The 72,089-nt window shown below is 37.3% G+C and overlaps 4 protein-coding genes and 3 long non-coding RNA genes across 25 annotated transcripts; 2 read left to right on the top strand and 5 right to left on the bottom strand.

The window, feature by feature from the left end:
• Window positions 1-20,202: 20,202 nt before the first annotated feature.
• LOC100649122 (beta carbonic anhydrase 1) lies at window positions 20,203-23,022 on the bottom strand. 4 transcript variants are annotated; one of them, XM_048409732.1, is made up of 6 exons: window positions 22,711-22,848; window positions 22,546-22,595; window positions 22,078-22,162; window positions 21,606-21,793; window positions 21,345-21,536; window positions 20,203-21,062 (listed from the first exon to the last, which is right to left on the bottom strand). In XM_048409732.1, exons 2-6 carry the CDS (start codon window positions 22,564-22,566, stop codon window positions 20,853-20,855), a joined length of 696 nt encoding a protein of 231 aa, XP_048265689.1. In that variant the 5' UTR covers window positions 22,567-22,595; window positions 22,711-22,848; the 3' UTR covers window positions 20,203-20,852. The 4 variants fall into 4 exon arrangements, with proteins under 4 accessions (XP_048265689.1, XP_048265688.1, XP_048265691.1 ...); XM_048409731.1 differs by lacking the exons at window positions 22,546-22,595; window positions 22,711-22,848 and adding an exon at window positions 22,855-23,022; XM_048409734.1 differs by lacking the exon at window positions 22,078-22,162.
• Window positions 23,023-23,128: 106 nt separating this feature from the next.
• On the bottom strand, window positions 23,129-28,326 carry LOC100651012 (ras-related GTP-binding protein A). Of its 6 annotated transcripts, none has more exons than XR_007225590.1 (8): window positions 25,613-26,093; window positions 25,444-25,525; window positions 25,208-25,307; window positions 24,740-25,124; window positions 24,455-24,670; window positions 24,270-24,385; window positions 24,017-24,204; window positions 23,129-23,249 (listed from the first exon to the last, which is right to left on the bottom strand). XR_007225590.1 is itself a non-coding variant. In XM_020864914.2 (8 exons), the coding sequence occupies exons 3-8, from the start codon at window positions 25,453-25,455 to the stop codon at window positions 24,113-24,115; spliced, it is 921 nt and encodes a 306-aa protein (XP_020720573.1). In that variant the 5' UTR covers window positions 25,456-25,525; window positions 26,607-26,802; window positions 27,383-27,560; the 3' UTR covers window positions 23,294-24,112. The 6 variants fall into 6 exon arrangements, 5 of the variants coding, with proteins under 5 accessions (XP_020720573.1, XP_003398070.1, XP_048265686.1 ...); XM_020864914.2 differs by lacking the exons at window positions 23,129-23,249; window positions 25,613-26,093 and adding exons at window positions 26,607-26,802; window positions 27,383-27,560 and having other exon boundaries at window positions 23,294-24,204; XM_003398022.4 differs by lacking the exon at window positions 23,129-23,249 and having other exon boundaries at window positions 23,294-24,204; window positions 25,613-25,689; window positions 25,859-26,094.
• A 305-nt stretch (window positions 28,327-28,631) lies between these two features.
• On the top strand, window positions 28,632-35,613 carry LOC100652006 (serine/threonine-protein kinase Pak). Of its 2 annotated transcripts, XM_048409726.1 has the most exons (11): window positions 28,632-28,770; window positions 28,943-29,131; window positions 29,874-30,069; window positions 30,851-30,862; window positions 31,314-31,482; window positions 31,587-31,719; window positions 31,815-31,932; window positions 32,032-32,315; window positions 32,407-32,902; window positions 33,010-33,228; window positions 33,346-35,613. In XM_048409726.1, the coding sequence occupies exons 2-11, from the start codon at window positions 29,076-29,078 to the stop codon at window positions 33,427-33,429; spliced, it is 1,767 nt and encodes a 588-aa protein (XP_048265683.1). In that variant the 5' UTR covers window positions 28,632-28,770; window positions 28,943-29,075; the 3' UTR covers window positions 33,430-35,613. The 2 variants fall into 2 exon arrangements, with proteins under 2 accessions (XP_048265683.1, XP_048265684.1); XM_048409727.1 differs by lacking the exon at window positions 30,851-30,862 and having other exon boundaries at window positions 28,726-29,131.
• Window positions 31,506-32,156, bottom strand: LOC125385874. The gene is made up of 2 exons (XR_007225599.1): window positions 32,022-32,156; window positions 31,506-31,947 (listed from the first exon to the last, which is right to left on the bottom strand). It is a non-coding gene; the product is annotated as an uncharacterized LOC125385874 (long non-coding RNA).
• Window positions 35,614-36,782: 1,169 nt separating the features above from the next.
• LOC100651210 (methionine-R-sulfoxide reductase B1) lies at window positions 36,783-40,400 on the bottom strand. 2 transcript variants are annotated; one of them, XM_003398025.4, is made up of 3 exons: window positions 40,137-40,400; window positions 39,345-39,517; window positions 36,783-37,604 (listed from the first exon to the last, which is right to left on the bottom strand). In XM_003398025.4, exons 1-3 carry the CDS (start codon window positions 40,256-40,258, stop codon window positions 37,414-37,416), a joined length of 486 nt encoding a protein of 161 aa, XP_003398073.1. In that variant the 5' UTR covers window positions 40,259-40,400; the 3' UTR covers window positions 36,783-37,413. The 2 variants fall into 2 exon arrangements, with proteins under 2 accessions (XP_003398073.1, XP_048265692.1); XM_048409735.1 differs by having other exon boundaries at window positions 36,783-37,568; window positions 40,137-40,392.
• Window positions 40,401-41,977: 1,577 nt separating this feature from the next.
• LOC100646447 lies at window positions 41,978-42,949 on the bottom strand. 2 transcript variants are annotated; one of them, XR_002308756.2, is made up of 3 exons: window positions 42,749-42,947; window positions 42,526-42,660; window positions 41,978-42,283 (listed from the first exon to the last, which is right to left on the bottom strand). It is a non-coding gene; the product is annotated as an uncharacterized LOC100646447 (long non-coding RNA). The 2 variants fall into 2 exon arrangements; XR_132388.3 differs by lacking the exon at window positions 41,978-42,283 and having other exon boundaries at window positions 42,428-42,660; window positions 42,749-42,949.
• A 653-nt stretch (window positions 42,950-43,602) lies between these two features.
• Window positions 43,603-46,148, top strand: LOC100651450. 8 transcript variants are annotated; one of them, XR_007225594.1, is made up of 4 exons: window positions 43,603-44,158; window positions 44,232-44,428; window positions 44,522-45,479; window positions 45,868-46,148. It is a non-coding gene; the product is annotated as an uncharacterized LOC100651450 (long non-coding RNA). The 8 variants fall into 8 exon arrangements; XR_007225598.1 differs by having other exon boundaries at window positions 43,607-44,158; window positions 44,522-45,122; window positions 45,188-46,148; XR_007225595.1 differs by having other exon boundaries at window positions 43,607-44,158; window positions 44,522-45,122; window positions 45,184-46,148.
• Window positions 46,149-72,089: the final 25,941 nt, after the last annotated feature.

The raw sequence follows: 72,089 nt of genomic DNA, 5'->3' as shown, positions 1-72,089 counted from the left end.
GGCACGGCACGACAGTTTTGCTTTTTGACAACATAAAAGTTGGACGACGGTCCATTCGCAAATACGCTTGAAAATTTACGGTGGTTTTGCGAAACAGCAAAGAAAGAACGGTTTGTGGCACCCGATGTGGCCACCGAAAACCATTTCGCTCTGCCATTATAGCCTGCACCTGAGTAGATGAATCTCGTGGCCTTGACCAACAAGGCATGTACCACTTGCAACGATTGTCGTAAAAAAAAATAGTAAATGACGTTGTTCGGAGATTTGACAGTTTATCGTGGCAGGCATCGCAATTTTACGTCTGACGTTTTTATTTATCGATTCTCACAAGTTCTTTATCCAGAGGCTACAGAAACTAGAAACTAGGTCTATACGTAATTTGCAGCATCGTTTTAAACATTAAAAGGCAGAATAAATCACAGCGCTTTGTCTTTCTGACGACGTAATAAAATATTCACTAAAGCAAAATCGTTCCTCCTTACCGTATATTGAAATTTATCTGTATCAGATAGTGTATCAGCGTAGTAATCGGCGCTGTAATCAGCGTAATTCTCGCGAATTCGCTGGTAATTCGCGCGATAGTTGTGCCTCTTTCATAGGCAGTCACAGGTGCCGTAGTTGACAACGCCAATTCCAAAACTGTACAAAGTCGAGAAGATCGTATCTCGCGGCTCGCGTTAAACGGCGCGACACCCGTGTAAAATCTTACCGCAGTAAATCGGTCAAAAAAAACCTGTGGGCCTAGATGTGGCCACCGAACATCCTTTCTTTGTGTTTTACGACACTTGGAAAGCTGTACACCTAGCCAATTCAATTTTGAACGGTGTCTACTACAACGGCGAAGAATTCGGTGGCCCGATGCTGTAAATTTTTCAAATCGCAAGCTCGGTATCTTCGTTGCTGTTCACTGTTGGGAAATTTTATTGCTCGCCGTTCTCTAAGGTCAAGAGATATCGCACGATGCCTCCTTCGAAGGAATCGAACTACCGAAACGAAACGAAACGAAACGAAACGAACAATCAAATTATTCTACCTACCATCGATTAATTAATCCTTGTACGAACGATCAGAAAATTTTATGCTTATCCAACAAGCGTACAAATGTATATACAAGTTTGAATCGCTTTGATATTTAACATTTTTCCATAACTTTCAATATAAAATTATCCATAGATGCAAAATGGTTCGCTTTATATCCTCGCTAGAAAATTTAAAAGTTGGCAAAATAAATATGGAAATCGATAGCCGATTGGATCTATTATATATTGAAGTTAATGATCGCCGATAACGTAAATTTCTATGAATATTTAATGGAAAGATTAGGGAGGGGGGTTAGGTTGGATAATTTTCTAAATAATTATTTGTTAATTACACGAATTGCGTAGCTTGATTCGTTTACTTACTTACTCGGTAATGAGGGTTAGTCTGAAATAACGTTTAATTTCATTTCGTTTCAATTTAGTTTGAAAGCAATTAATCGAAATATTTGATTCGATAAATAATTCAGTACTTCTCAAGTACTTCTCCTACTTCTCGTCACGATCAAGAACGCATAGAGATATTTAACCAAGCCGAAATCAGTCGGAATACAAATTCGCGCAAAAGAAAAAGTATAGGATGAAAAGAGATTCGAAAGAACGAGGCAGTTCGCAAACACGCGGCGCAGTCGGAGACGCGTGCATTTGTTCGTAGGAAGTCGGTTGCCGATTACCAGACGTCCGCTAATTGGAAAAAGGTGGCTGGATGATGTCTCGATCGGCCTTGCCAAGGACTTGGCTGGCCATTCTCCGATTAAACGGCCGGTAGCACGAGTACGAGCTTCGACGTACGTGTGCTTGCACACGGATACACGCAATTTGCAACGTACGTTTACCTATACACGTAATCGATCTTGCCTGCAGGTAACGCATACGGTTAACAAATAACCCGTGCATACACGTAAACGCAATAGACGCAATAAGGAGCACGCGAATTCGCCGTTCACGCACACACGTACGTACGTTCACGCGTTTACGTACGTAAACATAATGGGAACACGAAAACTCGCTTACATACTTATACGGCTAACGCATGATACACGTATACCCGTACGTAGATGTAATTGGAACGCTCGAGTTTTCTTGCACGTATACATATAATATATACGTATAGGTATACGTGGGAAAGAATCGTAGAGTCGTGGTGAGCACCAAGTGAAATTTCTTGGTGGTATACTGGAGCATGGAGGATCCTACCCCTACCATACACATTGGCCGATGACTAGAGATAGGCGTTAAGTGTGACGCGGCGCAGACACGGCAGGCATACGTGCTGGTGCACAGGTGTACAAGGCAAGAAGCCTGTAGCCTGTAGCCTGTAGCCTGTAGCCTGTAGCCTGGGTGGCGCGTGCACGCATAGGCTGTCGATGCGGATGTTATACACTAGCTCACGAGGAAACTTACTCGCGTTGCCGTTACACGCTCGTGGTCGCTAAGCCTGTGCAGCCGTTACATAAATATGCGCAAGCCGTATTACTTCCTTTTTTAACAATCCGTTTCGTAATTGTTTATCGCGCCGAGACGAGCCGCTGCGCCGCTCTGATCGCCGGTGAACGGCCAACTCGTTGTTTCGAGGCTGACGCCCCGTAATGTACGATTCAAACGTGCACTTACTCCGAATAACTGCCTTTCTCCGATACAAAACCATTTTCTGCCTATTTAAGCTTATTTAAGCTTATTTAAGCTTACTTGACTAATTTTACGTATTTAATAGTTCTCCGTATTTATTTCTGTTTTCCAAGTCAATATTTGTAGGCTACGTTCATTTAGCAACGTTCCACGGTTATGAAAGCAGCCGAAAATGTCGAATCGCTCGATTGTCGACAGTCGCTAAGAACGAAAGTAGTTGAATACGGATAGACGGACAATTCATTTGCTTTGGTCTACGATCGCCAAGCTGAAATGACATTCCGAATGCATTTTCCGAAATTCTTCGCACACGCGACAAATGGCGGAAGAAATCCAATCCGTCTGTTTGAATTCGCGAAGCGGCATTTGACCTCGGTAAATATCTTTTAAATGCCTCGGAAATGCTTCATCTACGTGCTGCAACTACATACGATACAAGGCGTAACATTCCTCGTGTCAAGGAACACATTTAATCTATCGTTTTCAAGAAGTTCGCTCAACGTAGGAGCGAACTTTTTACCATATCTGCCATACATACGCGAGAAACGGACACGATGACTGATTTGGAAGATGACGGCGGCGTCGAATCAATTGAAAATGAACGTTTCAAATACGAACGACCAGAGAGGCGATAAGAACGAGGATGCAGAGAAGCGGAGAAAGCGAGAAACAAAGAGGAATATTTATGAATAAAACGGGTAGGTACAGAGGCAGTTGAAAAGAGTCCGTTTCCGTATTCCGAATAAATAACCCGATAAATAACAACGGAAAACATTTTTCTCGAGTATCGCAACAACGGTAAACAATTTTTCACGAAAGAATTGCACCAAAGAATTGCAAAATCACAAATATGCTCCATCGTCGGTGATCTTGAAACGAAAGAAATTATACAGCACAAACACTTTCACTGCCTAACGCGTCCAAGCAACCTCGACTGTTCTTCTTCGCTCAGCACCAATATCGGTAATTGATCCGCCACAATTTCGACAAATATCATATAAATCATCGTCATCCGCGATACGATGCCACTATATACCCCATATACATACTACATAAAAGTGCTAGCAAAGTGTCAACGATACATTCACGAAAGGTTTCTACAAATATCCGAATACTTTCGTCAGCTACCGTATAATCAAACAAGTTTATTTATTCTTGACGAACGGTTGTGATCTCGCATAGATCCGTGAAAATTTCGTATTTCGTTCATGATATCCTTCCAATAATCCCGTTAATCGTAATTGTATGCGTCATATCGTTGACAAGCGATCAACGACGAGCTATTCTTCCATAATAAATAAGCGAATATCTAATAAGGTTATATCTGTATCTGGTATATGTTGATGGATCGAAGCTCAGCAATACGGATACTATTGTAACAACGCACTAATTACAAATATAATACAACTAACTCTCTAACGATGCCCCCATGCCAATGACATACGTTTGTACGATATTCTTTTCCTATCTTGACCGATGAGATATATCGATAACGTTCGATCGAAAAGAAACAAGCACGCAGTTGTACGATATGATACAAATAAAAACGTTGAAAAAGCTCATAATAATTATCCATTATGGTGAATAATTCAAATATTCGTATGACTTCTCATCGGTGGATTACACGTAAAAATATAGTATATTCAAGTAACGCGTAAATATCGTATTAGGTAATTAAACCAATACCCAAGTAATTTATATGTATTTATAAGTATTGTAATAATTTCTAAACATTATAACGTTATAATATCTGGCAAATGCATAAATCCGAAGGAAGGTGGAATATTTGAATTATCGATGATAATGTTTCAAATCTGGAAAGATATTACCGAGAATAATCCGCCGAAGAACAGTAAGAGAAATATCATTTCAAGTAAAAGTAAGCTATTCCATCATTAGTCGTCACCAGGGTCAAATAAGATGAGTAAAGAAAATGAACCAATGCCTTCCGCATTGGTTATGCGATATATTTACAGAAAGTTTGACGAATAGAGGTAGCTACCAATATTATTTTAAACGCTACTTAAAATTTGACAACAAACAAACCGTACATGCGATTCAAAAGAAAGAAAGAAAGAAGGAAAATTCGAAAGAGGCGATTGTTTAAAAAATTCAAAGAAGAAAAACATCTCCTACGATCCGAGACTACTGTTTTACAAGAGAAATTAACACGACACGGAAATATAATACATGGATGGAATGCGTGTGAAATTAAGAGAGGAAAAGCCAGATCCAATTAGGTAAAATCGCACATTTCGTTCATTAATCGTTCATTAATCGTTCATTAATTGGGCACATATGAAAATAATGACTGTACCAGAGTGTAGTAGAAAACTGAAACAAGACATCGCACATAATCACGTTTCTGTGAAAGAAAGCGAAGAAATTTGTTTAACGATATAGCATATTAACAACAAGCTTTTGTACGTAATACGTATCAAACGCGTTACAAAATAATAACCAGTAATAGATGCTTTCTTTCTGTTAGAAACATTATTACTACATACGTGTATCAAAGCATAAACAACTAATGAAAATGATGAGAAGACACGTTGTTCGCGTGGAAATTATATGCTATTTAACCGATGACCAATGAGATATTAAAAGAACTTTGTTGGTCGCTAGTTGATATCAGAAGCGATTGTTCTATTATATGAAAGTTCCGTTATCTAAACATTTTTCTCTCTTTATTATTAGTTTGGATATGGCAGACCGTTCACGTATTATTTATCTACATATAAAGTTCGAAATTGGAGTTGGTAGTTGAGGGAGGAGCTCGCCAATTTCCCTCGTTACGTATCTATTATTTTTCGTTCACGCGATAGGAGCTGCTGTCCGGATATCAATGATTCGAAGCAGCAAAGAACGGTAAAATTAGCCGCCAGAGAGAGAGAGAGAGAGAGAGAGAGAGAGAGAGAGAGAGATCACGTTCACGGAATTCAAAGGGACGAATTGGAAGTTCACGCGAGCCTATGTCGCGTCGTGGCTCCCAGTTGTTACGTTGTGGAAGTCACGCGGCCCTCGAGGCCCCAAAAGAAATGAGGACATTCTGTCAAGTGTGGGGGGAGGTCCCCTGTACGACTAAACCAGGTTCCGGATTTGGGTATGCAGAATCAACGAGAGAGGGAGAAATTTGGGCAACGGAACTCCGGTGTCATCCGAATTCTGCGTTAAGCGTAGCTAGGTAAAGGTTGCTCGCTATCTATTGTCGTGGCATCGCGAAGGAAATGTGACCCGGTTCGATTCGTCGGACGAACGAAAAGAAAAAAAAAAAAAAAAAAGAAGCGTAGAAAGGAATCGATGGCTAGGTTGCGTTGGTTCTGGTATGCGCGGTTGGTCGGCACGATCGTAAAAATAAGCCCGATCTCGTAAGAATAACAGATCGCGGCTTCTCGTAAAATCTTTTTATCAAGAACCGGCAAAAAATGTCCTAAATTCCATAGAAGGAGATAAAAGAAGGAGACTACCAGGAGGTAGTTATTCTTCATTAATTATAATCCTAACTGGAAGTGGAACGAGTCGTTCGAAAGAAAATTAACAATTGACGAGAATCGAGAGTATTCCACTATGAAAAGTATATTAATCGATCGGCGATTTTCGAAATATAGTTACGAACCATTTAAATATACGTACGTATCATTGAATACATGGCCATTCTGTTCGTTGTGTATAATCGTAAATTGTGTACAACGATCGTATCATAAGAGGCGTTAGGTTTAGGATTACGCTGTATATGACAAAATCTTAACTAATTAAGCGGAGCAAGAAATAGCGACAAAAAGATATTTTAAAGTATTCTTTAAACTTCCTTTCTCGATCACGGTGTTCAAAAATGGAACTCGATAGCGTAAGTGAATCTAAAGAGGAAGGAGAATCGTAAATAATTAATTGTAAAATGTTTCCTCGTTGACGGGACGTTATCCCGTCCCGGAATAAAGGAATTACAACTACCACTAAACTAAGTAATTTTAACCACAATAATTACCAATAATTACCAAATAGCCTGAAAACTCAGAGTTATCTAAATTAGAAGAAAGAACATGTCTCATCGCTGAATGGTCGGGTTATTAATAATTTTTTATAATTATTCTACCTCAAATCGACTTTCATCGAAATTTAATTTCTCTAGTTGCACCTTTCCTTCGCTAAATCGACCATATATAATCGACCATATATATCAGGTTGTGCGAAAAGTGTCTTTCTTTCGCAAACGTGTTTTTTTTTTTTTTTTTTTTTTTTTTTTTTTACAACAGTGTGCCTTCGTACAAACCAGGTGAAAGAAACCAAGTCTGTGAAATGTCGCGGTTCTTTATCTCCACATAACAAAATGGATCGTACGTAATACGACAGAATAATATAAAACAAAAAACGTTGTGCGTCTATCGTACAATAGAGGGAAAACATCATAAAAGGAAAGAAACTTTTCCGACAACCTAATACATACGTATATTTATCGGCTCCACGGTCGAATCGATCGCAGCACAAAGTCAAATCTGATCGAAAACGTATGAAAAAGTTAGAGAACGAAGAAGAAGCAGGAAGCAACAGAGGAGAGGGGATCGAATTGTTTCCATTTTGTTTGGCATCGGAAACCAAGAGTGGGTCGAGCCGTTCAAAGTTGTAACGGCGATAACGAACTGTTCGCGATCATGACGCGCTGTTTCGGTTTCCTCTTCCGTCCTGTTGCTTACTTTACTGCCTCCTTCCAACGCGGCGACTCTCGTCTCGGATTCGTGACGATGCGATGGTAAAAAGTCGAGCGGATCGACCACCTCTTTCCGCTTTTGCCGCTCTCCGCCACCGGCAGAACCCCAGCCTTGCTCTTCCAGTTTTGTCCTGTTTACCAAGTGGGACAATCGAGATGGAGAGTAAAACGCGGGAGTACGTAGACGCGGATTACACGAGGCTACGTTCCTGCAGACACAGTTGCGCGGATTCCTGTTTTTCGTGCTAATTTCGCGCGATCTGAATTCGAATTTCAAGAGAAAGAACGAAGAACATCGCGAGATCGATATTATCGGTATTATCGGTATTATCGGTATTATCGGTATTATCGGTAAAGAAGTTTGGACTTTTAATATATTTGCATTACGTGTAACCCCAAGCGTTACTTTAATCAGGTATTCGATAAAAGTAAGCATTTTGAGAAACTATGTTCTTTTACTCTCGATCAAAAACTTTACCTAAAGCTTTAAACAGCCTCCGATGTTAACCGCGATAAAGAATTCTTAAACGATACGAAACTCGAAATTGCAAAATTTACCATTTACGTAATTAGTACGTATTACGGTAGCTTGAAGGCACCTCGTGGCAATCTGTCAAATGTTTCCAGCTACTACTATTACTCAAAGAAATGTAAGGGAACGTTTCGTATCACAACGAACCATATGCAGATAAAGTAATATCGTAAATCAACGTATATTTTCCAATATGTATCGCTACTTTGTTTTTGTCTTGCGTATAGAAATACGTAAAATTCCCAGCCGTATTATTTCTAAACGAGTAAATTATGTTCGTTAACAAGATTTTACATCATTTTTCTACGTTATTACCGTACATGTGCAAACGATGTGACCTTTTCTCTCCATTTTAACTCAACATTCTCTATTTGTTCTGTTTTTTCTCATTGTTCCGTCAGATTCTTCAAATTTTCTTCAAATCGTTATCCATATGAAACTCATTTTTCCTAGCGTGTTCGCCTTTTCAAATATTTTTCTCGACACTTTTCCCAACGATACCTCCTGCCTTCTGAAATACTCGATTCAATCTTGTTTACATTTTAGTAAAAACGTTCACGAAAGTAAAAACAAAGACAAAGTATAGGAAGGAAAATGCCCCGTTGATTTCGACTAATTCTCGCCGTAGACCGACCAGCCTACAACGTAACATTTTCATTTCAATGACATTGAAATAACAGTAAACAAATATAAATAAGAGATACAAGTAATAAATGGAACGATATCGTAATTAAAACTATCTTATATCCTGATACAGAGATAAGCTTTTCCAATTGAAACCTATTACCTAGACACATGTTACACGTGGAAATGGATTTTTTTCCAGGTTTACAGTTTTTCGAGGGTACAGTCGTTAAAGTTTTATTCGAAAAGTTTATTTCGATCGTCGAAATAATTTCTTCAAAATATAAAAACTGTTCTCTTTAGATACCGTTTAGTACACGTTCCTCTATGTTCAATCACTGATAATTCCTTGACCATTTGATTTGCAAAGTAAACCATTCGTACGAATTTTATCATACTTTTACACGAGTTTATGGTTAAACTCAAACAGTATAAAGTCCCCCATACGTCGTTTACCGGTCGTTCTATCGTCTTACCAACTTATAAGATTACGGATGCGGCGATTGTCATATTTGTCAACATAGACCGGCCCTCTAAAGGGAAAAGCACTCTCGGCATCGCTATTACATATTCTACAAGACTGAAAAATACGATCGTCGAATTATTCGTTTGATAGTCGTTCGATAACTCACACGGTAATGAATATATACAGTTATACGATTTGATTGAAAGATCAATTTGTCCGTCGTTTATACAATTTCAGATACACGATTTATACAAAGTAGCAAAGATTTATCGACAGTAGGAGGTGTGCGAAGACTTTTAAGCGGAAGTGCTCAAAGTGTGAAAATGAAAAAAGTGCGAGACCGATTTTACCCGGTTATGTGTGTCTTATAGAAACGAATAACGATACATATTCTGATTGTGAAACGTTTACCGTAAAATTACTGTCCTGGTTGCTCGATACGAAGTTACTTTCGGTTCACGGTAGTGCAGGTTCCAATGAAAAATTCAAGAAGCTCGGCATCGGCAGTACGATCAGGTCCGCGAGTAAATCTTCCAAGGACGACATACACAAACACGTTCCGAGAGACGGAAACGCGGTGTGTATGGGCATTAAGGTATAGCGACAATGGCGCGGCACGGCATAGCAGAACGGTGTATATAGCAGCATAGTACCTATAACATAGGTAAGTGTGTTTGTGGGTCAGTGGCACGAGAGCTGGTCGCTGCCACCGCCACTGCCACCGCCACCGCCACCGCCACCGCCACCGCCACCGCCGCACCATCACAATCACAATCAGCCGACACCGCCGCCTCGCAAAATCCTATTGTACCTACATTATACAGATGGTGAAGCGCCATTGTTCTTGAACTTGCACGCTCACGCACCGACGACCTACGCACCGCCACGCGTCCACCGACCGCGATGTACGTTTTATACTACCTATACCTATACTTACAGACGCGACAGCTGCACGGAGAAAACCGCAGCGATCCTTCATAAGGTGAAATTGGCCCTATTACAACTTCTGCAACCGCCCTCTTTTTCTCTGTTGTACTCGTGATCGATCGCTATATCCTTACCAATGATTTACGCCGCGCCCTTACGCTTCTACGATACTACATATTTTAGCCGATTCGTCGTCATCCCAGGCTCTACTAAACTAAACTAAACTAAACCAAACTAAACCAAACTAAACCAAACTAAACCAAACTAAACTAAACGCTACTAAATTCAAGTATCGATGAAATTTTAGATTTACCGAATGAACATCGTTCCCTAACGAGAAAAGCTAGGGTTACGAGTTATAACGATACGCGATAACTTTGCGATATCAGCCTTTCACAAGCTAAATAGATCGACTTAACGTAAATTCTCAATTCCATTGTACAAATACACGCCGCTTAATATATTCGATTTTCGGCTCTGAGTCGTTTTCCCATTCAATCGTATTTTTCAATGGTTAGCAAATTTTTTAAGCTCGAAGAACGAAACGAGATAATTATTCTTGACGCGTGAAATTGACTTTGTCGAGACAAAGTCGACTCTTTCCTACAGATTTTGCAAAAATATTAAATATCTTTTTGTCTGTTAAGAGGAGAGCGTGGTCGAGCCGAATTAATAACCTAAGCAAAAATCAAATAGCACCGAGAGAGGACAATTTCGAAATTAATTTAATTGATTAATTAATTAACGTATAAAACGCCAATGTCACGATATCGGAAAAATAAATTGAGAATGGAAAAAAGAAGCGGCGATTCGAAAAGGCACGAACCAACACCAACGATCGTGACCAATCGGCCAGGTCGTGGTGGCCAATTCCTCGGTAGCGTAGGCAAGTAGGTATCCTCGAGGTTCCCAGCAACTGTAGAACGCGGTTTTTCTACGTGGCTGAAATTTTTGCTTCGATTTTACATAACATCGTTCCCGTGGCCGCCGCGCGTTGCGCCATGGCCCTGCGTAAAATACTCTCGCTCTGTGACCGTACCGTTTTTACTTATTTACCTGCCTATGCTACATTTACAGTGGCTACAAAAAGTATTTCTACGTCGCTGCATTTATTATCCTACTTGTATTATTAATCGATCGGATTCTACTATAATAAATTTCAATTTCTTCCTTTTTTTTTCTCTTTCAATTTTTCAAATTTATAATAAATACCGCGGATATAACATACGAAATATAACATACGTGGAACATAATAAAAAAAACGCTTCGTTGGAAGATCAAAGTTTTCAAGTTTTCAAAGTTTTCTAAAAGTGAACTAATTGGAAGAATGGGTACAGTTTCTGCCCATTGTCTAACAATCTGTCTAATAATCTATCGCTTGTCAATTCGCTAATGTTATTAGCTAATAAATAGATAAAATATATATTTTACTCTCATTTTACTTCGATAAACCAATCGTATCGGTGGAAAATTTCATACTTCTCGATGAAATGATTCTTCTTAAACTGTTAATAATAGCTAATAATAATTAATAATAAAAATAACAAAGAAATTTATTTGATTCATTCGATTTATTCGAAAGATACGAGCAAGTTTTAACGGACTTTGTCAATTTATCCATATCCTTACGCTGACAAAATCCCTGCAATTCCGTAAAAATAATAACATTAGTTAAAATAGTTACATCGATTTGCTGAAAGAATAACACAACTAGGAAAAGTAAGTTTCTTTAGGGAAACTCAGGTTGAAACGTAAACTTTCAAACGGATGAAAATGAAAATGATAAAGCGATCATCACGACTGGGTGATCATCCTTTGCATTTAGCAGTCTTTATATATAAATATAAATAACGAATAAAAACTATAACAAACGAATAAATTTACGGGGCGAAATAGAACAGCATATAAAATGAATTATCTTTTAATTATCTGAAAATTACTATTTCCAGTAGATGATATGCATATAAAACGATAAATTAATTGTGTCTATATCTATGTGTCTATGTGTATATATATTTTGCATATTCCATAGACTTTCAATCGTTTCAATTATTACAAATTTATTGAAATATTTTATTGTTTTAATACCATAATAATAATAATAATAATAATAATAATAATAATAATAATAATTAAATATAAATGACAAATAATCAGAAAGAGAGCGAGATAGAGAGAGAGAGAGAGAGAGAGAGAGAGAGAGAGAAAGTAATATTCTTCATTTTCTAACGAAAAATTATATAATACATCACGAAGAATTTAAGAAATTGAATCCTTATAAAAATAAAAAATGAATCGGTAACTGTTTGCTTTGTGCATTTGCAAGTAACAGGAAAATCCTTTCTACGTAGGTATTCGTCATTTGTATCGGACGTTACTCTGATATCGCACGAGTCTAGTTTTAAAGGAATTTCAACGTGCCCAAAGTAACACAAAATAGGATGTAGTCTTTATTAGAATTCTAAATACTTGCAGATACGTTACGTTTGTCATCTAAAATATTGTCGAATGAAAAATATTGCCAAAATGACCTTGGTACTTGAAGGATTAAACGTTCGCAATACCTAAAGTCGGTTTCGGTGTTGTATTTTATCGTTGTTCTCCATCAAGCTGAACGGGACGGAAAACTTTCTAAAAATTATTTATACGCGATATTTCATTATGCCAGAAAATGCTATTGAGAAACGTGTATATCCGACTAGAAGAAGAATGTTTCTATTTCATCTAATTCGAAACAGTTGTTAACTCGTGTTTCTTCCAAACGCGTACTATCCAAATCTGTACAATGGGAAGTTTTATCGCTTGAAAGAATTATTGGAATTAATTGCACCAATACAACGATACGATAACCAAAATATAACAACTTTTACACGCTAAACAATCCGTAACTTTGAAATTAATGGTTGTTGAAGAATATTTTAATAAATATATTAAAACTTGTTTGCTTGTTTTCACGAGTACTACTGCATGCTCCTAGATAAAGTCTGCCACGAATTTTTCTATAATCACCTCGTAGACTGGAAACAACTAATCGCAAATAAACCTAATCTTCCGCCAATAATATTCCGAAATATAGCTAAATCAGTCGTTATATAGTTTTACATATAGTTAATCAGTAACGAATAGCAAAGAACTAATACGAGTCTACAGTTTATCGCTTCCTTGTGTACCGGGATTGAACGAAGGCTAGATATTCCGAAGATTGATAACAGTGAAGTGCTATTATTTTCCAAATTTCAAGACAATCGGCCACTTGTTTACTGTAGATATAACAAATTACGGAAAAATACAAATATCGCGTTTTCAACTAAACGATAATTTAGTTAATTAATCTACTACATTTTACTATGTCTACTTGATACAGAAAATTTTCATACGTATAAACGCTGAATTTTACATTATGCAGGTATTATAATAAGATTATAAAAATATTATAATAAGATATACAATTTAACGATATTTACCTTTAGAATTTACCTTTAGAAGACGGAATTGCATTCTATAATTCTAATTCAATTTCACGGAATCCATATTTAATACGGTAATATAATACGCGATACATAAACGAGATATGAAATTGGCTAATATCTAAATACGTATATAAAAGTATAAAATTATTCGTATATATCATGTATATACGACGAAAGCCTATACTATTAATCGGTATAATTAATCGGTAAATTGTTATACAAGCCAATACAGATATTGAATTTAAGTGGTGGCCAGGTGGAATGGAGGGGAGATGGAGGATTATTCAGCGGGTATTTTTGCTACACCATTAAAAAACGTTAAGAAACACGATAAGAACCACTGGAACAAATGTTGTATTACTCTGTCAAGATCTGCGTGGTTTTGTAAGCAACAATTTTATTTGGAAATCCGCAAAGGATAAAGATAAACGCGGCGCTCGTTTTGGCCCAAAGTACAAAATCGCTGGACGAGGTAGCCGTTCAAGAAACGTATGGAAAGATGTTTCATAACAATTGGACTGTTGGCCGGCAGAGAGTCATGGCACAGTACATTCGTGAGTTCATTGCACCGGCTAGGCTGTTGTTGCAACATTTTATAATTACGCCGTAGCTACGCCACCGTTACCGTTCTGCGAGTAAGTACCTGGCAAAAATAGACGATACCATTGGGGGACATTCGACACACTGTGCTGCCGAGAATTGGCCAATCGTCGATCTGCGCAAACACGATCATTTTTCTCGCTGCGAACCGATGCGAAACGACTTGCAACTTGCAACGTGCCGCGCTGCAAGGACTTGGACACTTATCAAGGGCGTTCGTGTTCATCGTGATGATAGAAATGTTGTTTCATGTCGACTCGAGAGTAGGATGTCAGTTTCAATGTTTCAATGTTTCAATGTTTCAATGTTTCAATGTTTCAATGTTTCAATGTTTCAATGTCGATTGAAAATCGTGTTATCTCGCGGAAGAATAAGAAGAAACGATCGTACTGGAAAACAGGTAAACGAGACAGCGCGTGTTGTCTTGTTGGTCGATTTCAATGAAGAACGATTATATAGATTATATAGATTCGGGTAAAGCGTTAGGGAACCAGTTTGTCAACCAGGAGTCAATATACGAGAGAAGACTTGAGAATCGATAAACGACTTTCGCCATCGTCGTGGATACCAGCTCATCGTACGAGTTTCTAAGAGTGTTCGAATACCTTGGCAAGCCATCGTATCCTACCTACAACTACCAATTAAGAGTTCAAATCCGAGACGTTGACCCCGATCATAACATGTACCTTGTTTTTGCCCTATTTTATTTGCGTTTCCATCCATACGAAATACTATCTTTGATACCTGGTACCCATAGAGGAGACATCCTCGTCAAGATAGATCTCGTTAAACGAGGTCTATTGTCCGTAGCGGTACGGCGCATTCGTAAGGAGTACAGCAACATCTGACATTACGGCTGGATGAACCTGCGCGCATTAATTCACGAAGCGTCAGAGAAAGGGCGAAGTGAGAGGGCAAGAGAAAGAGAGAGGTTTTTCGTACGGGTTGCGCCACGATTATACAGTTAAACGTTAAGCTAACGGTCGTGCTTAGAATTTCGGGCATTTCGAGACGGCGAATAGACACGCACGCGTCACACTCAACACTTTTACACCTTGACATTCGGCCGACTCATAGAGAAAATTGTGTCAAACTCGCACCACTCGTCACTTCCTCGACCTAAATCCAACGACGGCCGATTAGTAAGCTCCGAACGAAGCGAGAAATGAAAAGTTGATAGCGGTTATTGTACACGAAACGATTGAGTCATGAATTCCAAAACAGTGCAAGTCCACTTTTTCACGCCACATACGTATGTGCGTGTACGAAGGTTACAGGCCAAGAACGCATAAAGCGGATTGTTTTACTTTTTACAGACAATTTTTAAATTTAAAGCGTTGTCGAAATTCAATAAATGCGATCCAATGTTAGGAAGATTGCCTTTTTACTTACTTTCGCAGCCAAACATATGTTTTTTTCTTTTCCTTTCCAAAATCTTCATGATATTTCTAGTGATAATATTAAAATTCGCTTCAGCCTGATGGCCCAGTAATTGAAATTGGTTTTACATAGACTACAAACATAAATCATTACGGAAGCGCACTCAACTCAAACACGCAAATACGTAAAACTACGATAGCATACTTTACGAATTTTTTCTAACTAGGTATCGCAAATATTTGCGATAAATCAGTTGCAACTTGTACAGTTATATTATCACACATGCCGAATATTATTATTTCGTATTATTCCGTATCAAATGTAATCGCGAGAATTGCATCTTATTACAGCGTTAACGAAGCTTCGTACAACTCACGTAACATATTCATAAAGGTTTCCTATAAATGGAATAGGCATTGAAACCTATATAAAAAAGAAAAATGATCGAAAAATCTTTCCCTCGATTACAGTTATCATTTTTCTACATTTATATAGAATCATTGGCAAACTATAATCAACAAAGGGAAAACCGAACCTCTAATGTACTACCAATCTGCGGTTGAGGTGAAACTATGTATTTGTAAAACAGTAAAATCAGACGAAAGATATGCACAAAAGAATCGAGATGCGACGCTAATAAACTTACGGTTTGTATTATAACTACGGAGAAACGTGATAAGTCACCATTTACCATTTTAGCAGCGGCAAGTTTTAAACTCCATCTACAAAATTTTTCCTATTGGAATTGATTCCAATTTGATTTCCTATTTTCCTTGGTTTCAAAATTATACATGTATTTTCCCGTTGCCTGCTGTAATTTTAAACATATTCACCGTCATATCATAATTAGTAAATTAAAATATTACTTCCTTAAATTGATAGTTATATCAATTTCACTCTTTTCTTACTTTTGCTATTTTTGAAAATCTCGCTTCTTCCTCTCCTTTCCGTTCCAGAAAAACACCTCTTCTTTCCATTCTCAAATATGTCATATTAAGATAATATACTCGTTTCGATAAATATGGTAATATTTTATTTTTATATTTAATGGTCATATTTTAAAATGAAGAAACAAACGACCCATCTACTTATTAGGTTCTTCCTAACCTTCAAATGAAATAACCGTACCCAAACTTTTGGCCGAATATATTTCATCTTTTATTTCCATGTTGACTTTCTATTTCGTTCGATTAAATAACGAGAATGTCGAAACGTTATAGTTGAACAGCTTCGAGTATAACTCAGCGAGTCGAAAAGTCGAATAGATTCGCCATTGAAGCATAGGAGATAGTAACGATGTCACGATTTCGCACGATCTCCTTTTTTTCTTTCTTTCGTTTTAGACTGGCCGAAGAAAAAGAGCGCGTGGCCAGTGGTGTGTGCCGAGGCATAACACACTGCAGTCCCCGGTAGCATTACTACAATACATTTACTATTCCGTTCCGCTCGTGTATTTTTCCGAAACCTTATTCTTGTAGGAGCGTTGTTGGCTCGCGGCGAGGAACGCTCGTCGACCGTAGAAAAATTAACAATGTCGTATCCGCGTAATTAATTAACGTACCGAGTAAATTTGTGCAAGGGACATTATCCAATCCCGCCTAAAAAAACGATACGACGAATGCATTCTGGCAAGACGAAACGAAAGGTATGAGCGTTCTTTTACTCTTTCGCCGATCTTTCGCCGATCTTTCGCCGATCTTTCGCCGATCTTTCGCCGATCTTTCGCCGCTCTTTTGCCGCGTTTGCAAGTGCTGTGAAAATCCTATACAATTGGTTTTAAGCGGTTTGGGTTTGGGGCGAGACAAGAAGCTCGTATACACATATTGTTCATATAAATAGACACGCGATTGATAAGAAAAAAGTGAATTCAAAATAAATGTCTAAAGCATTCTCTATAGGATTGGATGCACGTATAAATGAATCCTGTCTTTATCAAAATCTCATCTACTATACTATATATATAGAACTATAGGTTAACTATAGGTTAACCATATTTAGCTATTTAAACTACTTAAATACAGTAGTACAAGTTCAACGTTGAAAAACAAACGTTTCTGTGCTCGATAACGTTGAAGAAATTTCTAAAACGCGAGTGATAGTACAGCTTTTTTATAAACAGATTTTTATAAAGCCGAGTTTTATAAAATATGTTAAATATTTTATAAAGTAAGTCCCTAGAAGAAATGTCTTACTCTAAAATTATGCATGTCGATAAAATAAATTTAGCTTGAGAAGAATATTTCGAAAATTTCTTATTGTAAATTTCTTGTAACAAATCGTGCTAGTCGTTAAATCTGCGGGATTACATTGCTGAACCACCTCTCAGAGCATCTTCCAATCTTTGCGGAGAAACTGTCGAGCGATATTTCGGTGAAACTCGTTCCGCTAATTGCGGAACAAAGGCCGAGGCGAACGCGGAAGCGGCGCATCGAACAATTACGGTGAACAGAGGGTTGAAAAGCCGTCAATCGTTCCTTCTTTGACTTCCTGGTCCAAAAAGAACCCCCCGTAGCTCGGGCAGATTCGGCTAGCCCCGCAATTCTGTGCCTCACCACAAAACTACGTAAACTGTCCAGCGTAGCGCAGTGGCAGTAAACAATACGTATTCTTCGACTATCCAGGTAAGGCAGGTAAACGAACCACGAAACTACCGGTGCACCTGAATTTCGTAACCGAGTCTAATTTAAAGGTGTCACCCTTCACGGAAGTTCGGTAATGTGCACGCTTTAAAAACCTTCTTACGATTCCAACGTAACCCCGGTAACTCCGGCTACTGCATAGCTAGTTGGAAAATAGCTGTTTCGACGATGTAGCCGTAACCAAACAGGACAACGAAATGTTTGACAACTTCGAACGAACTGTACACACTAAATTACTTATCTTAATATAGCTGTTTTATAAGCGCTATTAAATTGCTCTATGACCAAGTAAATATTTTCGAGTATAAATGGGAAAAATCGAGGTACAACGCTTAACACTTTACTTTTCTAATGATGAATTGTAACAACGGCAAGTCAGAAGGCGAGAAAAGCCTAGGACTTCGTTATGAGTCTTTGGACTAAGACCTTGCGCTACATATATATATATATATATATATATATATATATATGTACGTACGTTGAAAGACAAAATATCACATGATTTTACTTTTTAACGTACAATGTGTTATATTTATTATTTACGGTACACGCGTGCTTCCAGCGCCGTGATAGATGCCGCCGAACGATTCAGACCAATATGGCAGCGTGATTCGTGGGCTGCGAGTATCGAATACAAAGGAAAAAGAGGAAAAAGAGGAAGAAGAGAAGGAAGATGGACAACGCACGTATCGTTCGTGGAGACCGAAGATCGCGGAGATTCTTTGATCTTACTTCCACCTTCCGATTGGTGGTAAGTGGCAAGTGGCAAGTGGCAACCGTGTCAGAGCTCGTCACACTCCGTAGACCGGCCTAACCGGACCAACTCGACGATTCGCCTAAACATAGCAACGAATCCCCTTCGCTTTTACTTTACCGCGAAACACGCTGAAAAGCCCGAGCCGCTCGAACCATTTTTCTCATCTTTTCTCATTTCTCACTGAACGTGTACGCGCGCCTCGCACGCTAAACCCCATTGTCCACGAAGCGTCGCTTCGTACTAGCGTAAGCGTTGTCTATTAGCAGAGTTGGGCAAATCTTATTCGAATAACGAATAAATTCTCAAGATATGTTCGCGAATAAGGAATAGCGACTTTATTAGACGAAAAATTATTCGTTACTCGCGAATAAATCGTCATTCGATTTCAGCACTAATTACAAATAAAATGGCAAAACGGGAAACTAAATTGTTGCACAGCCAGCCAGGCGATGAGATGCCGACGCTGCGCCGACTCGAAGCTAAAACGTCCCCGTGGCGTTCTGCTTCCCGGCGTGATACGATTGACGATCTGCAAGCGACCGCTTTGTCTTTGTATTTAAGTAAACGTTCCAACGATGATTTCCATGCATTGCTACTACTCTCTACTCTCTACTCTCTACTCTCTACGTACAATATTCGAAAACATATTCGAACAAGTCTTTATCCGTTATTCTCGAACAACTTCGTTTATCCGCAGTTTTCATTCGAGCAATTATTTGTTCGCAATGTTATTCGATTTTGTCTGCAAAGCGTACAGTAAGATACATTTTGCCTCGTTATTAAAATCGTTTGAATATAATTGCACGTCTCGCTACTGGCAATGTTAACGCCGGTCGTCATGACTCACGACGAAAACGCGTAGCGACGAATATGGTTCACCACTGTTTCGTGGATAGTTGCACTTTACTTTATAACGCCCGCTGCATGGAAACCTACTGGTTGGCATCAAAGCGTCTAATATCTGTCTATAAAGCCCACAACGTTTCGTGGTTAACAAACGTTCGTTAACAGAAGATGGCTATGATATTGCAGAGCACTGTGATACCATTCGTTACTACGTATAAACAGTTGGATGTAAATTTGTACGTTTTACGTTTTTAAATTTACGAAAATGATAAAAGTAAGCAACGATTTTTAAATATTTGCGGCAAGTGCAAATAACTATTGTACATTGCGTTAATAGGGCTCGAACATCTGATATTGATACTTATAATCATCCTAATTCTACACCTTGGTTCGTTGTTTTGCTTTCTCTTTCGGGAGTGGCATGCTCTAGTTCGCCTGGCCACGAAATCGTCCATCCGTCAATACGGTACGTCCTCCAGCTCTTATTGCTCGACTTCAATTTTATTTCACGTGATTCAAGCGCAAAGTATATTGAACCAAATCGGTGACAAGTCAAGCGGATCGTTAAATGAACATAAATAAACCGAACATATCAAAAACAGTAAATATATTTTGTACACCTATCACAGTGATTATATGAAATTACAAGTAATTATCACATGTATAAATAGTTATAAATACGCAGTGGAAAAACCTTGTATATATCGTATAACCATTTCAAAAATATTATATCATTTATTCCGAAAATAACGTTTCATTCAACGCCCTGATCATTTTTCTGCTGAGTACATCTCATCGATAAATAAATAATTTTTCCTTTGCACCTTACATGTTAACGAACATATGCTATATAAAAAAAAAAATTCCCTATACTTCGACAACATACAGCGAAACTAATAATAATATACAATTAAACTTATTATTAGAAATAAATCTATATCAAATATCCTTATTATAAATTCCTCCAACACTGTCATGGCGATCTATTTTGTGCAAACGAGTTTGTAATATGAATCTTAATAAGAAAAAAGAAAAAAGAAAAAAAAAAGATAGAAGAGAATTCACTACTTTCACATCCAGGTACATTACACGGTCTTCGATTGAACGAGTATCTAACTCGCACCCACTCCACGTTTAAACATTCTAGGGAGGTTCGACGAATCGTAATTATTCAATCTCAACGACGAAACGACGTTTCCCACCTATATAAGTAAAAGTTACCATTTTGGCATTAAGCAATTTAAGAATAATATTCCTTAATTTCTGCAAGCAAAGACGCTTCGGTCGATTCGTTTATTTCTACGAATCTTTTATTTCCCCTGCTAAAGTAATAAATATCACCAGTGTAAATATCAAACCACAAAGCATGAATGTGCAAATCATGCCTCTCAAGCCGTTTCTTTAAAAACCCATAAGAAGCTATGTTTTGTAACTGTTGTAGAGTATTTATCTGAAATTAAAATACATGTATTTGTTTAAAATAGACTTCAATTTAAATTTATTAATTACAGAAATGATCGTTTATATAGATATATATATATATTCTTCTTCTTCTTGTTCTTCTTCTTCTTCTTCTTCTTCTTTTAAGTTAAGGGAATTAATAAAAATATATTAATATATATATGTATATATATATATATATATATATATATACAGTGAAAATTTTATCCGATTTATTCTGTTTTAACGGGTGTTTGGCCAATTATGCGATGATAAATGCATCTATACTAACTTGAGATAACTTATCCTCTATAGCAAATTTATTGTCTGAGTCGATATAAGCCACAAACTTCCGTAAAGGCGTTTCAGCTTGAAATAATATCGGCTCGTGGAAGCCAACAACTTCAAGCTGTTGAAATTTCGCTAAACTGTTGCTAGCGTGTGCATACAACCATGCTCTTAACGGTGATATCCTCCTGTTCACCTACGAGGTAAAGATTATTATAAATCAGATAAATATGTGTAAAAATAGTAAAACTAACAAAGTACACACTTTCGATGCGAAATCTTCGTCCCGCAAAGCATACAGCAAATTCATAGCTTTGCAATCGCTATGGCCACAAACTATAATGTGTTTTATATTGTTTATTACAGAACCAAGTTCTAAGGCCGCTGGCTCACACATTGTTAACTCGTCTACGAAATGCTGAGAATGAGGAATAAGATTACCAGCATTTCTTACTGAAAAAACATAAAATTTGACAAAACGTTAAATTCTTCAAAAACTTAAAAAAAAAATTTGTCAAATACTTGCTCTTTGGAATATTTCACACCATGTTTCTTTAGCAAAATCAATGACACATTCAAAGAAAAAATATCTTTCAAATTAAAACATTAAAAACATTAGAAACATCACAGTAATGTTCCATTGTATTAAACTGCAACGTGAAATTGTCCGGAAAAACAAAAAAAGAAGCGACAAGTTTCATATTCGAGGAGATCAATGTCATGATAAAGTCTCGTACCGACAAACATGTCCCCAATGTTTGTTTCCGTAAATCTAGTTGGGATCATCCGGGAGTCCATGCAAGTAAAGAATACTGCCTTTGGCTGTGTAAAATAAGTAACGACAAAAATCACTCGTGCCAATAAATGTTAATATCGCACCTTACATTAGTTATGTAATTTATGCAATACATTATTTATAATACTTTTTATACTTTCATATTCTAATAGCTTTTTTACACGTTAAATTATGTTACATATACATATGTACATACGTATCTTACGTACATGTATATAGTTTTCATGCATAGCAACAGTTTGAGAAAGAATAAATGCAATAAACATTTAACACAACAATAAAACATATTAATAACAACGCGGATTTTAATATTTGATTTAATAATTTCAACTTTCAAATATTTCAATCTATTATTAAATTAATTTTTATAGGTCACGTTATATCAAAGTAATGTCTGACACATGCTTACCAGATAAAATTTTATCCACATGCATGTAAGTATGTTTCTTACGAATGATTCTTTAGTTCAAGGACATATGAAAACAAACTTGTTCTTTACCAAATATAATAGAAACATATATGAAATAAACACATATATTACTTAAATTTGATTATACTTTCTCAACATGTATACCTTTTATCACGAATGCCAAAAATAATTGCCACCGTCTTTCGCGATTTAAATATTAATATCAGACGAAACGTGAAACATCATAAAAAGAGAAATATGTCCACAAGTTATCAACAGTGACTTAGAGAAAAAAAAATTGTAACGTACTTCGGGATAATCTCGAACTCTTTGAAACTGTTTCACCATTTCTTCCCTACGGCAATTCCTATATTTCATAATTCCTTTGATTATTCTATCCATGGTAGATACAATACACACTTTGTTACGTTCTATCAACCTAAAATGGTGACAACACACGATTTCGCCACAGCCGAGCAGAAGGCGGCAATTTTAAATGTATCGCACGACTAAAAAATGAGTATAAAGATTAGTTCAAAGATTACTTAACTTATTCTACTTTTCATTTAAACACAACATTAAATTTAGATTCAATTCGATGACTTTATTTATTCGCATAATTAAAAAATACAGTCTAGTGATACACGTAAAAGCATAAGCTTTTTTTATTCCATGTTCCTTTTATTACTTCTTCATAAATACAGCTGTAAATAAATTCATACATGTTTAATATTTGTTCTTTTTAATATTTGTTCAAAAGGTAACAATCAAAATTTTATACAAAATATAACGTATAATTTAACATTATCGTTATCTAAATCGAAAGATACAATTACGGTTAGCTTGATTGTTGCAATAGCACGGTTTATATAATAAGTATATATGTACACTATTATATCAAGTAAATATAATTTAAGAAAATATATATCTTTGTAACAGGCCAGAGAGAATAATTGCTATACAGAAATAAAATACATAACATCATGGAACCAGGAAAAAGCTTAACCCAGAAAACCATGTATTATCTCTAAGAGCCAAGACAGTATTTACTATAATCGAACAACGATATATATATCCACTTAACATGATACTAATAGCGTACAATTTCATACTAACAAGAGTGTGTGTGTGTGTGTGTGTGTGTGTGTGTGTGTGTGTGTGTGTGTGTGTGTGTGTGTGTGTGTGTGTGTGTGTGTGTGTGTGTGTGTGTGTGTGTGTGTGTGTGTGTGTGTGTGTGTGTGTGTTGTATTCATTTATTAACACGTACAAGCGTAGCAAAATTTTTAAATATTCTTTCAAATTTTATATAGGATAAACTAAAAATTCAGATTCTTTTCTGAAATACAATATGATTCTTTGAAAATGACAGTATTAATAATAGTTTTATCACAAATTACATATTGAAATTATTCATTCATTAGCAAAATTATCGATTTACTTTAATTAATAAAAGAGGAAAGTTCTCATGCACCTTCATTGTGATGATTCTCTTTTAAAGTGACTCTTAGATTCAATAGTGATTAACAGCCTGGACCCGGGTGACAACGCGCCTGGGTCGAGCTGATTTCTATCTACTTAATGCCGAACTCTGACTAGCACGCTCTAATTTCTCAAAATGTTTTCGTGCATTACGAATATTGATTAATGTTGCTGCTGATGCTGAAACAGTAGGAATAATTATTTCAGTATTTATTAAAAAACGAATTAAGATACTAAATACTTACGGATAGCAGGATCCGACATAATAACCATTACATATGTATTTGATGTAAACACATCGATAAAAGCTGCAAAATTTGTATTTCTAACTTCCATACTTTGAAATTGTGCCGCTAGTTTGCTAAAAATGTATAATTTATAAATATATGTTCAAACTAGTTTATACATACACTTTCTATAGGCAAGTTACCTGCAACTAAGTTTAAACTGTTTTATTATATTAGAAACTTTTTCAAATCGATGTATATCTCTGTGATGTTGCCTTTGACAATAACTAATTACTAAAAATGTTGCCCTTTCAAATAAGAGTACTTCATCGGCATCAATAATATTTGTAAATTGTTTCAAACTCTGTTCAAGCTCTTTCACATTTGGAATCAACATATATACGATTGAAGACCATGCCCTAAACATAATAGCTTGCATGGAATTATAAAATAAAGATTGAAATCATTGTACAGTTACAAAGATATACCTATATAATGTTTCATCCCATATGCTAGTTCTAAAACAAGTACACTCAAGTGGCAAACTAAGTCTTTTCAGATCTTCTTCTCTTTCTCTAAATATCAAATCTCGTTGATCCTCTTGTACTAAATCCATCTTATGTACTAAACAGAATATCTTTGCTTCTGGACTATTTTGTAATATTGCTTCTAAGCAACTTTGATAATAATGCATGTCTTTATCTAATTCTCTGGATTCTACGTCGAAAACATAGATCAAAACCTCTACGTTCCTAAATATATTGTCACGTTGTGATGCAAAATAATTTTCCATGAATGCTTCTTGACCACCGCAATCCCAAAGATTTAACACCAAATTACCAAGGAATCGAACATGACTATGTTCTACATCAACTATTAAACATACCAGTAAATTAATAAATAATGCAGAAGATACAAATATTTGATAAAACTGTTATAAGCCAAGTATTACACACTTGTTGCTCCCAGACGACGTGTATCACGAGCAATATAATTGGCAAAGATTATGCTGCGCATGCTAGTCTTTCCTGAACCGCTCTTACCCATCAACAGAACCTAAAAAATATAGAATATTTATTATATGTAAAACTTACATACACGCACGCACGCGCGCGCGCACGAACATCTATTAACAAACGGTACAAATTAATTTAAATGGTTATGATTTTAGATAAGTACGAAATTTGAATACCTTCTTCTTCATCTTGAATTGATAATGTTATATCTAAGAATTAGTTAAAAATCGTATGCGACAGTTGATCAATTGCTGTGTCCTGCAACAAATTATTGAATAATACGATACAGTTATACAATTAAACTGTTTCCATTACACTTATGACAGGAGTACGTTCTGAACATACGTCAAATACGTGGTCAGATGTTAAATTCATAGGTTATTTTACACTGTTCGATGAATCACATAGTACAACTCTATAACCTGTAATAAACGCACACCAATTTTCTTGTCAGTTAACAAATGGCGTTAAATATCATTTACAGATACTTTATGATATCAAACACATGGGTTGTTCAGAATGAAAATAACGATCTCCTTAATAGTAAACAGTCTTATGTTATGAATTATTATAATTATGATTACCCTCTACCTCTTTTCTATGTGATTAACTTATAAGCTAAGTATGTAGCTAACTTCATACATGTTGTCATTATTCACGTATCATTGAAAGATAAGATAATTGAGCCAACTGTATTTAATAAAATGTATAATAAACAATGTATTTATTATTAATCCATATTAACACTTTTAATATTATCAAGTATTATTTCATATTTCTGTAACATTTCGCAAATTTAATCAATCTTTATCTTTTCTAAGTTTCTAAATTATTTTGTTGTTTACGTGTGTGTATACACACACACACGCACGCACGCGCGCGCGCGCGCGCGCACACACACACACACACACACATACAAATAAATAAATTATAAATTTTTAAACTTTCAGACTGTGCAGCACTGGACCTATTATAACGAACAGAAATGTAATTAATCTAACGTTATACACTTCTGAAATTATTATTTTCTTTAATATAATTGCAGTAAAAAAATCATTTATAAAAGAATTGATATCATTTTACTTATATTAATATACCTTATAAATACAACTTAATCATGCAGAAGGCTTATAATCATACTAAATGATGATTCTATATATAAATACAGAATAATAATTCTTATAAATATGAATATGTCTAACGATAAAAATCTGCAAGATTAAAATGTCATAGTATTATGTATTCAAAGTATCAAGAATAACAGAGAAAATAATAAAAAATACTTTTAAGAGAATTTTGATTTTCAAACAAGCATATTATATTATAAAACAAAACTTACATGTAAATTTACATATGATAGAACAATGTTCTTACAAATGTTTTGGAATATAAAACATGTAAGAACTTTCTCAAATATATCATAATATGATTTTTTATGTATTTGTTCCTTCTTTTCTTAAGTTACAAAAATATATTACATAGACAGGTATGATATAATCAAAGGATTCATTTTTGGACACATGTTAACAAACTACCTGCAATAGATAACGATCAATATTTATATTTACCAAAACAAAAATCAGTTAGTTTTATTATGGACTTAGAAGTATATTATTAAGTTATTAAGATGCAATTTCATACATATTAATAATGTTTATGATATCGGAACATTATATTCTTTATATAGCCTTTGTTATGCATATAATTATAAATAGTCCTCTATATATATATATATATTTATTATTGTTATTATTATTATACTCCAAGTCTTAAGTATTTAAGTTCATATTTTTTAAATTATTATTTACTTTATTTATAGTATATAGTTAATCCCTATATATGCTTCTTCCAGATAAGTAAGATACTCATTTGTCAGAAATATAAACCGAGATAATACATTTTTAACAAGCACACTTTTTAGTGACAAATATTTTAAAGAGATTTAAACATGTAATTACGATACATAAATTATCAAAATATATATTATATCTATTTTCGAAAGGAAAAGATTGAATAGTTTCGAATACGTTATAAAATTAATTTGTAAAAACATATTTAATTCATTATGTACAAACTCTGGTATAAATAAGAATAAAAATATCAATAGGTACCTACACGAAAATAGCAAATATGTAGTTTTATAATTACTAAACTACGATTTATGCACATACGAAATCTTAAGATATTTCAGCACACTCTCTTTGAATATACAAATTTCTAACTTATCTTTAAAAAGTATATAATAATCCACTGAAAGCTTTAATTTTAACAAGTAAAACCATATTGAAGTTTACAACAATATGTATTTGTTTCCATGTTGGCTAACCTGTAATTGATTTACTTACAGTCTTACCACTGTTCCAATCTATATTATTCTAAATTTCTTTTCAAATCATATACATGCATATAAATAAATATATATATATATATATATATGTATGTATGTATGTATGTATGTATGTATGTATGTATGTATGTATGTATGTATGTATGTATGTATGTATGTATGTATGTATATATATACACACACAGTCACCCGCAACGCACGCACGCATATATACATATATGTACATATACGGACTTATTCGGGTTAACCGACAATAGGTGCGGGTGAAAGTAAGTATATGCGTGTACATACTAAGTACTAATGATCAAACCTTGTAAGTGTATGAATAGAGGAATACATGGTGAAAAGGAGAGAGAAAGAAGCAAATGAAAAAGTGGAAAAGAGGGAAAGAAAGGGAAAGGAAAGGAGGGAGGTACAGAAAGAGAGGGAGTGAACGGTGTTCCAGTAGTGGAGGCGCTGTACAGTGGCAGAGGACCGCGGCAGCGGTGGTGATTCAGACTTCTTATCAACCTTGAAAAAAGTGTGGAGAAGAACAGGAAGAGATTCGTCGTCATTGGGCGTCGATTATACGTACGAAATGAGATACCATTGATAAGACTCAGAGCGCCGCGTGGTTCCGCCTCCGCCGTGCCCAAACACGGCACATTACGGACGTGTGGATAAAGCGGCGCCATATATACACGATATACAATCGTATTTTTTCTTTCGCGAGTGCGAGACGACAGAAAAAGGGAGGAGTGAAAACACTCCGAGAACGAAAGAGCAATCGCGACACTAAAGAACATCCCAGACACGGAGAACGGTGGAAAGTGAGAACAAGAGAAGGAGGGAGGGAGAGAGAGAGAGAGAGAGAGAGAGAAAGAAAGGAAGAGGGAGGGTGAGAGGGAGAGAGAACTAGAGATCCGTGGATGCGGCGCGGTGTCTGCTCCCGTGCGTGCGTGAATCACGCTTTGGAGGTGCCTGTCTATCCCTCGTCTTCGAGCACACCCTATACTCACGACATTGACTCGTTCGAAGACGCCGCTATTCTTCAAAATCGAATACCTTTCACAAGTACCCGAAACTGTCATCCACGAGGAGAGGCATTTTTCTTTCGTTTTGTCCCCTGTTCTTTACCGGTTACCAAGACTATATCCGTATCTGTGATATAGAGCCGGTAATTTCAAACATCATTTCGATAACATCTGCTAAGTTCAAGAAAGCAAATTCTTTTATCTATAACGAAAGTGAATGGATCTTCAAGTCTCATGTTTTCAACAAACAACTTGGTGTTTTTGTCAACATAAAGAATTCTCTGTATACTGTGATTCAAACCTTTAGTCTTTTAGGATTTATATAACGTAAGAACGACTAGGATCTCCGAGGCAGGGGCTAATAGTATTACACAAATCTTTGAACAAAATTATAGAAACGCAGCAACGTAAGGTAGATTGGCAACAAAGGGACAAAAGTAGAAACAACATGTCAGATGAAGAAGACAAACCCCCTGCACCTCCTGTGCGACTTACATCAAATAGGTAATTACATATTCTATGCTATATTATTATATTGTTATAATTTATTAGTACAGAAAAATTTCTCAATGAAAGAATGTATCATTTAATATTAGATATTTTAATATATATTCAGTAACAAATGTGCCTAATATTTCAGTCTGTAGTTCTGTACATTTCTATGTAATACAATAGATGTAATATTAGAACGCTGTTCTGTAACACTAAAAGCTGATAAGTTTGTCACACTTTGAATTTTTATTATTTTCTTTACAATAAGTAAATGTCTACATCTTCCAAAAATAGGATAACAGACACTAATCTAGTAGTTGCTAAAAATAAAATCCTACAGTTCAGACACGATGACATTCTGATGTGGGAGACCATCCTTTTAAATCTTTATATGCAGTCTTACTAACAAACGTGTATATATATATATACACGTTATATATATATATATATATATATATGTATTATACGTGTGAAACATATAATTTTTATATTAATTTTGTACATATTTTGAATGTATTAGACATAAAAACTGTTATAACGAATGTAAAAGTTAGTTATATATTTATATGTTCTATAAATAATAGCTTACTATTTATAAATAATAAAATATATATTAAAGTAAACAATATAACATTTAATCTACAAATTTTATTTATGTATAATTTATGTATATAGAAGTGAATGTATAACTGTAAGATTATTTTGTCCCATTTGATATCATTAGTTAGATAATGATAGATTAAACATGTTTCAGAGGTGAATCAACACCTAATTTACCAGTGGATATGCGTCCACTACCTAAGGAACCTGATTCTGATGAACGTAAGAAGAAAACATTGAAAAGCAAAATGAAGGTAAAGGAAAATAAGGATAAACCCAACATCAGTTATCCCACCAATTTTGAACATACTGTACATGTTGGATTTGACGCTGTTACTGGTGAATTTACGGTAAGTCAGTTCACTATTTGCAATTTGTTACTATTGTTCAAGATGCACTCGCTTTCCGCTTTGCTACTATATAATGGTACGGAGTATCCAAATAGACATTACATAGTAACTCTTTATCACATTACATTACTGGTTACATAAATTCTCCAAGATCCCTTCTGATATAGCAAGAAAAAAAGAACTAATTCTTGGATATGAAACATCTCTGATTGAATTTTTATTTGTTGTTTTCATCAATGGAACATTATTAAATTGATATTTATTAATAGGTAACATTTAGCAATCGCTTTGCAATTTTCATTGGCTTATTCATGTATTAATATATTGCATAATAAATGATAATAAGAATATGTGGAAATAAAATAAGTTACAGTACTACAACCTGGATAGAATTTAATTTACTTTGTAGTGCAATTTTTATTATATTTCAATAAATTAAAATTGTGCGTGCGTGCGTGCGTGTGCGAATGTGTGATAAATGAATATATATATATATATATATATATATATATATATATATGTGAAGAATAATTCATTTGTGAAACGTGGGTCATTGTAAGAGCAACTAGTAATGTATTATTAAATATTAATGCAAACAATTTTCTTTGTCTAAAAAGTATATCTCAAATGGATCTTTCGTACCGAAAAAAGAAATAAATTTTCATCACTTGTTCACATGTGTATGGACATTGTGGAAAAGTAATTTGGTAATTTGTCTGATGCTTCTTATACCTATTATTTTTTCACATGAAAAACTAACTAGACACGTATTTCTTTCAAGCTGCCATTAAAAGTAAGTAATTTAAAATGACCGCAAAAGTAGTTTGTTTATACTCCTTCTTATTATACATACACTTAATTTAACTGTTTGTTTTTGTTGCAATTAACAGGATTAAGTTGTTATATTTTATTTCAAAATTTAGAGTTTATCATAGATTAGAAGCATATAGCTGCTTTAGTAGATTTATAGATGCTTTAGTCAACGTTGCATTTAATATTATTGCTTTCTTGCAGAATGAATTTTAACATTGGTTTGAGTGCTTACAATCTTACTATTTATTCAACAACTGTAACAATTGGAGTCTTAAATATTTTATATTTGCACGATGTTCTCTTAGTTTTCAGAACTTTGAGAATTATACTTTTGTAAATATTATATCCTAACCTATCAGTTACATCTTCTTTAAAGTTTTGTACGAGTAAGACTATTAATGATTACTTTGAAACATAACTTTTGTTCTTAGGGGATGCCAGAAGCATGGGCAAGGTTGCTTATGTCTAGTAATATTAGTAAACAAGAACAGAAGAAAAATCCGCAAGCTGTATTGGATGTTTTGAACTGGTATGACAGTAGCAGTAAAGAAACAAAAGGTTCCAAATATATGACAACTACAAAAATGGTTGGGGTGGTTGGTAAGTTAATAATATTTGCATAATGATTAATCTATAATATTGTTATTATCATATGCCAGTTATATATACATTAACGAATGAAGCACAGGAAATTTTATGTGTAGCTCCTATTGAGAGGGCGAGTAGCCCCAGAAGCATGGTGGGTATAGGTGTTGGGACAGGAGGAGGAGGAAATATTCGTGGCCAAGCAATGTCACAAGCTTCTGGAAGTTCTCATTCTCAACATTCACTCAGCAGGTAAGCCTCATATGCTTCCAAGTCTCTTTCTCTTCCTATTTTTGTACTTACTCTGTATATATTTAAATATCCACTGAGAAATGATAAAATTATAGAGTAAGTAGCAGTAGTCCAAGTAGTACACCAACGGATGCTTGCGCGACTAGTTCCGAACAGGAAGATGAACCGCCACCACCACCGATTTCTGCTAGGCCCGAACGTACGAAATCGATCGTAAGTAATGACTGTCTGCAAATTGTCAAAAATTAGAATTATTTTTCTATATTTGAGTGTTGTGAGTACTAAAGTAAAAAGTTAAACACTTTGTAATAGTATACAAAGCCAATAGAAGAAGAACCACCGCCTCCATTAACTACCACGTTAGGATCACCCCAACGAAATGGAACGCCGCAACAGCCACATCAATCACAACTGGATAGAAATAAAAATCAAGCGACTCCTACGTCAACGACAACCGATCAAACAAGACCAGCGCAAAGTGATAAAGCTAGAAAGAAAAAAATGTCAGATGATGAAATATTAGAAAAATTAAGAACAATCGTAAGTGTAGGTGATCCAAATAGGAAATATACGAAAATGGAAAAAATAGGACAGGGGTAAGTTATATAATATAAAATAATATAAAATGTAAATATTCTCTTATGGAATTTTTTTGCACATTTATATATTTTTAATATTATCTTCTAGTGCTTCGGGAACGGTGTACACAGCAATTGAAACATCAACAGGTATGGAAGTTGCTATAAAACAAATGAATCTTTCACAACAGCCAAAGAAGGAGTTAATAATAAATGAAATATTGGTTATGCGGGAGAATAAGCATCCAAATGTTGTAAATTACTTGGATAGTTACCTCGTAGGAGAAGAATTATGGGTAGTTATGGAATATTTGCCTGGTGGTAGTTTGACAGATGTTGTAACTGAGACCTGTATGGATGAGGGTCAAATAGCAGCAGTGTGTAGAGAGGTCCTACAAGCTTTGGAGTTCCTTCATTGTAATCAAGTTATACACAGGGATATTAAGTCTGATAATATCCTGCTTGGATTAGATGGTGGAGTAAAATTAACAGATTTTGGATTTTGTGCACAAATTTCACCAGAGCAAAGCAAACGAACTACAATGGTTGGTACACCATATTGGATGGCGCCAGAAGTAGTTACAAGAAAACAGTATGGTCCAAAGGTGAATGAAAAGAAAGATACTCTACAACTATTACATTGCAATGTTTATATTGCAATTACTATATAACTATTATACTATAATATTTATAAATTATTTAAATCTTATAGGTTGATATATGGTCGTTGGGTATAATGGCTATTGAAATGATAGAAGGAGAACCACCATATTTAAATGAAAATCCATTAAGAGCATTATATTTGATCGCAACAAATGGTAAACCTGAAATCAAAGAAAAGGATAAACTGTCAGGAATTTTTCAAGACTTTTTGGATCAGTGTTTAGAGGTCGAAGTGGAGAAACGATCAGCGGCTTCAGAATTACTCAAGGTAATTCTAACAATATTTTATACTAACCTAAAATACAATTAATATGTGTTTTATATTTAAGTTTACGTAAATGGAATAAACTTTTAATAAAATTTGTACTTTTATGACAAATTGCAGCATCCTTTTCTGAAATTAGCAAGGCCACTTGCTTCCCTAACACCTTTAATAATGGCAGCGAAGGAAGCTGCTAAAGGTAATTAGAAGAGTGGTATTATGATATGATCATAAAAATATAATTTTGCAGAAAAATAATGAATCACCCTCCCAAAATGGAACGGCACAATAATTCAATAATAAATAATGAATAAACATATATAAATAAATAAATAAATATATATATATGTATGTATGTATGTATGTATGTATGTATGTATGTATGTATGTACGTACGTATATAAATATATATATATTTATGAACATATATATATATATATATATATATATATATAGGTCATAGATAGATAGATAGAACTTATCCGATACCTTGAAAAGTATCGAGAAATGGTTTCAAAGTTTTTAAATTGCTCGATTCTCGCATGTTGCGAGGAAATCAAGTTAAATCAGAAGAACCGTGAACGATCTGACGGCAGAAATCTTGTATTCCTCGATGGGTATATATTAGTTACTAAGAGTTCAACATTTTATTTAAATAGTCTTCAAAGTAAAAGATAAACTGTATGAGTGGGTTGTTGCCTGAAGAGCTCTTGTACTAATACCGAACTGTCATCGAGGATTCTCAAGCGACTGTCAGTTATTTTCTAAAAATATAAAACTAGTATTACTGACTCTAAAATTGAAGATCAGAGTTAGCTACAAACATACATTATTTATAGCAAAAACCTTATTAGATAATACCACAAAACAAATGTGAACAAGTACATAGGACCTATTCTAATATATTATTATTGTTTAACAAAAAAAATCGTAGAAGAAGAAAATTGATCTTCGTGTCAGACTTATATTTTTTGAATGAAGATAATGGAGAGCAGAGCAATATGTTTTCAGTCTTTGGTCTGTCAGTATGACGTAGATGTATAAGCGATAGCCTAACTTGTTTTAAACGTTCTCAAGAATCACGTTCTTGTCAATTGGATGTTAGTAAACTTCATTATGTTATTATATTAAACTGAAGTTTTAATAGATCTTTTAAGTATTTGGACACTGCAACTTTTGCATTATTATGTTAATTTGTATATAGTATAGGCAATTAATTTCATACATGATGAAATTTATGATCAATTTAATACACGCGATTCTTATTTAAAGCTGTTCATTTATAATTGTAGGATAAAATATAAGTACTTTTTCTCATTTGCATCGCTGACGGGACACGTTAAAATATCGACCCTGTTACTAAAGTATATTATGATGTGAGAACATCTTTCTATAGACGAATGTCTAGTTACGTGTGTTCTTCGATACAGGTCAAACATAAGTTGTCTTTAACGTGTCTTATTAAGAAGTGAACGGATGATGGACGAAATTTTAAAACAAGGTTCAGATATAGGAACATTTTGTGACACTATAAAGTGCCTGTCTTGTCATGTTTAGAGACGTGAAAAACTCGCGCTAGATTCCTTATGATCTTGAACCATCAACAGAATAATTTCATATTTTGTTTAATACAGATACAGATTGAGAAAAAATATATAAATTTATGTTGACAATGATTATATAAGACAAGGTTTCTACATATGGTTGTACTACATTAAACGTAATAATTAATGTCTTTCCTAATTATATTATATCTTAAACATATATTACTGAGAATGAAACCTTGGATACTTTTAGTTTAAGGAATACAAACTTTCGAATTTGTTACTTTTATTCTTTGCATCTTCGTTACGTATAGGAGTTTATCGTAAACTAAAGCTAAAGAACGCCACGTAAAATTATAATAGATATTGAAGAAATTAACATATTACATATGAAACAAAAAAAAAAAAAAAAAAAAGGAAAAAAAAAAAGGAAAATGCATACGTTATTTGGTAATGAACAATCGTATATGTAATAATATATTCATTATTTACTGAGTTTATTACTTTCGTAATATTAAAAAGCCTGATTAGTTTTTTATAATAATCGATAATGTCTAATTATACTTGACAGACGAAGCAGCTCAGTTTGTATTGTGCGCTTACGCCTAAATTTGGAGTTGTATGCTGAAGGGTAAATCTACTTACCTGTAAAGAATCAGGGATTATAATATATAATCGCATGGAATTTGTTTCAGTATTCTGTAAGAACGAACTCTTGCATTATTTTGTTTCAGCATCAACTTCAAATTATCTAGGAATTGTAAGCAATTATAGGAGGTATAGAAAACGAAATAATTGTGCACGTCTAGTATTAATAAATATACATTTCTGTAAAAAAAAAAAAAAAGAAAAAAAGAAAAAAAAGAAAAGAAAATGAGATTCAGGGTCAAAATTGACATTAACAACTCGATCAGAAATACTGAACGAGATCCTGCATTTTCACAAATATCTTTAGAAAAAAGAAGTAACGTCCATTTTATGTCTATTATATTACTGCGACAGTTATTAAGCATATTTCAGCTACAAGTAGTAGCTATCTATAAGATTCATTTTTATTCGTAAATCGAGGCAAGTTAGATGCAAAATTTTACTTGTCCATATTTTGAAAAATTTGTATAAAAACATATGCAAATAATAATTAGAAATATGAATATTTTGAATGAATCCTGTTGCTTATGTATAGAGAATAAATAAAAGTACAAAAGTTGTATTAATATGCCTTACTGTAATAAAAGTAAACATTATTTATAAAATTAGCAAGCAATCGTCATTATTTTAATATTGATAAACAATACAAAATTACGTATAAAACACATAATAAAAATGTGGACAAGTGTAAATGTTTTTGCATCTTCATCTTGATTACCGTTACAAGTGCATTTATGTATCCTCATAAGGAATGTATTATTGTCAGTTTAGAACTATGAAATAGGTTCCTATACATGAATCAAGTTAAGTATGTATATGCATGTTTTCAATACCTTTTTTATGATGTTTTTGAAAATGCTTCGAGATCTCAATTATAAAATAAATTAGGCCTACTGATACTGAAGCCGCTAGTTCATTTATACATGTCACAGTAAACGTTTTGGCTTCAAATTTTTAATAAAATTTCCCATTTCAACTGTACCTCTATTTGTATAAAATTGGCTTTTATTATCTAATGAAAATATTTGGTAAAATTCTGGTTTCTCAGGAAAACTAATACTTAACAGTGTCGAATTTAAAAATGAAAGAAAGCAGCAAATGAATAATGAATTATTGTAAAAATTATGCCTAGAATTTGCGTATATATTGTACTGTAACATCTTTTAGTTTGTTTTGAAACGTTAAAATATAAGGAAACATTTTATAACAAAACGTCCCAGTTCTTTGAATGAAATCATCCTTCCTTCTATTTTATAATATTGAACGACAAAGTATTTCTTCTATAGATACAGTAAGAGTAGAGTAAATTTATGAAACTCAAATGTAGTTAGATTTTCTTTTTGGATATAAAAGACTGTGCACCACAAATAATTGCAAAGTATAACAAACTTTTTATATTATTAGTATATATATTCAGACAAATAAATAGTACTTATTATTTACACGTTCTGTTCATGAAATGCGTAACATGAAAAAATAATAGAATGTTTTTATAAGTTAGTTGATAAGTGTTTTACATTAATTTTTTATATTTTATACACACTAAATGTATTATTTTACAATCATTTAGAGTGTATGTACAGAATCGAATTTATTCTAAGATTATAATAATGCAGATATTCACTATTATTCGCTAGTATCCCATTAACAGCTTTGTCGCTATGGATGTACATCCGTGTATTATAATCTATGCTTTCTAATAAATGTTATTAATCTCAGAGTTTACGACGCATAGATAAGACATATATTCATAGCAACTATGGAATATGTATGCCAAGATTTAACATAAAAATATTTATTGTTTTTTAATAACATGATTGCTTTTGTCATTAAAGGAACTTTACAATTCCGAAGAGTAACAAAATAGTAACAGCGAATTACAAAATATCAAATAGAGTCATATTTTATTAAGAAATATAAATTCTTTTTGTCGATAAGATAAGTTAGATATTTTAAACATTTTCAAAAATTTTATTAAAAACTTATGCCCTCCTTAGTTTTATGATGTCATCTTTTTCTCTTCTCCTGCCGAATGAAAGTTTATGGATGCCGAGTTGATGCAAAATCGCTTCCTTGTAGGTTTTGGCCCGTCATTAAATACATGCCCCAAATGTGCACCACACTTTGAACAGGTCACCTCGGTCCGCACCATATCTGGGTTTGCGATCAGCAGTAGTAGATTTCCACCAACTGTACGTCAATTGTCGACGCAGTTTTCGTGTGTCAATGGTGAAAGTGAAGTGGTGGTAGCGGAGCAATAGGAAGACAAAGGAAATAGAATAATAGAGTGTGATTAAACGTAGACCAACACCTTTGTTTGTTCACTCTAAATATTTTCCAGTTATAGCAGCACCAAAAACAGTAAACTAATATTAATAAAAGCTATAGATTGATAGTAATGAGAATTAAAATCAATTACCTAAATAAGTATTCACAAGAAATAGAAGTTTTACGTAAAAATAAAGATATATCTGTGATTATTAATTATATTCTTAAAATAATGCATAAAATAAGAAATAGCTACACATTCTAATCAATACCCATAATCTTGTTCCTCGCTTTACTCATCCATCGAAGCTCTGTCCAAATTTCCCTTTGATATCTAATTGTCTTGATATTGTATCACAAAATTAAAAGATATATTAAAATAGTTCAGAGCGATATTTATCACTTTAGTCAAAATATTTTTATGATACTATTTGAAAGAAACATTTTCATTTAATTAACATGATTTAAACATATTGCCAAACCTACTTTTATGAATAAATTACTACAATATTGTTATCTGTAAGTGGCATATAACATTCAAATAACTAATCAAATATTCTAGTCACAACCTGGTTAATATTACGTGTTATACATCATTATTTGCCAATGTATTTTTACATATAAGTAAGATTCAACGTAACTAGTACCAACAAACGTATGAATTATTTAGTAATCAATATAACAAAAATTATAAAACGCATACCGTCTTCTAATGCAAACTTAAACTTGTAATTTTATTATTTAGTCTTCATATAAGCAAAGTATTTAATAATTATAATAATTTTATTAAAATCTTAATGTTACATAAAGCAAAGCTGTATGTAAAGAATTATTACATGATTAAATATCAAAAAAAAGATTAATTCTTTCTTTTTCATATATACAGAAATAAGATATAGAAAGGATTACTTTTAATGGATAATTATGACCTTAGTTTATATACAATAGGCGATGTAAGTCTAACACAAATCACACTCTAAGCATTAACATGCGAGGTAAAGGATACAAGGAATATTGCCTCCCAAGTATTATAATTTTAATATAAATAAATTATACAAATAGTTATATTATAAATGTGTACAAGTCATTTTGTTCTTATGCATTAAAAACATATATATATATATATATATATATATATATATATATATATATATATACACATATATCTGTGACAAAAATTGAATTATGTTGATAAACTTATCACGCATAAAGCATATAATATACTGTACCAGTATATTTTAATAACTGATATTATAATACTTTGTGTATGTGTGTCTGTACTACATTTAAAATATTGCAAAGATTTGACCAAATAAAATGATAAAGAAATTACAGAAGACTTAGGAGACTAGGAGACAGTAGCAGAACTAAAAGTTTAGGAAAGGTTTTGTGATAGAGTAAATGTAAGAAAAAATGAAGAATGTACAAGAATGGTAAACAGATAAAACTCTAATGTTTGTGATATGATATGATATTGTGTTATATCTCAATCTGTCATACAAGTCAAATTTTATAATAAGGAGTTTATCTATGTACCATTTAAATAGATATATGTAATTAATGTAAAATGATACGCATGATGAATACTATGTTATTGTATTAAGAATCCGAGCATAATTCTAAAAGTGTTGTCAGTAAATCAAAATTTATATATCCACTTACCATGTGAAGTATCTTTGGTTAATTTGACTCGTCCCTGTTCTAATACTTCATTGAATGCAGGCCAACCACAACCACTATCGTACTTTGTGTCAGAAGAAAATAATTCTTGATCACAGATTATGCAGGTGTACGTGCCTTTCTCATAGAATTTATTGTAGCAACCAGAAAAAGGCCTACATGGAGAAACAAAGAACGATTAGAAACATGAAGATGCATGTACACTAGGAAGTTAATTGTGAGGACCTATACTGTATTTTTAAACCACTCGGTCATGACGCAAAGTCAAGCCAATACATGCTCTTGAAAAAGTTATTTTAGTCTCACATCACCTAAAAGTAAACCAGCTTCGATCGTACGACAATATTTTTGGAAAATTGTATCATGCGACTGTTGCAATTTACTTAAACCTAAGTGACTAAAAGTTCATTAGTGCGACATTGTTAGTTGATAATTATACATAAAAAAAGATCGAACTTGTCGATTATAACATTAATCCTTGGGAAATTACAAGATGTATAAAAAGTATATTATTAAGAGGTTACATGTTGCACGATTTAAAAGCATCGTTATTCAATTTTGTATAAAAAAATTCAAAATTTTGTAAAATATTGTTTACGTGTATAGACTCGTATGTAACGATATAGCTACGTACATTTATATTTTACACGAAACTTTACCACAGCTACAACTAATTTTCTAATGAAATCGAGAAATAACATAGACCGATATAAAGAACGATACGATTCAATTTTTAATTTCATAGCAAATGAATTAAATTCCCGATATACGTACCTCTCTGTACCCTTTTCCTGCGTGACGTGCCACTGTAGCGGTGTCAAACGTTTTTTTAATTCTTCTTTATCGATTTCCACAGTCATTCTTCTAATTAACCTTTGAAACAAGTTACGAAGCATGCAATAATAGCAACTTTAACAATAAAAAAAAGAACGCAGTCTGGTTGCCGCGCTTTCCTCAGAACTTCGCAACTATATACCGAGAGAACAGAAGCGGCACTGCTGCCTGCTCCTTTGAAGCATGGACGATCAGATTTCGTGACCTTGAGTTAACCAATCGGCTTCTCTGGCAAATAGATTTGATAATCATGCTTTCGCAGTAACACGTGGCTTTTATAAAGAAAAGCTATATGATGTGACCAGGCCGTACGATCTTTTTTCATTTTCATTGTTTAAATTATACATACAAAAAATGTAAAAAATATGTACGTATTCAGTGTGCGCTATATATATATATATATATATATATATATATATATATATATATATATATATATATATATATATATATATAATATAAAAATTAATGAAATTTCAATTATTTACAATATACGAAATAAATTCCATACTTCACGTATAATATAAATGAAAATTATAATTTTCTATTAAAATTAGCTATTGTAATACATTAATAGTGAGAAATGCAATGCATATTTCATATTTGGAAAAAATACAAATCAGTCGGTTTTTATCCTTCACGCAGTTTGCGATCGATACTATAATGTTTTGGAATGAACAGGAAACATTCATATTCAGAATTAAGTAGCGTTATGAATTAATAGCGTTCAAGTGTTTGAACATATGCAGTCACAAACAAAAGTGTTGGTACACTCTTTAAAACAGAATAACTTTTTTAAAATCAGGTCAAACGATTTGAATTTATTTAAAACAAATTAGGAGGATTAGTTTACTATATAATGCGTAGAGAAAGATTTTGAAAAAATTCCAGTTGATCGCAATCGCGAAAAAAACAGTAAAGACTACACTTCTTACAAATTCTTCATCTGAGCCTGTAATAGAAGTTTAAAAAGTACACCTTCTAAATTTATTAGTTATATACAGTCTGTACATGTATGTACCAATGTTGTACTAATGTACATACGTACAGTACTCAGTTTCCATTAGTTGTACTCTCTTCCTGTTGTGGTCTATTTTATTTATTATCCGTTTTATTCACTATTTTATTATTTCAACGATGTGATATTCTGATATACGTACCGACAAGGCATATGATATCTAATAACTTGATCGTAATTAAATTACAAAAAAAAAAAAAAAAAAAAAAAAAAGAGAACAAATATCATGGTCGCTATTCAAAAACGATAAAAATTATAATCTGCGAATGCTCTAAAGTAAGAACTAACATTGGATTCGTTGTAATATTTAATAACCTTTGTCAATAAACGCAATAAAAACAAAAATTAGTAATGCGTTGACCAACGGAACGCTTTCTCTGTTTTCGTTGAATCCTCGGATCCAACTTAAAATCTGACTTTGTCGAAGATCTTCTACAACAATTGCAACTTCTATAACAATTGCAGGAAAAGAATCTACTCTTACTCTTGGTAATCGTATGGTTGTCATCCCCATTATAGGGACGGGAGGGTAGGGATCAAATTACAGGTAGACAATCATGTGAAATATACATAACGCGCCGGTAAGTTCCAGGGCCAGCCGCGGTTGAGTAGTGTAACGCGATCCAGTGTCAGATATCGCTCAGATGATATATATATGTATGTCAGTACTAATCAAAGAGTGAAATTTTCTTATCTTTGGCTTTTTTCCAATTAATCTTTGTCAGCGTATTTGTAAGAACTTTTTAATTAAAATGAGACCAAACACGGTATAACTTGAATTTTATATTTACTTACTGATATTTATTTAATTATTATTTATGAAATAAGCGAATATGTTCGCAAATTATAGTAACCAGAAACGCGTAAAAAAAAAACACGTTGATAAAGGTTCTATTCATCACAAATGAAAAATAAAAAAGTTCGATATTTCAGTTAAAGGTCTCAGCTTGTAGCGTGCCTTTCTACTATTTCATATGGAAGCCAAACGTTTCGACTCTTAGTCCCTCTTTCTTTTTCACTCGCATTATCCTTTTCCACGTTCGATACGTCTAACATCTATCGGCACTCTCTACAGGAATAGAGAAGAATCTTAAAGAAAAACTTGAATCTAGAAACAGTAAATAAGCATACAAGCGTATAGGCAAGATTCAATATACTAAGAGGAACAGTTTTTTTTTTATAAATATCTCGAAGGTAATAATTAGACCACTGATGAAGTTATTAGCAAAAATTTACTCAGAATCAAGTACTTAACGATATACGTGAGAATCAATGTCATCGGCGTTGGTGTTCCTTAATATAAATAATTACCAAAATCCGATCACAACTACGTATGCAAGATTGTAAGAAACATCTGTTATAATTCAATTAGAAACGGATATCATCAGTGTATTGGATTTGTGTTTCGGGATAAGTTTTTTCAATCCGGCGACCGACGACCCTTGTCTATAAAATAATAACAAATTAATTATAAATATAGTAGACGATTGAATAATCGATATTTGTATATTGAATTTGTAGGAAAGTTACTTACTCTTAGATTTCAATGACTTTTGGATACGTTCGATATTTCGAATATAGGACATTTTGAACAATTTTTCCCTGTATGCACGTGCAATCGTAGCTCAGCTCTAGTCTCCGAGATTTTCGCAAAAAGAAAACGATCTATCGATACCTGCAACAGTGTATTCTGTCTATATACGTTATGCGTTCATGTGACGTGCAGCGCATGCGTTAGTACCTTGGTCGCTTTACTGCTGCGGAAATGTAAGACACTGCCTTGTCTTTCTTTATCTTTCATACGATAAGCTTTGGAAGATTAAAGTAGCAATATTTTTTAAATCAATCGTTTCTCGGCCCCAATATCTTCATACATTCTTCGTAGAGAATAAAAAAATGTATCTAGCGATGTACAAAAAAAAAAAAAAAAAAAAAAAAAAAAATTACAATACCATTAGAAAAAGCTATACATTGGCATTGAAATCACTTTAGATAAGAACGTAGAAAGAAATGGAAATATCTTATTAATTTTCCCCCGTCATGTGTTAAGCAACTTTTATACGAAACATTCTTTCCTGATACTTGGAGCATTTCTGATATTTGGAGATATGTTCATGCGTGGACATTTGAAACGGACATACTGTATTTGTGAAACCGGAAATCGAGGATTGCACTGGGTGCTTAACGTTAATTTATGTTAATACATAAATGTATGCTATAAAACAGTAAATATGTATTTATTAATAATAAAAAATGTATAACGAAAATTATTCATTTGCCTACTACAATAATAGTAATAAGAGTAATTTAATGGCCTTATTTAAATAGATAAAAGTATATGCGCGCTTTAAATTGTCGAAGTTGCGCAGGATCTGCTGGATTTCCGCTGTCTTTCTACCGTCAGATTATGCTGCCTATCTACACGCAAATGGTTATCAGTGTAGTTTTATTAGGCTAGTGTTCTAACGGAGAGTGTAACGACGAATACACAAGATATGTGACATAGTTTATACTTAATAATTTTATAATTTTATATTCGCTACTTTGTACCAAAGGGAACGGAAAATTAAGAAACAGGATATAACTAGAAGGAAAAAAAACGGATAACGAATGGAGTTAGATTAAGTGAGACGATACTAAAACTATATGGAAGACAAAGAAATAAGACTAATAACGTCGACGCGATAACGTAACAAAGGCAATAAGGTTGATTGGGTCTTTTATACGGGTTAAATTTATTCGAAAGTACTAGAATAATTTATTGGACGGAGTGGTTGATCTGAACTCTATGTAGTTCATGATCGGAAATCTTGCCCGCGGTGATTTGGCCATCTGACGAGCGCATGTTCCATAGTTGCAGACGGACGTCACGTGGTCGAACCTGTGTAAGATACTTTTATATCCAGAAGTTCCCAACATAAAGCTATATTGATCGAAAATTCAGGTAAATATAACGCTAAGGGTAATTCTAGTTATCATATATATGGTTATAGGCTATACCGATCTGTTTTTCTTAGTATAAATTGTCGGCGAGGATGGATGTGGTGCAGCACAGGAGAAATGAACTGTGACGAATAACAGCAAGCAGCAGCAGAAGGGTGAAATAAAGAAAAACAGGAAGAAGAAGCGCATGAATATGTCAAATATGTAAAAACATTGTTGTAGGTTAGAAGCGTGAAATTTGAAACAAGTAAGAAAGGAACGAAAAATTGAGGTTTGTTTGCGAAATGGGAATAGAATAGATAATAGGTAATACGTAAGGCAATATAATTTTGTGGATGGTAGAATAGATTTGTTTGAATTCTAGGAGTCTAAAGAACAAATAAAGATACATTTAGGAGATATATGTGTGCATTGTTTATTCGACCATTGACCATAAATTGTGAAAGTAGGCTTTAAAAAGATAAATGACAGATAGAATAACTTTTAAAGATTAAGAATATGGTTGCGTTAAGAAAGGCGTAATTGTGAAACGTATGGATAATGGAATAAAATACCATTACGAAAGGTAATAATTATATCTGGAAATATATTAATAAGGAATAACACGATTGGAATCTTGTAATTATACGGATAATATATGGAAAGTGGTTAACGTTAAATGACTTCCATTTAAAGGAACGAAAGGTATTAGAAATAAAATGGAACGGTATTATTAAATGTAGTAATTATATAGAATTATAGGAAATATGCTGGTAATTACATCCTTGGTGTAAGCTTGGATGAGAATTATAGTGCGTTACAAAATCTGACAGGAAAGAAGAACGTCGGAAGAAGGTTTGGTGGAAGGGAATAGAGAGAAAGAAAATTTGTTGAAAGGTGTAATGTTATTTGAGAAAGGAAAGTTGGCATAGAAGGAAGAGAGAAATGTATAGGACTTGATAAATTTAATAAGTGGTAAATGGGTGGTGAGTAGAAAGAAGGGCAGAGAATAATAGAGTGTATCTAAAATATTTCTCTGATGAAAAGGTAGAAGACAAAAGAGCGGTGATTGTGGAAAAAATGGATTAAACATAAATATAGGTTTAAGCAAGCAACAAGTAAAGAGCCCGGTTAGCTCCGCGGTAAGGTGTCGGACTCGTAACTCGGCTCAATTCTTCACCCTGGGTTTTCTTCCCCGTGGTGGTGTGTCCAAACCGGCTCGAGGTAGAGAAAGCTACCCGATTTTGCTGCCGCAAGCAATTTTTATCGTTCGTTTGGTAGATGTGGGAAGGAAGAGAAGAAGAGTACAGTGCCTAGTCCGGATAGGCATGGCACGTAGATGGGTAAGGACACGAGCATTTATCACACTACAGATTCAAATATAGAGGGAATTCTATCCTAAATATGCTATTCTAAATATAGAGGCATATTACAGTTACAAATTACAAACGTTATTAAATAAAACGAAGTAAGTAATTAAACGAATAATTGACCTACAACAACACACTAACGTAATCTTATATTAGAAACAGAATTAGAACAGAATTATCTGTGTGAAAATATCAGAATTACATGTATATTTAAGGATTAACGTAATTGTTGTACGAAGTTGAGAAAGTTTATTAATCGATATAAAATATTCTGTCGAATTGAGAAAGTTAACAATGTTGTAAAATATCTGCAGTTGTCATGAATCCAAATATTATATAAATTCTTCTCCCTCTGAAATAGGTGACTATAGGTTGACCACTGACCAACTTCACGATTGGTTGTTATAGTTAATCTTTTGCGCGATTAATTCACTCTCCAAGGAATTGTAGGAACTTCCTTAGAAACTGTGCCAAGTTCTTCGTGTACAAAAGACCGTAAATTAACTACGTGTAGAGAAAATCATGCGAAAATTCGCCTCGGGTGACGAGGTATCGTCGTGGATAATCGTTACTAACCGAATTATCGAAAATTCGATGAATTAAAAAAACACGTATATGATCGATGCTGCGATCTATGGCAGACGGCCGGAACTGCGGGAAAGTAACAAGGAGCATAGAATGTACGAGAAGATATCTCAATTCCTGTTAGACAAGGAAAGCTATATTGTGCGACAAGGACAGACGTCCTTCTACCACTACTTTATACATTTAAACCATTAATTTCTAACAGTCAAATTATTAATTTATGACATTTAAGCCATTAATTTATAACACTTAAGCTATTAATTTATTACATTTAAGCTATTAATTTATAACGTCCAAGTCATTAATTTACAACATTTAAACTATTACTTTATACATTTAAATCATTAATTTCTAACATTTGAGCTATTAATTTATAACGTCTAAGACATTAATTTATAACATTTAAGCAAATAATTAACAACGATTAAGCTATTAATTTATAACAATTGAAACATTAATGGACAACATGTAAAACATTAATTTATAAGAATCAAACCATTCTTTAAGGCATCAATAAGTCTCTCGCTAATAGCCTAATAGATCGATAGTTTTAACAAAGAAATACCTAACCGCGATTACAGCCAATTAATTGATGTTATACGCTACAAAATTAATAACTGTATCACGTACAGCGACGAGGGCGGTACTGAAGAAAAAAAGCCATTTTACGTTACAACTATGACGAGTAAATTTATTCGTTTCACTTGAGAGGAATTAAAGAGGAACCTGAATTTTAAGTAAGCATTAAGTAAGAATTTTAAACATCGCAGACAGTGATGTAGGTGATATTCAAGAAAAAAGAACATTTTATTTTTTAATTAGCACGAGTAAATGTACGAATATCGATAATATAATATAATATAACGTTTGATATGAATTTTATTCGTCTGATTATTTAATACCTTAACTAATTTCACAGTAACGTCATCGACTGCCGTTAGGCATTTTTTCCCTTTTTGTTCAAACTAATTGATAGTCGAAAACTAGTATCAAAGAAGTGTGGATTTAGTCTTAGTTTATAGAAACTATTAAAATGATAAAAATGGATATCGTATTAAATAGTTAAAGACGCCAATTTACGTTAAAAATTAAGAAATTGTTCAATTTGACTTTGTTATAATGGAAAAACCGCCTGCTGCTACGTCAAAACATCGTTACCGTTTGATTAACATCCCGACACCTTGACAAGTCATATAAGGAACACGCAAGTCACGCGCGAGCTTTTTCGTGCCTGAACTCCCAGAGAGTAAACATCGGAAAGGAAGTTAAACATAAGGTAAATAAAAAAAATATCAAATAATAACATTGAAACTAGTAATTTATAACGTCTAACCCATTAATTTACAACACTTGAGTAATTAATTTATAACATTTATGCTACTAATTTATAACATTTAAGCCATTAATTTATAACATTTAAGCCATTAATTTATAACACTTAAGCTATTAATTTATAACATTTAAGGAATTAATTTTTAACATTTATGCCATGAATTTACAACATCTAAGCTAATAATTTATAACATTTAAGCTATTACTTTATACATTTAAACCACTAATTTCTAACAGTCAAACTATTACTTTATACATTTAAACTATTAATTTCTAACAGTCAAACTATTAATTTATAACATTTAAGCTATTTATTTATAACATTTAAGCTATTATTTTACAACGTCTAAGCCACTAATTTATAACATTTAAGCTATTAATTTATACAATAAAAACATTAATTTCTTACATTTCAGCCATTAATTTATACTTCTTGACCATTCATTTCTGACATTTAAACTGTTAATTTATAAACACTTAAGCTATTAATTTATAACGTCTAAGAAATAAATTTACAACATTTAAACTATTACTTTATACATTTAAACCATTAATTAACAGTTAACTAACAGTTAAACTATTAATTTTTAACGTTTAATTACATTTAAGCATATTAATTTATAACATTTAAGTTTTTAATTTATAACATTTAAGCCATTAATTTATAACATTTAAGCTATTAATTTATAACGTCCAAGCCATTAATTTACAACATCTAAGCCACTATCTTATATTTCTAGACCATTAATTTATAACATTTAAGCTATTTATTTATAACATTTAAGCTATTATTTTGCAACATTTAAGCCACTAATTTATAACATTTAAGCTATTAATTTATAACATTTAAGGAATTAATTTCTAACATTTATGCCATGAATTTACAACATCTAATCTAATAATTTATAACATTTAAGGTATTACTTTATACATTTAAACCATTAATTTCTAACAGTCAAACTATTAGTTTATAACATTTTAGCCATTAATTTATAACACTTAAGCTATTAATTTATAACATTTAAGCTATTAATTTATAACGTCCAAGCCATTAATTTACAACATATAAGTCACTAATTTATACTTCTAGACCATTAATTTATAACATTTAAGCTATTTATTTATAACATTTAAGCTATTATTTTGCAACATCTAAGCCACTAATGTATAACATTTAAGCTATTACTTTTTACATTTAAACCATTAATTTCTAACATTTGAGCTATTAATTTATAACGTCTAAGACATTAATTTATAACATTTAAGCAAATAATTAACAACGATTAAGCTATTAATTTATAACAATTGAAACATTAATGGACAACATGTAAAACATTAATTTATAAGAATCAAACCATTCTTTAAGGCATCAATAAGTCTCTCGCTAATAGCCTAATAGATCGATAGTTTTAACAAAGAAATATCTAACCGCGATTACAGTCAATTAATTGATGTTATTCGCTACAAAATTAATAACTGTATCACGTACAGCGACGCGGGCGGTACTGAAGAAAAAATGCCATTTTACGTTACAACTATGACGAGTAAATTTACTTGTTTCACTTGAGAGGGATTAAAGAGGAACCTGAATTTTAAGTAAGCATTAAGTAAGAATTTTAAACATCGCAGACAGTGATGTAGGTGATATTCAAGAAAAAAGAACATTTTATTTTTTAATTAGCACGAGTAAATGTACGAATATCGATAATATAATATAATATAACGTTTGATATGAATTTTATTCGTCTGATTATTTAATACCTTAACTAATTTCACAGTAACGTCATCGACTGCCGTTAGGCATTTTTTCCCTTTTTGTTCAAACTAATTGATAGTCGAAAACTAGTATCAAAGAAGTGTGGATTTAGTCTTAGTTTATAGAAACTATTAAAATGATAAAAATGGATATCGTATTAAATAGTTAAAGACGCCAATTTACGTTAAAAATTAAGAAATTGTTCAATTTGACTTTGTTATAATGGAAAAACCGCCTGCTGCTACGTCAAAACATCGTTACCGTTTGATTAACATCCCGACACCTTGACAAGTCATATAAGGAACACGCAAGTCACGCGCGAGCTTTTTCGTGCCTGAACTCCCGGAGAGTGAACATCGAAAGGAAACTTAAACATAAGGTAAATAAAAAAAAATATCAAATAATAACATTGAAACTAGTAATTTATAACGTTTATGCCATTAATTAACAACACTTAAGCAATTAATTTATAACATTTAAGCAATTAATTTATAACATTTAAGCTATTAATTTATAACATTTAAGCTATTAATTTATAACATTTAAGCTATTAATTTATAACATTTAGGCTATTAATTTACAACACTTCAGCAATTAATTTATAACCTTTAAGCTATTAATTTATAACATTTAAGCTATTAATTTATAACATTTAGGCTATTAATTTACAACACTTCAGCAATTAATTTATAACCTTTAAGCTATTAATTTATAACATTTAAGCTATTAATTTATAACATTTAGGCTATTAATTTATAACATTTAAGCTATTAATTTATAACATTAAAGCAATTAATTTATAACATTTAAACTGTTAATTTATAACATTTAAGCTATCAATTTATAATACTTAAGCTATTAATTTATAACATTTAAGCTATTAATTTATAACATTTAAGCTATTAATTTATAACATTTAAGCTATTAATTTATAACATTTAAGCTATTAATTTATAACATTTAAGCTATTAATTTGTAACATTTAGGCCATTAATTTATAACATTTAAGCTATTAATTTATAACATTACAGCAATTAATTTATAACATTTAAACTATTAATTTATAACACTTATGCTATTCATTTATAACGTCTAAGCCATTAATTTACAACATTTAAACTATTACTTTACACATTTAAACCATTAATTTCTAACATTCGAACTATTAATTTATAACATTTAACCTATTAATTTGTAACATATAATCTATTAATTTACAACAATTCGACCATTAAGTAACAACATTCAAAACATTTATTTTAACATTTAAACTATTAATTAACAACATTCGAAATATTTATTTACTACATTTAAACCATTAATTTATAACATTTAAACTATTACTTTATAGCATTTGCCCTATTAATTAATAACAATTAAACTATTAATTTATTAGAATCAGTACATTAATTAACGACATTTTAACCATTACTTAAGAATAATTGAAGCATTAATTTATTATATTTAAGCCATTACTTAATAACAATTATATCATTAATTTATAACAATCAAACCATTAATTAACAACTTTTATACTCCCATATCTCTTTACGCAGGCCCATGGTTAAGTAGAGACGGTACTCGATATTCTGCCAATAGGTTGAATATCGAGATCGATGTATAAAGTTAAATAACCCATGGGCGGGTCTCTTGCGTAGTCACCTCCTCGTGGTGAGACCTGGTAATTGGCATCGTTTTCCAAAAAATTAATCCGTTGATTAATCTTTGGAAAACGATACCAAGCTAAGAACTACGCAGCAGTCCGGTTTGTATCTCCAAATGCCGCGAACAGAATTTTGGATGATACAGACTGGGCTGCACCGTAGGTCACCGTGGGACGACGTTGGACATCGTGGGACACCGTGGGACACCGTGGGACACCGTGGGTCACCGTGGGACACCGTTGGACATCGTGGGACACCGTTGGACATCGTGGGACACCGTGGGACACCGTGGGACAACGTGGGACAACGTGGGACAACGTGGGACAACGTGGGACAACGTGGGACAACGTGGGACAACGTGGGACAACGTGGGACAACGTGGGACAACGTGGGACAGCGTGGGACAATGTGGGACAACGTGGGACAACGTGGGACAACGTGGGACAACGTGGGACAACGCGGGACAACGTGGGACAACGTGGGACAACGTGGGACACCGTTGGACACCGTGGGATATGTCTTGTCTGATATCCTTCTCGAGTGCCACTCGTTCGATACGCCGGTCGACTGACTTCACTCGATAAAAGGCGATAGCATTGAATAATTCCGGCAAGGTTATATGTTGCCACTTCATCTCTATGAGGGAACGGACGCGAGCGGCGAAAGCCGCCGTGTTTTCGCCCTTCTGTGGTTGTTCGTTAAGTATCTTCATTAGTGTCGAGGTTGCTGTATCCTTACCACCAAAACGCGTCGTGAAAAGTTCCGTAAACGCTGGCCAAGTGAGGCCTTCGTCGAACACTCCCTGCGAAAACCAATTTGCTGCGGAACCCTTCAGAGCACTGCTCAAAGCGGTGGCTAGCGAACGGTCTTGTAGGGGGTGGTCCTTCATAATCAGACCAGCAGTGGTACACCATGCGACTGGATCGGCGCCCGGGATGTCGGGGTTAAAGTCCGGTAGCACAGTTTTGGTAGGTTCCGCACTCGGCTTCAAATTCAGCTCCTCCACTAGGCCACGCAAAATGGCCCTCATTCCGTTCACCGTCATAACCGTTCCGAATCCCACTTCTGATGTCGGATGCACGTCAGGATTGTGGGTGGGGGTGTTCGGTGTATCTTCGTTGGAATTAGCCATAGGTGCGGTGTAACAATTGTTGAGTTTATTGACACAAATTAGAGAGATTTGCAGCGTCGATAGATAATCGCAAGGTTTCGATATTCGCGGCACTATGACAATGGTCTCGGCTCCGGCAACGTTTCCGCGGTCAACGGATACTGGACTTTACCCTTCGTTTGCGTCTAAGTTACACTATATGTTAGAGCACGGGGCAATTATTTCGTATACGAAAGACAGGTCGATTACTGATGAGATCGCACTAGAGAGTGTCTCTCCGTCGCGGTGATGCTGTCGAAGAAAACTATGATGGGTGTGCCTAAGGGCACGAGATCATCGGATTCGCGGAGAGAAGTCTTCGCTCGAAGGGTGAGGGAAATTGACGTTGCTGTTAATTGGTCAATTTCCATGTTGGTGGTTAGAGAAAGATATTAGCTGTCCTTGGGGAAAGTTGCTAGCGAGAAACGTCGTTCGTGGAAGGATAGATTTCTCTTATCTACCCGTAGTTGGGGCACGTGCCATTTGTCTATTTGAGAGACTTTGTGTAATTGAAATTTAATATTCGTAGCGGGTCCTCGCCCAGCTAAACATATACTGTGAAGATGCGTTGGCATCTGGCAATCGTCTTACCCGAAGGACAAAGTCTGCGTGTGGCGAGCCACGGGACAGAAATCGTTGAAATGTTTACCGTCGTGCCCCGTCCCAAGTATTTCTTTTAAGGAGAGCTATAGAGTTACTTCATGCCTTCGTTAGACAAAACGTTCATCCCTTGACCGCGACTACGTTCGGCGACTGGTTGTCGCCTCGAGCCCGAGCTCACTATCATAAATCTCAAATAAGTACAGTCGAATCGAATGACAACAGTTTCTTAATTCGGCTATGGTGAAATCTAAATTACAACACTAGGGGTCTTCCCAAAGTTCCGAAGGGAAGGTTCCAGTATTCTTTCATCTCCGACATATATATATATATATATATATATATGTCGGAGATGAAAGAACACCGGAGCCTCCCCTTTGGAGCGGTGGGAGGACCCCTTTAGCGCTGTAACCCAGATTTCATCATAGCCGCACTAAGAAACTGTTGTAATTCGATCCGACTGTACTTATTCGAAATTTATGATAGTGAGCTCGGGCTCGAGGTGACAACCGGTCGCCGAACGTAGTCGCGGTCAAGGGATGAACGTTTTGTCTAACAAAGGCATGAAGTAATTCTATAGCTCTCCTTAAAAGAAATACTTGGGACGGGGCACGACGGTAAACATTTCAACGATTTCTGTCCCGTGGCTCGCCACACGCAGACTTTGTCCTTCGGGTAAGACGATTGCCAGATGCCAACGCATCTTCACAGTATATGTTTAGCTGGGCGAGGACCCGCTACGAATATTAAATTTCAATTACACAAAGTCTCTCAAATAGACAAATGGCACGTGCCCCAACTACGGGAAGATAAGAGAAATCTATCCTTCCACGAACGACGCTTCTCGCTAGCAACTTTCCCCAAGGACAGCTAATATCTTTCTCTAACCACCAACATGGAAATTGACCAATTAACAGCAACGTCAATTTCCCTCACCCTTCGAGCGAAGACTTCTCTCCGCGAATCCGATGATCTCGTGCCCTTAGGCACACCCATCATAGTTTTCTTCGACAGCATCACCGCGACGGAGAGACACTCTCTAGTGCGATCTCATCAGTAATCGACCTGTCTTTCGTATACGAAATAATTGCCCCGTGCTCTAACATATAGTGTAACTTAGACGCAAACGAAGGGTAAAGTCCAGTATCCGTTGACCGCGGAAACGTTGCCGGAGCCGAGACCATTGTCATAGTACCGCGAATATCGAAACCTTGCGATTATCTGTCGACGCTGCAGATCTCTCTAATTTGTGTCAATAAACTCAACCATTGTTACACCGCACCTATGGCTAATTCCAACGAAGATACACCGAACACCCCCACCCACAATCCTGACGTGCATCCGATATCTGAAGTGGGATTCGGAACGGTTATGACGGTGAACGGAATGAGGGCCATTTTGCGTGGCCTAGTGGAGGAGCTGAATTTGAAGCCGAGTGCGGAACCTACCAAAACTGTGCTACCGGACTTTAACCCCGACATCCCGGGCGCCGATCCAGTCGCATGGTGTACCACTGCTGGTCTGATTATGAAGGACCACCCCCTACAAGACCGTTCGCTAGCCACCGCTTTGAGCAGTGCTCTGAAGGGTTCCGCAGCAAATTGGTTTTCGCAGGGAGTGTTCGACGAAGGCCTCACTTGGCCAGCGTTTACGGAACTTTTTACGACGCGTTTTGGTGGTAAGGATACAGCAACCTCGACACTAATGAAGATACTTAACGAACAACCACAGAAGGGCGAAAACACGGCGGCTTTCGCCGCTCGCGTCCGTTCCCTCATAGAGATGAAGTGGCAACATATAACCTTGCCGGAATTATTCAATGCTATCGCCTTTTATCGAGTGAAGTCAGTCGACCGGCGTATCGAACGAGTGGCACTCGAGAAGGATATCAAGACCAAGGACCAATTTTTAAACGAAATAAGAGTCTTCGCTCACGAGAAGAGGCCGGCGACAAGCAATACACCATCTAGCCCCGAAACCAAACGACACAAGCTGTCCGACCCCCGGAACAAGTGCCTCTACTGCGGTGCCTTTGGGCATGAAGTGGCGGAGTGCCGCAAGAAGGTGCGGACCGAGAAACGGAAGATACGACGTCCAGAAGGAGGCCGACAAGCTACATCGTCCAAGCCGGTTTGCTTCAAGTGTCAAGCGGAAGGACACATCGCCTCTGGTTGCCCGCTGCGGAAAGAGAGAGGAGACAGCAACGGCCAGGAACGTCGAGTCGAATTCTGCGTGGTGGAGGCCCCAACCGGTAAATTAAGCCTCCAGGGTGAGTCGTTCCCATTTTGTTTCGATTCTGGGGCCGAATGCTCGTTGATTAAGGAGTCCGTTGCCCCGAAATTTCCCGGCATACGAACGGCCGACGTAGTAGTAATGCGAGGGATAGGGAATACATGCGTTAAGAGTACGTCGCAGATTTTGTCCACCGTATGCATCAACGGTTTTGCGCTCGAGATAACTTTTCACGTCCTCCCCGATAGCCACTTAAAATACGATATCATGATTGGTCGCGAAATTTTGAGCCAAGGCTTCGATGTACATATTACGCGCGACAGTCTCAACATTTGCAAAACGAAAATAGTTAACGCCTGTAATAGGACCGTCGAAAACGAGATCGATCTCGGTGAAGTAGACACCGAGGTACTTGGTAACGATAAGGGCCGGTTAATTTCCATTCTCGAAAGGTTTAAAAACTCATTCATCACGGGTTTCCCACGTACTCGTGTAACTACGGGCCAGCTAGAGATACGACTAATCGACCCTAACGTCACCGTCCAAAGAAGTCCTTACAGACTTAGCGAGGAAGAGCGGAAAACCGTGCGGGAGAGAATTAGCGAACTAATTAAAGCAAACATTATAAGACCTAGTAAGTCACCGTTCGCAAGTCCTATGTTGCTCGTGAAGAAGAAGGACGGCTCGGATAGACTGTGCGTAGACTTCCGAGCGCTAAATAAAAATACGGTTGCGGATCGGTATCCCCTACCCCTTATCGCTGACCAAATTGCGAGATTGCAGAACGCGAAATACTTCATTAGCCTGGATATGGCCAGCGGGTTCCACCAAATCCCCATACATCCCAATTCAACGGAGTATACCGCGTTCGTTACACCCGACGGACAATATGAGTATGTAACGATGCCGTTCGGATTGAAAAATGCACCGTCCGTTTTTCAGAGGGCCATCTTTAACGCCTTAGGCGACCTTGCGTATTCTTACGTCGTCGTTTATTTAGATGACGTCTTAGTTATTGCCGACTCGATAGATCAAGCTCTAGAAAGGTTGAACACCGTACTAGATACTCTTGTGAAAGCCGGATTTTCGTTCAACTTCGCGAAATGCTCTTTTCTGAAAACAACGGTACTTTACTTGGGATATATAATCCATAACGGAGAAGTTCGCCCCAACCCGGGTAAAATACACGCCTTAAGTTCCTTACCCGCGCCAACGACCGTCACTCAGCTCAGACAATTCATTGGGTTAGCTTCGTATTTCCGTAGGTTCGTCCCTAAATTCTCGCAGATGATGAAACCCCTGTATGCGCTCACCTCAGGTAGCAAAAACATAACATGGTCAGATAGGCACGAGAAAATCAGACAACAGGTAGTTTCCGTCCTGACCGACGCGCCGGTACTAATGATATTCGACCCTAATTACCCAATTGAGCTACATACCGACGCCAGCTCGGAGGGCTACGGAGCGATCTTGATGCATAAAGTCGAAGGTAAAAATAGAGTAATCGAGTACTACAGCAAAAGAACTACCCCCGCGGAATCTAGATATCATTCCTACGAACTAGAAACGTTAGCAGTCGTAAACGCCATCAAGCATTTCCGTCACTACCTACATGGACGAGAATTTCTTGTTGTTACGGATTGCAATTCGCTGAAAGCGTCAAGTAACAAAGCGCATTTGAACGACAGAGTCCACAGGTGGTGGGCTTACTTGCAGACTTTCACCTTCGACATTATGTACCGAGAAGGGAAGAGGATGTCCCACGTAGATTTCTTCTCGCGAAATCCCGTAGACTTAGGCCACCGTAAAATTGACAAAATTGTGGAGAAAGAAATTAACTTGGCCGAAATATCGGAAGACTGGCTACTGGCCGAACAGCGTCGCGACCCGCAAATTATAGAAACTACCCGCAAACTACGAAACGACGAGCTCGCGGAAGATATCGCGAATACCTATGAGTTGCGCTCAGGTATCCTCTATCGCAAAGTGCAGCGGAGGGGTAGAACCCTCTGCTTGCCCATTGTCCCGAGAGGCTTTAGATGGTCCGTTATCAACCATGTGCATCAGTCGATTATGCACTTGGGTTGGGATAAGACGCTCGAGAAGCTGTACGAGTATTACTGGTTCGAAGGAATGGCGAAGTACGTTCGCAAATTCGTAGAGAACTGTCATGCCTGTAGAGTTTCGAAGGCAAGCTCGGGTAAGATCCAGGCCGAGCTACATCCTATACCTAAGACCAGCATACCTTGGCATACGGTCCACATGGACATAACGGGCAAGCTAAGCGGTAAAAAGGATTCCAAGGAATATGTCATTGTTTTGGTCGATGCTTTCACGAAGTTTGTACACTTACATCATACCCGTAAGATAGACTCCTTTAACACCATCGAAGCTCTCAAGTCCGCTATATTTTTATTTGGCAGTCCCTGCCGGATAATAGCAGATCAGGGTAGATGTTTTACGGGCAAGGAATTTCAGGAGTTCTGTGAAAACAAACAAATTAAAGTCCACTTGATAGCGACCGGTGCTAGTAGAGCCAACGGGCAGGTAGAGCGTGTTATGAGTACGTTGAAAAATATGTTCACGGTAGTAGAGACGACCGGTCGATCATGGCAAGACGCGATTGGGGAGATACAATTGGCCCTGAATTGCACCACCAACCGCGTGACTAAAGCGAGCCCACTGGAACTACTAATCGGTAGGACAGCAAGACCGTACGACTTGTTACTACCTGATAGCGTTGAAGAAAGAGAAATAGATATCTCCGATGTAAGACAACAGGCGACAAAAAATATAGCAAGTAGCGCCAAACACGACAAAGAAAGATTCGATAACACCAAAGCTAAAATGGTTAGGTTTAATGTCGGTGATTTCGTATTGCGCAAAATCGAGGAAAGAAACCAAACCAAGCTAGAGCCAAAATTCAAGGGTCCATTCGTAATAGCAGAGATTTTGGAAGGGGATAGATATACTTTAAAGACATTAGATGGCAAACGATCGTATAAATACAGTCATGACAGATTAAGAAAAATGCCGAATAGTTGCGTTCCTGCTGAGTTGGACGTCTGTAGTGATGACAATGGCAGTGACAATGACGATATGACTACACCGATCTCAGAGGATCATTAACACTATGACTATGACATGTAACATAGTGTTTCCACACACAAGCCTAGTGTTACCATACACTAGCACACAAGCCTAGTGTTACCATACACTAGCACACAAGCCTAGTGTTACCATACACTAGCACACCAGCCTAGTGCGACCACACACTAGCATTCGATATTTCCACACAAGCCTAGTGCGACCACACACTAGCATTCGATATTTCCACATAAGCCTAGTGTGACCACACACTAGCATTCAGTGTCTCCATACACGCCTATTACATCAATGCACTCGTGTTCAGTGTCTCCATACACTGCACTCGCATTCAGTGTCTTCATACACACCTATTACGTCAATGCACCCGCACTCAGTGTCTCCACACACGCCCAGTGCGGTAATATGATCCAACAAACTGAGACTCGTCCGTGTACGAAATCGAAAATGATCTGTCATGTCATTACGGTCTGACTGGTAACTCACAAAATGCAACTGGCGCTTTGAATACCAATCATAATGCTACTGACTTTTGTGTTTTTTTTCTTCCCTACTTTATCATTGAACGTCCGATCGAAATTTCTGTTGTTAACCTGGGCCCTTGACGTATTTGGACAGTTAGTTAAGCCATAAAGAAACTAGTACAATATAATTTAGCTAAACTATAAAGGAACAAAATACTAGTTATATCAAGTTTAACATTAGGAAAACTCAATATTTTAGATCCACCCGAGGACGTGTGATAGTCAGAATGGCCGTGTCGGAGATGAAAGAACACCGGAGCCTCCCCTTTGGAGCGGTGGGAGGACCCCTTTAGCGCTGTAACCCAGATTTCATCATAGCCGCACTAAGAAACTGTTGTAATTCGATCCGACTGTACTTATTCGAAATTTATGATAGTGAGCTCGGGCTCGAGGTGACAACCGGTCGCCGAACGTAGTCGCGGTCAAGGGATGAACGTTTTGTCTAACAAAGGCATGAAGTAATTCTATAGCTCTCCTTAAAAGAAATACTTGGGACGGGGCACGACGGTAAACATTTCAACGATTTCTGTCCCGTGGCTCGCCACACGCAGACTTTGTCCTTCGGGTAAGACGATTGCCAGATGCCAACGCATCTTCACAGTATATGTTTAGCTGGGCGAGGACCCGCTACGAATATTAAATTTCAATTACACAAAGTCTCTCAAATAGACAAATGGCACGTGCCCCAACTACGGAAAGATAAGAGAAATCTATCCTTCCACGAACGACGCTTCTCGCTAGCAACTTTCCCCAAGGACAGCTAATATCTTTCTCTAACCACCAACATGGAAATTGACCAATTAACAGCAACGTCAATTTCCCTCACCCTTCGAGCGAAGACTTCTCTCCGCGAATCCGATGATCTCGTGCCCTTAGGCACACCCATCATAGTTTTCTTCGACAGCATCACCGCGACGGAGAGACACTCTCTAGTGCGATCTCATCAGTAATCGACCTGTCTTTCGTATACGAAATAATTGCCCCGTGCTCTAACATATAGTGTAACTTAGACGCAAACGAAGGGTAAAGTCCAGTATCCGTTGACCGCGGAAACGTTGCCGGAGCCGAGACCATTGTCATAGTACCGCGAATATCGAAACCTTGCGATTATCTGTCGACGCTGCAAATCTCTCTAATTTGTGTCAATAAACTCAACCATTGTTACACCGCACCTATGGCTAATTCCAACGAAGATACACCGAACACCCCCACCCACAATCCTGACGTGCATCCGACATATATATATATATATATATATTTACATGTATGAAATTGTGAGCGATTTCATGCGCAACAAAGTATTATAATGAAATATCTTAATGTTGCTATGAAGGCTTGAAATATTTTTTAAAATTTAATTCATTGCAATTGGAATTAGTGCCGGTGATTGTTCGTTCTTAGAACCATAACTTTTAGAATTTTTTCGACCGCGATATTTTCACTTCAATCTTTTAACAGTAATGTAGAATTTTATAAATATTCGAATTTCATTTGCACGAAACAAAAGTTTCGTCACAAAACAAAGACATCGTCACGTTTGTAGCAAAAATTCTGCAAAAAATGACTTATGCACATACCTTTCGGTTTATTATGTTGCAAATCACTATGTGGTTGTAGAAAATAACAGATACTGTTAAAAGTTAAAAGATAAAGCAAGTGATTGTATAATAACCGGGGTTTCTCTCATCTTAGTTATTCCAAATGAACTTTTCAATTTTTAATTCAGTTTAAATTCAATTACTTAAAATTCTTGTTTTCAACGTAACCCTAGTTTCGATTAAAAGATACACGTGATTCTCTATAATTGCTAAAATTCAATCAATAGTAATTTGATCTATAATTGACCATTATTAATAGTTTATTTTTCATAAAATGTTTCATAAAATGTTCTCGTTTTAAAGATGTCTGTTTCTTCCATATACCAAATCCAGTAAATGAGTTTGTTTCGGATTTATCAATTTACAGAAAATACGTTTCAGTTACATATATGAACATTTCATAGCATATTAAATATGTATGCTAGATGCCCAAATGATTTTTCTTCGATCGTCTGATTGTTCAGGCTTCTTCCCGTTTTCCCATTTGTAAAAGAAGCATATCGCGGTCACGTTGGAGTATATAACTTTTCGATATATTCATAAGTTTAGTACAACGAGTCGTATGTCTCTTTTGCAAAACTCTAAATTGTATATACAGTGTCAGTACTTTCATTTCCTTTCTGTGGTTCCAAGTTAGACATAAGTACCATTCATACCGAATGTTGTCAGTACGGTTGCGAATTATTGTACAATGTTTGTACCGATCGATGTAATTGTTTTCGCAGATTAATCAGTTGATTAATTTTCAGAAAACGACTACATTGATAAGTACAAACGTTGCACAATAATTCGATACCAAGCTCAGAATCACGCTAATACAGTCCATTTTGGATTACGAAAAGCCACGAAGAGAATTTTGGATAATCTGAACTGGACTGCAACGTGGGACGACATTGGACACCGTGGGACGACATTGGACACCGTGGGACGCCGCTGGACACCGTGGGACGCCGCTGGACACCGTGGGACGCCGCTGGAAACCGTAGAACACCGTTGGTCCAGTGTAGATCACCAAAAAACGCGAAAAGAATTTTGGATGATCTAGACTGGACTGCAACGTGGGACACCGTGGGATTCCATTGGTCCAGTGTGGATCTCCAAAAGCCGCGAAAAGAATTTTGGATGATCTACACTGGACTGCAACGTGGGACACCTTTGGTTCAGTGTGGATCTCCAAAAGCCGCGAAAAGAATTTTGGATGATCTACACTGGACTGCAACGTGGGACACCATTGGTTCAGTGTGGACCTCCAAATGCCGCGAAAAGAATTTTGGATGATCTACACTGGACTGCACCGTTGGACATCGTTGGACATCGTTGGACATCGTTGGACACCGTTGGACATCGTTGGACACCGTTGGACATCGTTGGACACCGTTGGACATCCTCGGACACCGTTGGACATCGTTGGACACCGTTGGACACCGTTGGACACCGTTGGACACCGTTGGACATCGTTGGACACCGTTGGACACCGTAGAATGCGTGCGTTTTAGGCTTAATTAATCGTAAGATAGATACCTATGTTAAGTGCATTGTGAGCACATTCTGTACAACGATACTTATCCATCTTGGAACGAAAAATTGTACCCGCGATTTGTCGGTTCGCGATCACTCAGTTCTTTCAGACTGTCGCGTGGCGTACTCGCTCGCACGTATCCCGGGAACGTGCGGGTCAACGTGCACTGGAAAACACTTTGGATTCGTAAGGGGGCCCAAGCACACCTCAGTCTTGGTGACTGCTCGACGACTGCTCGACGTTCGCACCGAATCACGGGAGTTGTCGTCGCGCCGCTGATGCTTGCGAATCTGTTGGGGATTCAGTCGTGGATCTGCACTCCTGTCCGATTGGTACTTCGGTACTCGGGCAGGGACCTGTAATTTCACGTCCTCAGTAATTCTGTTCGGGCCCGCGGGGGTGGGCCCCACTGTTCAGTTGATGCCTCTGCCTTCGTAATTCTGTTCAGCGGCCCCTCCCCGGGTTCCACATGTTCAGTTGGAGTGTGTTAAGTTGCCGGCCTATGTGCTGGATCCACGGCTGGATCACCAGCGGATCACTGGCATCATCGGTCGGCGCCATCGACCGCGACTCGTATAAGTTTCGAACGGCGAAACAGGAATCGAGTTATGGTCTATGCTTGGGCTGTCCGCTAATCCTTCGGGTTATCCGGTGCACGGGGGTACGTCGCGTAAGTTTGTTAGTTCGTTCGTTAGCTTCATTTTCTTTCATTCGTTCCAAGTTAGATAAATGTGTCTTTGATACCGAATGCTGCCAGTAGGGATACCAATTATTGTACAATATTTGTACTGATCTATGTAATCGGTGTGTGGGAGATAGCTGTGGCGTTATGTATGCTTTGCTCCACGTTTGTAAAGATTCATGTAAGCGCTGCGTTGGAAATATGTGTTTCGCAGTTAGGGTACGAAACAACTATTTCTTTACGGAGGCCCATGGTGAAGTAGAGTCGTAACTCGACATTCTGCCAATGGGTTGAATGTCGAGATGGATGTATAAAGATAAAGAAGCCATGGGCGGGTCTCTTGCGTAGTCACCTCCGCGTGGCGAGACCTGGTAATTGGCATCGTTTCCCAAAAAATTAATCAGTAGATTAATCTTTGGAAAACGATACCAAGCTAAGAACTACGCACCAGTCCTGTTTGGATCTCCAAATGCCGCTAAAAGCATTTTGGATGATCTGGACTGGACTTCACGGTGGGACACCGTTGGACAACGTTGGACGACGTTGGACAACGTTGGACATCGTTGGACATCGTTGGACACCGTAGAATGCGTGCGTTTTAGGCTTAATTAATCGTAAGATAGATACCTATGTTAAGTGCATTGTGAGCTCATTCTGTACAACGATACTTATCCATCTTGGAACGAAAAATTGTACCCGCGATTTGTCGGTTCGCGATCACTCAGTTCTTTCAAACTGTCGCGTGGCGTACTCGCTCGCACGTATCCCGGGTACGTGCGGGTCAACGTGCACTGGAAAACTCTTTGGATTCGTAAGGCGGCCCAAGCACACCTCAGTCTTGGTGACTGCTCGACGACTGCTCGACGTTCGCACCGAATCGCGGGAGTTGTCGTCGCGCCGCTGATGCTTGCGAATCTGTTGGGGATTCAGTCGTGGATCTGCACTCCTGTCCGATTGGTACCTCGGTACTCGGGCAGGGACCTGTAATTTCACGTCTTCCGTAATTCTGTTCGGGCCCGCGGGGGTGGGCCCCACTGTTCAGTTGAGGCCTCTGCCTTCGTAATTCTGTTCAGCGGCCCCTCCCCGGGTTCCACATGTTCAGTTGGAGTGTGTTAAGTTGCCGGCCTATGTGCTGGATCTACGGCTGGATCACCAGCGGATCACTGGCATCATCGGTCGGCGCCATCGACCGCGACTCGTATAAGTTTCGAACGGCGAAACAGGAATCGAGTTATGGTCAATACTTGGGCTGTCCGCTAATCCTTCGGGTTATCCGGTGCACGGTGGTACGTCGCGTAAGTTTGTTAGTTCGTTCGTTAGCTTCATTTTCTTTCATTCGTTCCAAGTTAGATAAATGTGTCTTTGATACCGAATGCTGCCAGTAGGGATACCAATTATTGTACAATATTTGTACTGATCTATGTAATCGGTGTGTGGGAGATAGCTGTGGCGTTATGTATGCTTTGCTCCACGTTTGTAAAGATTCATGTAAGCGAGGCGTTGGAGATATGTGTTTCGCAGTTAGGGTACGAAACAACTATTTCTTTACGCAGGCCCATGGTCAGGTGGAGTCGTAACTCGACATTCTGCCAATGGGTTGAATGTCGAGATGGATGTATAAAGTTAAATAACCCATGGGCGTGTCTCTTGCGCAGTCACCTCCACGTAGTGAGACCTGGTAATTGGCATCGTTTTCCAAAAATTTAATCCGTTGATTAATCTTTGGAAAACGATGCCAAGCTAAGAACTACGCACCAGTCCGGTTTGGATCTCCAAATGCCGCTAAAAGCATTTTGGATGATCTGGACTGGACTTCAATGTGGGACACCGTTGGTCAACGTTGGACGACGTTGGACAACGTTGGACATCGTTGGACATCGTTGGACACCGTAGAATGCGTGCTTTTTAGGCTTAATTAATCGTAAGATAGATACCTATGTTAAGTGCATTGTGAGCTCATTCTGTACAACGATAGTTATCCATCTTGGAACGAAAAATTGTACCCGTGACTTGTCGGTTCGCGATCACTCAGTTCTTTCAAACTGTCGCGTGGCGTACTCGCTCGCGCGTATCCCGGGTACGTGCGGGTCAACGTGCACTGGAAAACTCTTTGGATTCGTAAGGCGGCCCAAGCACACCTCAGTCTTTGTGACTGCTCGACGACTGCTCGACGTTCGCACCGAATCGCGGGAGTTGTCGTCGCGCCGCTGATGCTTGCGAATCTGTTGGGGATTCAGTCGTGGATCTCCACTCCTGTCCGATTGGTACTTCGGTACTCGGGCAGGGACCTGTAATTTCACGTCCTCAGTAATTCTGTTCGGGCCCGCGGGGGTGGGCCCCACTGTTCAGTTGATGCCTCTGCCTTCGTAATTCTGTTCAGCGGCCCCTCCCCGGGTTCCACATGTTCAGTTGGAGTGTGTTAAGTTGCCGGCCTATGTGCTGGATCACCAGCGGATCACTGGCATCATCGGTCGGCGCCATCGACCGCGACTCGTATAAGTTTCGAGCGGCGAAACAGGAATCGAGTTATGGTCAATACTTGGGCTGTCCGCTAATCCTTCGGGTTATCCGGTGCACGGGGCTACGTCGTGTAAGTTTGTTAGTTCGTTCGTTAGCTTCATTTTCTTTCATTCGTTCCAAGTTAGATAAATGTGTCTTTGATACCGAATGCTGCCAGTAGGGATACCAATTATTGTACAATATTTGAACTGATCTATGTAATCGGTGTGTGGGAGATAGCTGTGGCGTTATGTATGCTTTGCTCCACGTTTGTAAAGATTCATGTAAGCGCTGCGTTGGAAATATGTGTTTCGCAGTTAGGGTACGAAACAACTATTTCTTTACGCAGGCCCATGATCAAGCAGAGTCGTAACTCGACATTCTGCCAATGGGTTGAATGTCGAGATGGATGTATAAAGTTAAATAACCCATGGGCGGGTCTCTTGCGCAGTCACCTCCACGTAGTGAGACCTGGTAATTGGCATCGTTTTCCAAAAAATTAATCCGTTGATTAATCTTTGGAAAACGATGCCAAGCTAAGAACTACGCACCAGTCCGGTTTGGATCTCCAAATGCCGCTAAAAGCATTTTGGATGATCTGGACTGGACTTCACGGCGGGACACCGTTGGACAACGTTGGGCGACGTTGGACAACGTTGGACATCGTTGGACATCGTTGGACACCGTAGAATGCGTGCGTTTTAGGCTTAATTAATCGTAATATAGATACCTATGTTAAGTGCATTGTGAGCTCATTCTGTACAACGACACTTATCCATCTTGGAACGAAAAATTGTACCCGCGATTTGTCGGTTCGCGATCACTCAGTTCTTTCAAACTGTCGCGTGGCGTACTCGCTCGCACGTATCCCGGGTACGTGCGGGTCAACGTGCACTGGAAAACTCTTTGGATTCGTAAGGCGGCCCAAGCACACCTCAGTCTTGGTGACTGCTCGACGACTGCTCGACGTTCGCACCGAATCGCGGGAGTTGTCGTCGCGCCGCTGATGCTTGCGCATCTGTTGGGGATTCAGTCGTGGATCTGCACTCCTGTCCGATTGGTACTTCGGTACTAAGGGCAGGGACCTGTAATTTCACGTCCTCCGTAATTCTGTTCGGGCCCGCGGGGGTGGGCCCCACTGTTCAGTTGAGGCCTCTGCCTTCGTAATTCTGTTCAGCGGCCCCTCCCCGGGTACCACATGTTCAGTTGGAGTGTGTTAAGTTGCCGGCCTATGTGCTGGATCCACGGCTGGATCACCAGCGGATCACTTGCATCATCGGTCGGCGCCATCGACCGCGACTCGTATAAGTTTCGAACGGCGAAACAGGAATCGAGTTATGGTCAATACTTGGGCTTTCCGCTAATCCTTCGGGTTATCCGGTGCACCGGGATACGTCGCATGAGTTCGTTAGTTCCTTCGTTAGCTTCATTTTCTTTCATTCGTTCCAAGTTATATAAATGTGTCTTTGATACCGAATGCTGCCAATAGGGATGCCAATTATTATACAATATTTGTACGGATCTATGTAATCGTTGTGTGGGAGATAGATGTCGCGTTATGTATGTTTTGTTCTAGGTTTGTAAAGATTCATGTAAGCGCTGCGTTGGAGATATGTGTTTTGCAGTTAGGGTACGAAACAACTATTTCTTTACGCAGGCCCATGGTCATGTAGAGTCGTAACTCGACATTCTGCCAATGGGTTGAATGTCGAGATGGATGTATAAAGTTAAATAACCCATGGGCGGGTCTCTTGCGCAGTCACGTCCACGTAGTGAGACCTGGTAATTGGCATCGTTTTCCAAAAAATTAATCCGTTGATTAATCTTTGGAAAACGATGCCAAGCTAAGAACTACGCACCAGTCCTGTTTGGATCTCCAAATGCCGCTAAAAGCATTTTGGATGATCTGGACTGGACTTCAACGTGGGACACCGTTGGACAAAGTTGGACGACGTTGGACAACGTTGGACATCGTTGGACATCGTTGGACACCGTAGAATGCGTGCGTTTTAGGCTTAATTAATCGTAAGATAGATACCTATGTTAAGTGCATTGTGAGCTCATTCTGTACAACGATACTTATCCATCTTGGAACGAAAAATTGTACCCGCGATTTGTCGGTCCGCGATCACTCAGTTCTTTCAAACTGTCGCGTGGCGTACTCGCTCGCACGTATCCCGGGTACGTGCGGGTTAACGTGCACTGGAAAACTCTTTGGATTCGTAAGGCGGCCCAAGCACACCTCAGTCTTGGTGACTGCTCGACGACTGCTCGACGTTCGCACCGAATCGCGGGAGTTGTCGTCGCGCCGCTGATGCTTGCGCATCTGTTGGGGATTCAGTCGTGGATCTGCACTCCTGTCCGATTGGTACTTCGGTACTAAGGGCAGGGGCCTGTAATTTCACGTCCTCCGTAATTCTGTTCGGGCCCGCGGGGGTGGGCCCCACTGTTCAGTTGAGGCCTCTGCCTTCGTAATTCTGTTCAGCGGCCCCTCCCCGGGTTCCACATGTTCAGTTGGAGTGTGTTAAGTTGCCGGCCTATGTGCTGGATCCACGGCTGGATCACCAGCGGATCACTGGCATCATCGGTCGGCGCCATCGACCGCGACTCGTATAAGTTTCGAACGGCGAAACAGGAATCGAGTTATGGTCAATACTTGGGCTTTCCGCTAATCCTTCGGGTTATCCGGTGCACCGGGGTACGTCGCATGAGTTCGTTAGTTCCTTCGTGAGCTTCATTTTCTTTCATTCGTTCCAAGTTATATAAATGTGTCTTTGATACCGAATGCTGCCAATAGGGATGCCAATTATTATACAATATTTGTACGGATCTATGTAATCGTTGTGTGGGAGATAGATGTCGCGTTATGTATGTTTTGTTCTAGGTTTGTAAAGATTCATGTAAGCGCTGCGTTGGAGATATGTGTTTTGCAGTTAGGGTACGAAACAACTATTTCTTTACGCAGGCCCATGGTCATGTAGAGTCGTAACTCGACATTCTGCCAATGGGTTGAATGTTGAGATGGATGTATAAAGTTAAATAACCCATGGGCGGGTCTCTTGCGCAGTCACCTCCACGTAGTGAGACCTGGTAATTGGCATCGTTTTCCAAAAAATTAATCCGTTGATTAATCTTTGGAAAACGATGCCAAGCTAAGAACTACGCACCAGTCCTGTTTGGATCTCCAAATGCCGCTAAAAGCATTTTGGATGATCTGGACTGGACTTCAACGTGGGACACCGTTGGACAAAGTTGGACGACGTTGGACAACGTTGGACACCGCGGGACAGGGGGGACGCCGTGGAATGCGTGCTTTTTAGGCTTAATTAATCGTAAGATAGATACCTATGTTAAGTGCATTGTGAGCTCATTCTGTACAACGATACTTATCCATCTTGGAACGAAAATTTGTACCCGCGATTTGTCGGTTCGCGATCACTCAGTTCTTTCAAACTGTCGCGTGGCGTACTCGCTCGCACGTATCCCGGGTACGTGCGGGTCAACGTGCACTGGAAAACTCTTTGGATTCGTAAGGCGGCCCAAGCATACCTCAGTCTTGGTGACTGCTCGACGACTGCTCGACGTTCGCACCGAATAGCGGGAGTTGTCGTCGCGCCGCTGATGCTTGCGAATCTGTTGGGGATTCAGTCGTGGATCTGCACTCCTGTCCGATTGGTACTTCGGTACTCGGGCAGGGACCTGTAATTTCACGTTCTCAGTAATTCTGTTCGGGCCCGCGGGGGTGGGCCCCACTGTTCAGTTGAGGCCTCTGCCTTCGTAATTCTGTTCAGCGGCCCCTCCCCAGGTTCCACATGTTCACTTGGAGTGTGTTAAGTTGCCTATGTGCTGGATCCACGGCTGGATCACCAGCGGATCACTGGCGTCGTCGGTCGGCGCCATCGACCGCGACGCGTATAAGTTTCGAACGGCGAAACAGGAATCGAGTTATGGTTATTACTTGGGCTTTCCGCTAATCCTTCGGGTTATCCGGTGCACCGGGGTACGTCGCATGAGTTCGTTAGTTCCTTCGTTAGCTTCATTTTCTTTCATTCGTTCCAAGTTATATAAATGTGTCTTTGATACCGAATGATGCCAATAGGGATGCCAATTATTATACAATATTTGTACGGATCTATGTAATCGTTGTGTGGGAGATAGATGTCGCGTTATGTATGTTTTGTTCTAGGTTAGTAAAGATTCATGTAAGCGCTGCGTTGGAGATATGTGTTTTGCAGTTAGGGTACGAAACAACTATTTCTTTACGCAGGCCCATGGTCATGTAGAGTCGTAACTCGACATTCTGCCAATGGGTTGAATGTCGAGATGGATGTATAAAGTTAAATAACCCATGGGCGGGTCTCTTGCGCAGTCACCTCCACGTAGTGAGACCTGGTAATTGGCATCGTTTTCCAAAAAATTAATCCGTTGATTAATCTTTGGAAAACGATGCCAAGCTAAGAACTACGCACCAGTCCTGTTTGGATCTCCAAATGCCGCTAAAAGCATTTTGGATGATCTGGACTGGACTTCAACGTGGGACACCGTTGGACAAAGTTGGACGACGTTGGACAACGTTGGACATCGTTGGACATCGTTGGACACCGTAGAATGCGTGCGTTTTAGGCTTAATTAATCGTAAGATAGATACCTATGTTAAGTGCATTGTGAGCTCATTCTGTACAACGATACTTATCCATCTTGGAACGAAAAATTGTACCCGCGATTTGTCGGTTCGCGATCACTCAGTTCTTTCAAACTGTCGCGTAGCGTACTCGCTCGCACGTATCCCGGGTACGTGCGGGTTAACGTGCACTGGAAAACTCTTTGGATTCGTAAGGCGGCCCAAGCACACCTCAGTCCTGGTGACTGCTCGACGACTGCTCGACGTTCGCACCGAATCGCGGGAGTTGTCGTCGCGCCGCTGATGCTTGCGCATCTGTTGGGGATTCAGTCGTGGATCTGCACTCCTGTCCGATTGGTACTTCGGTACTCGGGCAGGGACCTGTAATTTCACGTCCTCCGTAATTCTGTTCGGGCCCGCGGGGGTGGGCCCCACTGTTCAGTTGAGGCCTCTGCCTTCGTAATTCTGTTCAGCGGCCCCTCCCCGGGTTCCACTTGTTCAGTTGGAGTGTGTTAAGTTGCCGGCCTATGTGCTGGATCCACGGCTGGATCACCAGCGGATCACTGGCATCATCGGTCGGCGCCATCGACCGCGACTCGTATAAGTTTCGAACGGCGAAACAGGAATCGAGTTATGGTCAATACTTGGGCTTTCCGCTAATCCTTCGGGTTATCCGGTGCACCGGGATACGTCGCATGAGTTCGTTAGTTCCTTCGTTAGCTTCATTTTCTTTCATTCGTTCCAAGTTATATAAATGTGTCTTTGATACCGAATGCTGCCAATAGGGATGCCAATTATTATACAATATTTGTACGGATCTATGTAATCGTTGTGTGGGAGATAGATGTCGCGTTATGTATGTTTTGTTCTAGGTTTGTAAAGATTCATGTAAGCGCTGCGTTGGAGATATGTGTTTTGCAGTTAGGGTACGAAACAACTATTTCTTTACGCAGGCCCATGGTCATGTAGAGTCGTAACTCGACATTCTGCCAATGGGTTGAATGTCGAGATGGATGTATAAAGTTAAATAACCCATGGGCGGGTCTCTTGCGCAGTCACGTCCACGTAGTGAGACCTGGTAATTGGCATCGTTTTCCAAAAAATTAATCCGTTGATTAATCTTTGGAAAACGATGCCAAGCTAAGAACTACGCACCAGTCCTGTTTGGATCTCCAAATGCCGCTAAAAGCATTTTGGATGATCTGGACTGGACTTCAACGTGGGACACCGTTGGACAAAGTTGGACGACGTTGGACAACGTTGGACATCGTTGGACATCGTTGGACACCGTAGAATGCGTGCGTTTTAGGCTTAATTAATCGTAAGATAGATACCTATGTTAAGTGCATTGTGAGCTCATTCTGTACAACGATACTTATCCATCTTGGAACGAAAAATTGTACCCGCGATTTGTCGGTCCGCGATCACTCAGTTCTTTCAAACTGTCGCGTGGCGTACTCGCTCGCACGTATCCCGGGTACGTGCGGGTTAACGTGCACTGGAAAACTCTTTGGATTCGTAAGGCGGCCCAAGCACACCTCAGTCTTGGTGACTGCTCGACGACTGCTCGACGTTCGCACCGAATCGCGGGAGTTGTCGTCGCGCCGCTGATGCTTGCGCATCTGTTGGGGATTCAGTCGTGGATCTGCACTCCTGTCCGATTGGTACTTCGGTACTAAGGGCAGGGGCCTGTAATTTCACGTCCTCCGTAATTCTGTTCGGGCCCGCGGGGGTGGGCCCCACTGTTCAGTTGAGGCCTCTGCCTTCGTAATTCTGTTCAGCGGCCCCTCCCCGGGTTCCACATGTTCAGTTGGAGTGTGTTAAGTTGCCGGCCTATGTGCTGGATCCACGGCTGGATCACCAGCGGATCACTGGCATCATCGGTCGGCGCCATCGACCGCGACTCGTATAAGTTTCGAACGGCGAAACAGGAATCGAGTTATGGTCAATACTTGGGCTTTCCGCTAATCCTTCGGGTTATCCGGTGCACCGGGGTACGTCGCATGAGTTCGTTAGTTCCTTCGTGAGCTTCATTTTCTTTCATTCGTTCCAAGTTATATAAATGTGTCTTTGATACCGAATGCTGCCAATAGGGATGCCAATTATTATACAATATTTGTACGGATCTATGTAATCGTTGTGTGGGAGATAGATGTCGCGTTATGTATGTTTTGTTCTAGGTTTGTAAAGATTCATGTAAGCGCTGCGTTGGAGATATGTGTTTTGCAGTTAGGGTACGAAACAACTATTTCTTTACGCAGGCCCATGGTCATGTAGAGTCGTAACTCGACATTCTGCCAATGGGTTGAATGTTGAGATGGATGTATAAAGTTAAATAACCCATGGGCGGGTCTCTTGCGCAGTCACCTCCACGTAGTGAGACCTGGTAATTGGCATCGTTTTCCAAAAAATTAATCCGTTGATTAATCTTTGGAAAACGATGCCAAGCTAAGAACTACGCACCAGTCCTGTTTGGATCTCCAAATGCCGCTAAAAGCATTTTGGATGATCTGGACTGGACTTCAACGTGGGACACCGTTGGACAAAGTTGGACGACGTTGGACAACGTTGGACACCGCGGGACAGGGGGGACGCCGTGGAATGCGTGCTTTTTAGGCTTAATTAATCGTAAGATAGATACCTATGTTAAGTGCATTGTGAGCTCATTCTGTACAACGATACTTATCCATCTTGGAACGAAAATTTGTACCCGCGA

Source organism: Bombus terrestris, chromosome 10 (assembly GCF_910591885.1).
Source record: "Bombus terrestris chromosome 10, iyBomTerr1.2, whole genome shotgun sequence".
Classification (NCBI taxonomy): Eukaryota; Metazoa; Arthropoda; class Insecta; order Hymenoptera; family Apidae; genus Bombus; species Bombus terrestris.
Note: the sequence above shows the minus strand (reverse complement) of the source record. Positions and strands in the feature narration are given on the sequence as shown.

Excerpts from the sequence above, each read along its gene's own strand:
- LOC100649122 (XM_048409731.1), bottom strand. The coding sequence starts at position 22,947 with ATGGATAGAATAATCAAAGGAATTATGAAATATAGGAATTGCCGTAGG. Across the intron at positions 21,794-22,077 it reads CATTGGGGACATGTTTGTCG|TAAGAAATGCTGGTAATCTT; the intron begins GTACGAGACTTT and ends ATGTTTTTTCAG. Across the intron at positions 21,537-21,605 it reads ACGAAGATTTCGCATCGAAA|GTGAACAGGAGGATATCACC; the intron begins GTGTGTACTTTG and ends TTTACCTCGTAG.
- LOC100651012 (XM_048409729.1), bottom strand. Across the intron at positions 25,125-25,207 it reads ACGTCGTCTGGGAGCAACAA|TTGATGTAGAACATAGTCAT; the intron begins GTGTGTAATACT and ends TATGTTTAATAG. Across the intron at positions 24,671-24,739 it reads TGGGATGAAACATTATATAG|GGCATGGTCTTCAATCGTAT; the intron begins GTATATCTTTGT and ends TATTATGTTTAG.
- LOC100652006 (XM_048409726.1), top strand. The coding sequence starts at position 29,076 with ATGTCAGATGAAGAAGACAAACCCCCTGCACCTCCTGTGCGACTTACA. Across the intron at positions 32,903-33,009 it reads GAAAACAGTATGGTCCAAAG|GTTGATATATGGTCGTTGGG; the intron begins GTGAATGAAAAG and ends TAAATCTTATAG. Across the intron at positions 33,229-33,345 it reads CGGCTTCAGAATTACTCAAG|CATCCTTTTCTGAAATTAGC; the intron begins GTAATTCTAACA and ends GACAAATTGCAG.
- LOC100651210 (XM_003398025.4), bottom strand. The coding sequence starts at position 40,258 with ATGCTTCGTAACTTGTTTCAAAGGTTAATTAGAAGAATGACTGTGGAA. Across the intron at positions 39,518-40,136 it reads CAGGAAAAGGGTACAGAGAG|GCCTTTTTCTGGTTGCTACA; the intron begins GTACGTATATCG and ends TTCTCCATGTAG. Across the intron at positions 37,605-39,344 it reads AACCAAAGATACTTCACATG|TTGGTGGAAATCTACTACTG; the intron begins GTAAGTGGATAT and ends ATTGACGTACAG.